Below are 63,474 nucleotides of genomic sequence, written 5' to 3'. Positions count from 1 at the left end.
CAATGAAAATGAACACACAACAACACAAAATCTATGGGATGCAGCGAAAGCAGTTCTGAGAGGGAAGTTCATAGCATTACAGGCCTACCTCAAAAAACAAGAAAAATTTCTAATTGACTGTCTAACCTCGCAACTTAAAGAATTAGGAAGCAAACAAAAAGAAAACCCCAGAGCAAGTAGAAGGAAGGAAATAGTAAAGATCAGAGCAGAAATAAATGACATAGAGACCAAAAAAACAATTCAAAGGATCAATGAAACAAAGAGCTGGTTTTTCGAAAAGATAAACAAGATAGATGGACCCTTAGCTAGACTCACCAAGAAACAAAGAGAGAGAACCCAAATACACAAAATCAGAAATGAAAGAGGAGAAGTAACAACCAACACCACGGAAATACAAAAGATCGTTAACAACTACTATGAACAACTATATGGCAACAAATTCGACAATCTCAGCGAAATGGACAAATTTCTAGAAACACACAGTCTCCCAAAACTATTCCCGGAAGAGATAGAAAACTTGAACAGACCAATAACAACTAAGGAAATTGAAGAGGTAATCAAGACTCTCCCAGCAAACAAAAGCCCAGGCCCAGATGGTTTCACGGGGGAGTTTTACCAAACATTCAAAAAAGAACTAACACCCATTCTCCTCAAACTATTTCAAAAAATTCAAGAAGAAGGAAGACTTCCAAACACGTTCTATGAGGCCAGCATAATTCTAATTCCAAAACCAGAAAAAGACACTACGAAGAAAGAAAACTACAGGCCAATATCCCTGATGAACATAGACGCCAAAATCCTGAACAAAATACTAGCAAATCGGATCCAGAAATACATCAAAAAAATTATTCACCATGACCAAGTGGGATTCATTCCAGGGATGCAAGGCTGGTACAATATTCGCAAATCAATAAACGTGATACACCACATAAACAAAATGAAGAATAAAAACCACATGATCATATCAATAGATGCTGAAAAAGCATTCGACAAAATCCAGCATCCATTTCTGATAAAAACGCTCAGCAATGTAGGAATAGAGGGATCATATCTCAACATAATAAAGGCCATATATGAAAGACCTACAGCCAACATCATACTCAATGGACAGAAACTAAAAACATTTCCATTAAGAACAGGAACAAGACAGGGATGTCCACTTTCGCCACTCTTATTTAACATTGTACTGGAAGTCTTAGCCACAGCAATCAGACATGAAGAAAAAATAAAAGGGATCCAAATTGGAAAGGAGGAAGTGAAACTGTCATTATTTGCAGATGACATGATATTGTACATAGAAAACCCTAAAGACTCCATCAAAAATCTATTAGACTTAATAATTGAATTTGGCAAAGTAGCAGGATACAAAATTAACGTCAAGAAATCGACGGCATTCTTGTATACCAATGATGAACTCACAGAAAGAGAAACTGAAAAAACAATCCCATTTACCATCGCTCCAAAAAAATTACGATACCTAGGAATAAACTTAACCAAAGAAGTAAAAGACCTATTTGCAGAAAACTACAGGTCATTGAAAAAAGAAATAGAGGAAGATATAAAAAAGTGGAAGAACATACCCTGTTCATGGATTGGAAGAATTAACATAATTAAAATGTCCATACTACCCAAAGCAATCTATAGATTCAATGCAATCCCCATCAAAATACCAACGACATATTTCATAGAACTAGAACAAATACTTCAAAAGTTCATATGGAACCAAAAAAGACCCCGAATAGCCACAGCAATCTTGAAAAAGAAGAACAAAGTTGGAGGGATCACAATACCAGATATCAGGTTATACTACAAAGCGACTGTAACCAAAACAGCCTGGTACTGGCACAAGAACAGGCATATAGACCAGTGGAACAGAACTGAAAACCCAGAAATGGACCCAAGGCAATACGCTCAATTAATATTTGACAAAGGTGGCAAGAGCATACAGTGGAGTAAAGACAGCCTCTTTAATAAATGGTGTTGGGAAAACTGGACAGCTACATGCAAAAAAATGAAACTAGACCATCAACTTACACCATACACAAAAATAAACTCGAAATGGATAAAAGACTTAAATGTGACCCGTGAATCCATAAAAATTCTAGAAGAAAATGTAGGCAACAAAATTTCGGACATCATACGGAGCAGAATTTTCACTGATACATCACCTAAGGCAACAGAAATAAAGGAGAAAATGAACACATGGGACTACATCAAACTAAAAAGCTTCTGCACAGCAAAAGAAACAATCATCAAAATGGAAAGGCAACCCACTGTATGGGAGAACATCATTGCCAATGATGTATCAGATAAGGGGTTAATTTCCAGTATATACAGAGTGCTCATACAACTCCACAAAAGGAAGACAAAGAACCCAATTAAAAAATGGGCAGAGGAGCTGAATAGACACCTCTCCAAACAGGACATACAAATGGCCAAGAGACATATGAAGAAATGCTCAACATCACTAATCATCAGAGAGATGCAAATTAAAACAACTATGAGGTATCACCTCACACCTGTCAGAATGGCCGCCATCAACAAATCATCAAACAACAAGTGTTGGCGAGGATGTGGAGAAAAGGGGACTCTAATACACTGCTGGTGGGAATGCAGACTGGTGCAGCCGCTATGGAAAACAATATGGTGCTACCTCAAAAAATTAAAAATTGAACTTCCATTCGACCCAGTGATCCCACTGCTGGGAATATACCCTAAGAAGCCTGAAACACCAATCAGGAAGAATATATGTACCCCCATGTTCATAGCAGCACTATTTACAATAGCTAAGATCTGGAAACAGCCCAAGTGTCCACCAGTAGACGAATGGATCAAAAAGCTGTGGTACATATACACAATGGAATACTATGCAGCGGTAAGAAAGAAAGATCTCTTATCCTTTGAGACGACATGGAGGGACCTGGAAAGTATTATCCTAAGTGAAAGAAGCCAAGCAGAAAAAGACAAATACCACATGATCTCACTTATATACGGAATATAATGAACATAACAGTCTGAGGAATACAGTAGACCCAGACACATGGAAGTAGGGCACAGACTGACATCCCTCAGAAGAGGGGATGGGGGGTGGGGGGTGGGAAGAGATAAACCACAGAACTTATATGCATGTATGCATGACCAATGGACATGGACAACTAAGCCGGGGACAGGGTGGAGGGGGGGTGGGGTGGGGGGTGCCAGTGGGGTAAAAAGGTAAAATATCTGTAACAAAAAAAATAAATAAATAAATAAAATTAATAAAAAATAAATAAATAAATAAATAAAACATAAAAAATATTTTTTAAAAAAGTTTTAAAATTGCAGAAAAATAACTCAGAAAAATGATATTTAGGGTCTTATTGATTCTCCGAAGATTTTGCCTTGTCAACATCTCTGGCACCATACAAATAATCTGGCGATCACCTCTGCACATCCCACAGAGCTTCAGGTAGGTCTGCAAGCCCCACAGAGCATCTCAGCTGGCTCTGTCTCGGCGGTGCCCAGCACGATGCCTAGCCCTGGGCAACCTCTCAGTCACAAACATGGGCAGACAATGCATACTTTCACAAATAATACAGAGGAGGAGGAAGAAGGGGAGGGAGGGAAATGCAGCTAGTTCACACCTTGGATACCTCTGATGATTTTAAGTCTGAAAATTTTCTATAGTGTATCTTAAAAAGCATTCTGCATCCATCAACACATTTATGTGATAAGCAATTACTTTATGCCAGATGTGCTCCAGGCACTGATCTAGGCTGGGGACATGCAGCCGTGAACAAGTTCCCGACTGTCATGGAATTGCTCGCGTGGAACCCACAGCCCTACCCTGAAAGGCAAAGGTGGATAACACTGTTTTATGAGTAGGGAAATAAAGATTTTTTCTCATAGTATGCTTGACATCCCTGACCTGTCCAGTGTTTAAGTGGCACAAGTTTTACATGTTTATCATCCTACTCTATTTGAAGCCAGCTTTATAGACCAACAGTTATTTAACATAGTATGGCCAGCAGCTGATACTCTAATTCAAACAAGTTTTTACCACCAGGAAGTTTATGTATGTATGTATGTATGTAATATTTATATTTATATATAAATTTATATATATACACATACACATTATTCACACATATATACACATACACACATATATACACATAAAATAATTTCCTAATTTTTGCATTTTTGAGGCTTAGCACTAAAAAGAAAATATTAGTGTAATCTGATTTTGCATAGTGTTTTAAGTATTTTACATATTTTAATTAGACTTTAAACTTGATTAATAATCAAGGTCGTTTTTCTATGAACGCCTTTCTTTCCCTTAAAAAACATATTTCTGTAGGCTTATTTGAAATTTGACAAAGTAAAAGTTTACTGGAAATATGTAAGGGTTACATGCTAGAGCACAATACTTCAAAAATTTAAAATTAATCATAAATCATCTAAATAAGAGTATTCATCTCAATTTTCATAGAATGCAACAATACATGAGGCAAGTTTGCTTTAAAAAAGAAATCAATTTCAGTTCCCTTGAAAGATATTACAGACCTAATTATTAGAAACTAATTAGATGTTAAGAAAAACCACTTTAATGGATTTCACAAATTGGACCTATTAAATATTTTAGTACAACTCATTGAAGTTTTCATTTTATCCAACAGAATTAATCACACTAGACTCAGTCCTCTTTAGGTTTCATCTAGCACCAGGTACGATGGGAAGAAAACTAGATCTAGGAGACTTGGAGGCCTGGGTTCGGGTCTCATCACTGCTGCGACCTTAGACAGAGGTGTCATTTGTGAGTATTGGTTTATCTTCCCATAACAAAGGATCTTTTTAAAGACTGAGTAAAAGTAGGTGAAACTGCTTTGAAAACTGTAAGGCAGCGATCTCGCTGCGTGTTATTTATTACTATTACTCTATTGCACTCCTAGTAATTAAGAGAGGACATTAATCACAGGTCTCTCCACCCCAAGTTGAGGGGATCACATCCCAATAGCTGCAAGCATCCTGTCATCAGGCCGGACCCCAGGGATCCTCTGCTCAGTAAGTGGGCTGTGCAGAGATGTCCAGGTGTTCTTCATTCTCCAGTCCGGTGCTCTTTAAAAAACAACAAAAACTGGACTCATTGGTTTGAGAACCACAATCCTGTAGCTCATACTCTATATACATTTAGTGTAGCTGCCATACAAAAAACTCATAAAATCATTTCCTGATTTCATGTATTTTTGACAACTCTAGTCAGCCATGTGGTTTAGGGTTTCTTTATAAATTCAAATAGTGGCTGTGATGACTTTATCCTGAATTACTTATCTATTGATCCCTTTGTAACCACAAGTTTGGGGTATTTCAATATAAGGTTGTCCTTAACCTTTCCCCACTTTTTTTTTCCCAAGAGGAAAAAAAAAAAACCCAAAACCTGTCATCACTTGCGTAACTATCTCTATTAAAATCGAGTCCCTAACTCGGGCCTTCTTTTTTTTTTTTTTTATTAATTAATTTTTGTTACAGATGTTTCTCTTTTCCCCCCACTGATTCCCCCCTCCCCCTCCCTCCCTGCCCTGTCCCCAGCTTTGTTGTCCATGTCCACTGTTCATGCATACATGCATATAAGTTCTGTGGTTTATCTCTTCCCCATCACCCCATTTAGGGGATTGTCAGTCCGTATCCTGCTTCCACATCTCTGGGACTACCCCATTCCTCAGACTATGTTCATTATATTCCACAAATAAGTGAGATCATATAAACTTGTCTTTCTCTGTTTGGCTTATTTCACTTAGGATGATACTTTCCAGGGCCCTCCATGTCGTCTCAAAGGATAAGAGATCTTTCTTTCTTACAGCTGCGTAGTAGTCCATTGTGTATATGTACCACTGTTTTTTATCCATTCGTCTACTGGTGGACACTTGGGCTGTTTCCAGATCTTAGCTATTGTAAATAGTGCTGCTACAAACATGGGGGTACATATATTCTTTCTGATTGGTGTTTTAGGCTTCTTAGGGTATATTCCTAGAAGTGGGATCACTGGGTCAAATGGAAGTTCGATTTTTAATTTTTTGAGGTAGCACCATATTGTTTTCCATAGTGGCTGCACCAGTCTGCATTCCCACCACCAGTGTACTAGAGTCCCCTTTTCTCCACACCCTCGCCAACAATTGTTTGATGATTTGTTGATGGCGGCCATTCTGACAGGTGTGAAGTGATACCTCATTGTTGTTTTAATTTGCATCTCTCTGATGATTGATTAGTGATGATGAACATTTCTTCATATGTTTCTTAGCCATTTGTATGTCCTGTTTGGAGAGGTGTCTATTTAGTTCTTCTGCCCATTTTTTAATTGGATTCTTTGTCTTCCTTTTGTGGAGTTGTATGAGCACTCTATATGCATTGAAAATTAACCCCTTATCTGATATATCATTGGCAATTATGCTCTCCCATACAGTGGGTAGCCTTTCCGTTTTGATGATTGTATCTTTCGCTGTGCAGAAGCTTTTGAGTTTGATGTAGTCCCATGTGTTCATTTTCTTTGTTTCTGTTGCCTTAGGTGATGTGTCAGTAAAAATTCTGCTGCGTATGTTGTCTGAAATTTTGTTGCCTAGTCTCTTCTAGGATTTTTATGGATTCATGAGTTACATTTAAGTCTTTTATCCATTTTGAGTTTATTCTCGTGTAGGTTGTAAGTTGATGGTCTAGTTTCATTTTTCTCCAAGTAGCTGTCCAATTTTCCCAGCACCATTTATTAAAGAGGCTGTCCTTACTCCACTGTATGCTCTTGCCACCTTTGTCAAATATTAATTGAGCATATTGCCTTGGGTCCATTTCTGGGTTTTCAGTTCTGTTCCACTGGTCTATATGTCGGGCCTTCTTTTGATTCAATCCTTCCATCTGAGTAGGAGACATATCACCCTAGAGCAGTACCAAATAGCGGGAGCTAGGAAAGTAGCAACAACATGAAAAAGAGTCACCTAGAAGAAAGAGTTTTGCTGAAGGCCAGTCCAGTGCACTATGTACGGTACAATCATCAATCAAGTCACTCAGGGCATTCTTTGCAATGTTTTCTTATAATATCCTTGCAAAGAGAGGCTGCTGTAATCACTCCACCGTAAAAATATGAAGACCAAGCCCTGGCCAGTTTGGCTCAGCAGTTAGTGTTGGCTCAGGGACCGAAGGGTCATGGGTTCAATTCCCAGTCAAGGGCATGTACCCGCGTTGCAGGTTCAACCCTGACCCGGTTGGTGTCGTTCAGGAGGTAGCCAATAAATGTGTCTCTTTCACATCGATGCTTCTCTCTTGCTCTCGGTCTCCCTCCCTCCCTTCCACTCTAAAAATCAATGGAAAAATATCCCTGGGTGAGGATTCACAAAAAAATAAATATTTCTAAAAAAAAAAAACAAATAGATGATGGATGGATGGATGGATGGAGATAGATAGATAGATAGATAGATAGATAGATAGATAGATAGATAGATAGATAGATAACCAGGCACAGGAGACTAAGCAATTTGCCTGAGGTCATAACTAAAACAGTGCAGAAAACAGTGCAGAAAAGGTAAATGTCCCAATTATGTACAGGCCCTCCAGCCATCTTGCTGTCCTAAGGACAATTTATGAAAAGAAATGCAAAATTACTTTGTCTTTTCAGGCTGAGAATGCTATGGGGTCTACAGCCATTGGCTCAGCATTTAAATCTTGAATATTTAGACTGACAATTATGTCAAAGGCTACTGGTATCTCCTTGAAAGCATTGTTCTTTTTCCAAATAATTTTAAGGTTTGGGAATTTTTGTCTAAAAATGTGTTTGGGAGAGAACATCCATAATGTTTCAGGTTCTTATAAAGTAGTCCATGGATCAACAACCTTAGGGGGAAAAATTGTGTCCCTATATTAACCACCTATTTTTTCTCTCCTGCTCACCCAGTATTTTTTCTGCTGTGCTTCACAGATTCTATTTCAAAAATCCAACCCTCTCTCTTAAAGTCATTTCTGTCTGTTGGCAATTTTACCATATTCATCAACTCCATTTTTTTCCCAGTGTCTTATTATGCTTATAGGAAAACACTAGGTACTTGAGATACAAGACACAACCCTCCTTTCAACCTTACCTCTACTTTTCCACTTTTCTTTCCTGTAATCATTTGTCTGCACCTCCAAACTTACCTAAAGTGTCTACTGTTCTTGTAATAGAAATCTTGTATCCTCTTTGAGAGTAACCTCTTAGTTATTATATTTACTCTCCACTTCTTATGCATCTCAATACTGCTATTAAAAACAATTTCCAAAAAACTGGAGCATTAATACTGGATACATAATAATTAGAGTATTGTATGACAGTACTGTGGTTTTGCTATTAAAAATTAGGCCTTTTGAGATAAGTACCAAAATATTTATAAATAAAATATAATCTCTGGCATTTATAAGAAGGATGGGTGGGGAATGGATGGGACCAGATCAGCCATGGGTCTTGGGCCTGGTTAAGTACATGGAGAGATCATTATATACTTCTACCTATTTTAATATTCTCCACAATAAAAAGGCAAAGTTCTTTCACTTCACTTACTAGTTTGGGCTACTCTCCTAAGATCTAATGTAGTATTTAGATGATTTACCATTTAAATGGTGTTTCTATAAAACCTAATGCCCAAATATGAAATTATATACTACTGTTATATATATCAGTAATACTTATCATTTATTATTTACTCTGTACTAAGCTACTAGGCACTGTTAGGTGATTTACATAAATTATGTCATTAATTTTTCAAAAAGCCTACCCAGTAGTTATCATTAAGAGCTCAGAGAGGTTAAAAAACTTACCCAGTATCATCAGGATGAAAATAAACCCTTTGAATGTTCATTATCCACTCAAAATGTGAAGAAAATAATTATTCCCACAATAACTCAAACACAATGCTCACATCCATAACGATATACTTCATTTCCAAATTATAAACTATCAGGCCAACTTGGCCAAAGACAAGGTTGAAATCAGTTTACATTTACCTAGTTAAGTCAATGCTTGGTGGACTTACAATTTTTATTTGCATTCACAATAAAATCAAGTATAATGCTAGCTGACTGTGCAGTCACTATTTACAGCCACAATTGGAGGGAGGGTGGGAGGTAGCAAAGTTTAAAGGCAGCAGGCTTAGTTTTAAGACAGCAGGTTCAGCCTCCTTAAAATGATGAATAACCAGGTATAATCATGAGAATCTGGCCCTAAAAATGATAGTGATCAATCCCCTATATATTAGGGCATTGAATGCTGAATAGCTGATAAACATACATAAAATTTAATAATTACTTTATATCTTATATCAGCTTCCAAAAGTTTTATGCAATTGTGGATTGTATCACAGAACAGTTGCTTAAAATTGTCAATATTGTTTCCTTAATGGAACCACTGCATTCCTAAAAATACATGCATTTACAAATTATTACTAATGGCATTAACAAAAACAATTGAAGATTATTTTCCTCTGGAAAATTATTAAAGTCCCAGAAAATAAAACATAAAAATGGCTATTTAAGAAGCAAACTTTTTTTTTTTTTAAGTTAGTGCAACCTGCTGGCTTTTAAAAAGGGTTTCTTTGGCATGAAAGTAAAACATAGGAGACATACAAATCTTTGCAGTTGCAAATGAACAAATGAGGGTACACACTTTCTGGAACACAAATCTTACTAAATAAGAATGTTTAGTTAGAAAGAAACCTCAGTCAAGGGGACCAAAAAAAGCTGTAAGACATTTTTAAGAAATTTCAAATCGATTCACTGTGTAACAAATCCAGTAATAAATGTCTTTATACAACTTCTTTAAAAGTCAGGTCCTTCCCCTAGCATATGGTAAATTATTTTATTTATAAAAATGTACATACAGGTTCTCAGGAAATTGAGGTATTAGAAAATTGAGATATAGTTATACAGCAAAGAGGTAGTCATGAAAATCCATAACTAAAAATGAGCTTATTTCTTAGCACTTTAAAAACCTTACATTTAACCCCTGCATTGTTTACATTTTTTAAAGTAGAAGATAGATTTTGGCACTTCGGTAGTCTGTCATTCCTCGGTCTTTTTCATATGATTAAACACTGATTGCTCTCAAGAGAACATGTGCTTTGAGCTCTCTCCAGCAGTCTTAACAGGCTGTACCAAGCTTGGCATTTCCATCCCCACTCCTGTCCTTTTGATGAATCACTTACATGACCAGCTAGAATCAAGGGTGACACACGGTGGCCAGAGAATACAGCAAAAATTAATCTGGTTCTCTCAGAAACAAAAACACTTGCCTTTGCATCTGCATGATCGATCTTCCAGGATTTAAAAAATAGTAAGTATAAATATGATATTCTTCCATGTTCCAATATAACCACTGGTAATGAGATCAACCTCATTTAGAGGTAAAAAGATTTCAAATTCATCTAAAATGAGTTATTAGGCTTAACTATGTAAAATGTTTTAATGCTAAAGGTATAACGGTCTCATTAGAAACCAACTTTTGGCACTTGAATCTGTGCCTCTCTGCAACTGCAAGGGCTTGCAAATAAAAACTGGAACTGGCTCTTTTCCTCAGTACTACACAACAGGGGCAGGGAGTTAGTCAGATACTGTATTAATGAAATAAATTGTCAACATAAACAATGAAGCTATACACTTTTGCTCAGAGACAATTTTCAGTCATGATTCTTGTGTTTCATATTTCAAGATAGTATGGTCTTTAAAATTCTATTTGAAACATGCTTCCCACAGCGTTTACTGCTTATGTATTATCTAAAGCTATGCTGTCCAATACAGTAGCCACTAGCCACATGTAGCTATTTATATTTCAATTAATTAAACAAAAAATCATTTCTTTATGCTTGCTACTCTTCAGGTGCTCTGCAGCTATGTTAGAAAACTCCTGTCATCATAAAAAGTGCTATTAGCACTGATCTGAAAAAAGTGCAGTGTGCCATATGCTCCTGAGACTTTTCAAAATCATCTTTTTTTAAAGTTGTTTAAAAGTGTCACTATTATTTCTGGGCTACAGGTTAATACTGATCTCTGTTCATAGGTGTGAAAAAAAAAGTATCAACTTTCTGGTCCTTATTTAGACAATGTATGAAGTATTTAAAGTTCCATATAAGGTGAACTCGGGTATTTTCAAAACATGACTATAAAAGAACAAAAGTGAAGATCTGGTATGCATGATAAAATTTAGCAGTCACGATTAAAACAGATCTCTTCCACTAATATCCATAAATCTTGATAATGCAAGTATACATAAACACCATTTAAAGCTTCTTACAATAGGGCAAAGAGTCCTTTATATAATGCTCTGTTACTTTGGTGCCTTAGTAAGGGTTAAAAACAATTAAGAACAACAAATTTAAGAAACTGAAATAAAAACTGTCTTAGGAATAAAATGCTATGAAATAAGGACAAAAAAATTTTGGTTTAGTATGATCATTTGTATTGATACCTGACAAGTGAGTTGACTAACATTGAATACTTTCAGGAAATTCAAGTTCATGTTGTTATTTTCTAATTTACTTTGTCAGAACACAAAGTAGATATAACAATTGTATACCACTTCTACCATGTAACTCTGAAATTAGAGGCAGGAAGTGGGGAACAGAGTCGATTGCTTGGGTTTTTTCCTTAGTAAATAAAACAACTCAATCAAAAATGCACACAGCTGTATCTAAAAGAAAAATGCAAACACAACGTAACCATACTTTATTTGACTGCATCTTATTTAGACAGCTTGCACATTTCAAATCCCATTAAATCTCTCTCTCCAAAAGGATTTGGGACAATAGAAGAAAAATTATGCAGCAATATCCAGTCATCAAACAGCAGTCCAATATTTTGAGATACACGTGATATTTTATAGATACTCAACTCATATCTGACGTCAATATAATTTATGGTTATGTTTTTACAAACCTGAAAGCCCTGTAACATTATAGCACTCATTTTAGTGATGTCATGGTGCACTGAAAAGTAACTCTGATGCACTACCAATTTGCTTTTATCTATGCTCCTGAAAAGTGATGAATTTCATGATTTTTAGACACCATAATATACACATCCAGTCTTATACATGTCAGCCAATACCATAACACAGGGCAAGGTAAAGTTAAAACATGTGACAAACAAAATCCTTTACATAGATTTGTCAAGCAAGTGGAGAGGGTAATTTAGGGAAGAGGCAGAAAATATTAAAACCAATTTTTTAATAGTAATCTTTTCCTTTTTTTTTTTAATTTTGCTGGCTTCAACTTTAAAAACTAATGTCTGGTTTCTGATCTGTGGGCTTCTCTCGAGTAGTTTTATTCTAATGTAAGGAAAATTATAATCAGTCCACACATCAAAAATGGTAGTTTACCCGTTAGCTTCTTCAATACTAACATATATAGCTTCATGGTAGCATATATAAAAAATGTTCAGCAGTATTAACTGCCAAACTAGTGTCAGTGGATAGCACAGTCAGTCTTAAAGAGGCAGCACCCCTTTAAAAGAAAGTTGCACCAATTTTGCTCAGTTTTAGCCAAGTGAACTCACTTTATCAATTTTAAATGGAATTGTTTTAAGATTATGTAAGAAAAATAAAAGCCCAATATCAAAAAGTGAATTAATATTTGATGCTCTTTCAAACTGGAATAGAGATTTAGTACTGGTGCTAGATTATCATGCTAGAGGTTAAAATTTTAGTCTACTTAAGTAAACAATTTTTGCATACCCAATTAAAGACATAAAGTGAACACTGTTATTCAACATAAACCAGTCAAACAATATGTCAACCATATGACTTTTTAGTCACGTGGTTAAGATCATAGTTACAAATACCCAGTCAATTCGGCAAAACTTGATCAGTTCTGAGGGAAAAGGTCAGTAGTGGTTTCATTGACAACCTGCCCAAAACATAGTGGTTGAATTGAAAATCCAGCATGTATCTACTTTAGAACTGCCCCATTAGTGAGTCAAGTAAAATGTATGTTCATCAACAATCATTACCTATGAACCAGCAAGTCAAATATAAAGTGGTGAGATAAAATCTGATAATGTAAGTACTGCACTGTTTTAGTTCAGTTCCCTCCACATTAAAAAACAGAAGCATCACAATGATTGGCATTCCTCTAAATGCTAGAGCCCAAATGAAGTTTGACCAAAAACATACAATGGTCAGCTGGAAAGCTGAGTATTGGGTGGTCATATATTTAATGTAACCAGTATTCAACCCATTACACTTTCAAGAGCAATATAAAATGGAAAGAAAAAGTTTTCTTTAAAAATAAGGAACTGTAAATGATCCCACCAGCAGAAAGATTTTCACCAAATCTGTGTATCTTTATTTTAAAAGTTCTTGTTACCATGTTCACTTTCAAGACATTACACTGAGCAAAGAGCAGCTTTCCTTTAAAAAAAATTAAAAAAAAACAACAACAAACTTTCCTGAAAGGGGGCTTTTACCAACTGTTAATGGAGGTAGGGTTTTTAAAAATACAGTAATCATAGTCATAAATTCAAACCAAATCCTAGAGCAGAAGTAAAGCATATCCAAATGAAAGAAAAAAACATAGATTCCTATAAAACATTTTTCACAGAGAATGAATTTTTTTTTCATGGGTACCTAGGTTTTCCAGTTTAATAAATTATCCATCACAGGTTCCCTGACTCAATTGAAAGCAATTAACTTTAAAATTTGTTACAGTGCACAGACTGGCCAAAATACGATGTAACTAATGAACACGGTGATGGCTACTGAAAAGCCGTAAGAACTCATTCTAAAAAAAAATTCCATTTTTCCCTTTTGTTTTTCTAGGAACTAAGCAAAGCTCCCCAAAGTATTTGCTCAAATAAGTGGAAGTAAAATCAGTTTTAAATGGATACAATGCACCTTAAAATTTATTTCCAAGACCAAGAACCAAAAGTGAAACATTTTAAGAAATGAAAGCAATGGGAATCCTAATCAAGTGGGAAAAAATTCCAACTACATTGTAAAAGCTGTTCTTCACAGCTTAGCAATAATTTTGATTAAATAAAATCACACCAGTTTACATTAATTTTCTATTCTTTTCCAAAAATTCCCTCACTCTTAAAAAAAAAAAAGTGCATCCAAAACCCAGCAATTCCCAGCTCCATTAACGTTTCTCATCCCCTTTGGAGCCATTTCTCAAATATTTTCAGAGTAGATTCAACTTCCTACTGTAAAGTAAACCACTCTGTCACTCACCTGGAAAAGTATCCAAATTATAAAAATCTGAAATAATTTATTATCAAATTTAGAATTTAAATAAAAACAAGTTTGCTTGCAAAGGCCTTAAAAAAAGAAAAAGAAAAGGTAGCATGCATTAAAAAACGAGAGATGAAGACAAATATACTTATCTACACAGGCACTGGCAGACACAATTTAATTGTTATCTTTACTCATTGTAAGACACAACCAACCCTAAATTTTTTTCATTCACTAATCACTGAGGTACCAATATTCAAGAATGGAAAATTTAATATTGAAAAAAATAAAACCTAAAATTGAAGCTTTTCCCCCACCCCCTTCAGAAAACTATGGCAGGTTTCATGTGAAATGTTAGAATACTTAGAGATTTTTACAATCTACATTGGCTTTTTTAAGGAACAAAAATCATGTTCCACTTACTGGTTCTGTGGTAAAATGATCACTGTGTATATAACATTGTCAGCAGACTTTGCAAATGAACAAACAAATCTTGGCTATCAACTGGCACATCTTGTTGGTACCAAAAAAACTCTTTAAGTTTAAAACAATCTCTTTAATTCAGAACAAATGCGCCATGCCAAAGTGCAACAAATATTGTGCGACACTCAATGAGACACTGACAGATAAGAACTGCATGGAAATTACTAAATCCACCTGCAAAGCAATTCTGTACAAATTGCATTGCATGCAAAGGTCGATTCTGCGTGGTTGGAAAGTTGTTCCTTGATGTCAGTTTCTCAACGCAGCCACAATTTAAGTCGCAGTGCATCAACTCCATTTAAATAGTATCTGAACAGCCTCTTATCTCGAACAAAACCAAGATTTTCATAAAGTTTCAAAGCAGACTTATTCGTTATTTCTGTTTCCAAAACAACCTTCAAAAAATAAGAAAAACTAAGTTATAATGTTATATATTTGAAACTAATTTATAATTTCATAATTTGACAAATCATTTATAAACAATTAGATCAAATATTTTAAAAAATACACCATACTTAACTGTTTCAAAACTAATGGCAAAAATGATAATTATTAATGATATACAAAAAATAAAAGTTGTCATTAAAATTTTAATAATTCTCTTTTGGGGCAAAGGGGGTAGAAACACTGAGATGTTCTGCTCTATTGATTTTTGTGATATTTATAATTTTTAGTGATGAGAATACATTTCACACTAAGACAAAGATAAATTATTTCCCTGTGGATAATAGTAGTGTTACAGAAAGATGATGAAAACAAAAAAATCAACAATCAATGGTTTAAGAAAATAAACCAGTATCTGAAAGTATTCATATGGATCTCCAACTCCTATATTTTCACTAATCTGTCATCATTTACCCCTGATGACAACTACCACACTTGTCTAGAGTCTAGACCAGAGTCTGAAACTATAGCCCTTGGGTCAAATGTGCCCACTGTCTTTTTTTGTAAATATACTTTATTGGAACACAGCCAAGCCCATTTGTTTACATGAGGTCTATGGCTGTTTTCTCAATTTACAAGTACAGAATTGAGTAGTTACACCAAAGACCTATGGTCCACATAGCCTGAAGTATTTGCTATCTGGCCTTTTGCAGAGAAAATCTGCTTAATCTAGATCAAAAGTACCCAAACTTTAGTGTACCTGCAGGGCTTCTTAAAAGAGATTGCTGCCCTGGCCAGTTTGGCTCAGCTGTTAGAGAGTCAGCCCACAGACCAGAGTCCCAGGTTCAGTTCCTGCTAAGAGCATGTGACTAGGTTGAGGTTTGTCCCCAGGCCTGGTTGGGGTCGTGCGGGTAGCAACCAGTTGATGTAGCTCTCTCACATCGATGTTTCTCTCTCTCTCTCTCTTCCTCTCTTTCTCCCTCCAGCTCTATCTGAAGATAAATGCAAAAAAAGTGTCCTCAGCTGAGGAAGAAAAAAAGAGATTGCTGAGCTCCACCCCCAGAGTTTCTGAGTAAGTTTGGGGTGGGACCCAAGAATTTGCATTTTTAAAAATTGCCAGATGAACCAAGCAAAATAGAGACAGACTCAGAGAGCAGGCAGACAGTTCCGATGTATGTGTCAGGGGTGGGGGTGATTGGAGGGGATTGGAGGATTGAGCAAAAAATGAGAGAGAGAAAGGAACTCATGGACATGGACAATAGTGTGGTGATTACGGTGGGGAGGGTTTTGAATGGAGGTAGAAGAGGGCATAGAGGGGATAAATGGTGATGGAAAAAAATAAAAGAAAAAATTTAAAAGAAAAGAAAAATTGCCAGATGATGCTGATACTGATGCTGCTGGTCAGGAGACTAAATTCTGGGAACTACTCTCTAGACATTATAATGATCAATAATTTAAACAGAGAAACACATAAAGTATTACCATTTTTCTGGGTCTTTTTAAGTATTACCGAACCAATGGTCCTGAGAATGAAGAACTGATACTTTTGAATATTATGTGATTTTCTTCCCTTAATTTATTTTACCTTCCTCTACCAAAACATCCTTTATCCTACCCTCCCAACTTTATATTCACAGCTCTATTTGATTTTCTATTGATTCTAATTGAGAATTATCAACACAGCAAGTCATGGTTATTGTCAGGAAGTGATAACCCTCAGGTGTTTGGAGTGGGATAAAAAGGGCAAAACATAATTAAACAGAAGCCCAAGTGAAGCCTTTGAGTCTCTTCCTTTTCCAACTCAACCTATCAAAAAACCTGACAAGAATCCAAGCAAAAGATGAAAATAAAAGAGAAAAGACCATACCTCAACTCATTACATCTAAAATCAAACTCATGATTAACTCTTCCTCCATGTTACATATGTAACAATATCTCCATCCTATCAATGCCTCAACCCTGAAACCTAGGAATCATCTTGGAACCTCTTTCCTCTCCCCCCACTACATATGTCCAAGCACTGAGGATTTCAATTTTCTCTCTTAAATCTTTCTCAAACTGATCTTCTTCTTTCTATTCCCATTGATAGCACTCTAGTCCAAGCTTTCACTGTAAGTATGAGAGCATCCTAACTCAAAAGGTCTCCCATTCTCTGTAAGTAGTGCGATGCTCTTGTTAATTCCTTGCTTGTCGTCAAGATAAAATCCATTAAGTTAAAGATAATCTAAAGAAATCTAAAAGGCCCATCAAAATTTGGTCTCTACCTACCTTGACAACTTTGTCTACCCTTGCTCTCCATGATAAACACTAAACTTTCAGTTGCTGGAATCCACTGGGATCTTTCCTTAAATCTTTCACATCAGCTGTTTTCTCTATGTAGAAGAATGCTCTTTCTACCCTCCTTGCTTTTAGTCTTATCTTGTCACTTCCAGACTGAATAAAGTATATCCCATTCTTTTAATACAACCCCACAGCACTCTGTATTGCTCCTTATTCAACTGTGCTCTCATTTAACATTAGGCAAGTATGTCATCTCTCCTGTTTGGTAAGCCCAACAATGGCTGTGATCATGGGCACTTTTTTCACAGCTGTTTCCTCTGCACCTAACACACTGCCTGATACATAAGTCTCTTAAATATTTGTTCTCATCACCTCTTATTATATTACATAAATATTAAACACACAAAAGTATTGCCAAGCTTATAAATGACCAGAGTACTTAAAAAGAAAGCACTATCTTAAGGTAATCACCTATACAATTAACTCATAAAAGCAAATCACATGCTAAATATAAACTTTTTAAAGATCTAAAAAAAACAATTAATAGTTCAGGATGAAGAGAAATTTTCCTATGAAGGCCTGAAATAATAGTTGTACAGCAAACATATTGGTTTATGATAAGAATAAAAAGTCACATCTTGGCCCAGCTGGTGTGGCTCAATGGATGACCATCAACCTATGCACCAAGAGGTTCGATTCCAGGTCAAGACATATGCCTGGGTTTTGAACTCAATCCCCAGTAGGAGGTGTGCAGGAGGCAGCCAATTGATGTTGATGCTTCTCTCTCATCAATGTTTCTCTCTCTCTCCCTCTCCATTCTTCGCTGAAAAAAAAAAAAATCTATTTAAAAAGAAAGTCACATCTCGCCCTAGCCAGTTTGGCTCAGCAGTTAGTGTCGGCCTATGGACAAAGGGTTGGAGGTTCAAAACCTGGATTGCAGGTTTGATCCCTAGTAGAGGTTGTGCAGGAGAGGAGGCAATCAATCAATGTGTCTCTCACATCAATGTTTCTCTCTCTTTCTCTCTCCCTCCCTCCCTTCCACTATCTAAATATCAATGGAAAAATATCCTTGGGTGAGAATTAACAACAACAAAAAATAGGCACATCTCTTAGATCTTAAAAAAACAGAATTTAATCTACAGTAATGTATGCCACCCAACACCCCAGTCTGGTCAATACAAATACTCAGTTTTGAACAATTCTCTTGGGTAATTCCTAGAGTTCTGTTTTAGGACAGCACCTAATTACAGCTGAAATGTCAAATCAAAACAATTAGTATGAGAAACAATAAAGTTGCAACAACACTCAACTTGGAACTGATTTCACAGAAATAAAAAGGTGTGACAACTTTTTTTTTAATTGCTAATATTGCCTGGCCAGTGTGGCTCAGAGGATGAGTGTTGACCCACGCACTAAGAGGTCACCGGTTCAATTCCCAGTCAGAGCACAAGCCCAGGTTGTGGGCCCAATCCCCAGTGAGGAGCATGCAGGAAGCGGCCAATTGATGCTCTTTCTCATTGATGTTTCTATCTCTCTCTCCCTCTCCCTTCTTCTCTCTCTAAAATTAATAAAGGAAAAATATTTTTTAAAATTGCTAATATTTATCAAAGGCTTACTAAATGTGATGTAAAGCATTATGTCATTTTGCATGCATTAGCCATTATGTTATTTTCACAATAACCCTATATATAAATATTATCTCTGATTTACAAATGAATGAAACTCAAGGCCAGTCTCTAAATCTGAACTACAGTTTAATAGTATTCATTCACTTTTCTATACCTCCCCGATTGTTTTCCAAAGTAAAAACAATGCAGCAAATGGGAGCTCTAACCTACTTAAGATGCAATAAAGGATATCTAAGTCCATGTTCATTATATTTCACAATCTAAAATATTCAAAACATCTACGGCTAACTACAACTACATAAATACACACTTGAGGTTTGGAATTACATAGAAAAAAGATTACACAAAGGGCTAACCTTTAAAATAAAAAGATTCTCTCAGCATACTCACAATTTCTAAACAAAGAGATCATGTATTATTTGACTCAATAGAAAATGCTAGAAAAAAGTAATTACTTTTTAATACTTAACTTATATTCTTGTAGTAAAAGACAATCTGAGTTTATACTGAAATTTCATTATAAAACTATTCTTTTAGTACATATCATGGGAGTATTACATAGGAAGCCAATGGATAATGAGGTTATTTGGGTTCTAAAGAAACTTGGCAAGGTTGAATTCTACTTAACAGGAAAAAAGGATTACAGTGAAGTTCCCCAGATTCTCTTAGCAACAAACCTTTGTTAGAAGAAGCCAAACCATTACAGTTTAGAAAGCCTTTTTTAATATTATAGGCTGGAAGCTCCAAGAGGGAGGATGGGCTTGTTCACTGCTAGAACCTAAGCACTAGCTCAATGTCTGGCACCTCACAGGATACTTACATTGATATTGATAAATGAGTACCTCTATTGCTCTTCATAACATCCCTTTAAGATCAGAATTACCATCACATTGCATAGACAGAGAGAGAGACTGTAAGAAGTTAATGAGCCCTGGCCGGTTTGGCTCAGCGGTTAGAGCGTTGGCCTGCGGTCCTGAGAGACCCGGGTTCGGTTGCCGCTAAGGGCATGTACCTCGGTTGCAGTTTGTCCCCGGCCCTGGTCGGTCATGCGGGTGGCAGCCGCTCGATGTGTTCCTTTCACATAGATGTTTCTCTCTCTCTCTCTGTTCCTCTCTCTCCCTCCCACTCTACCTGAACAAAAAAATGGGAAAATGTCCTCGGGTGAGGATAAAAAAAAAAAAGAAGTTAATGACTTGCCTACAATCACACAACTACACACTAAGTAACAGAAGAGGGATCTGGAAGCCAGGCTTCTCATACTCAGTTCTTTAATTAGGCTAAACTACTCAACCAAAAATTCTTACAGCTTAAATAACTCCATTTTACTCTGTTTTTTACCTAGCAGCCTTGGTCTCATAGCCAAAGTATGTTTCCAGTTAAACTAAAAATGTTCAATGTATAGTTATTAAACTCAGAAACCTTAAGTCATTTTACATATTATCATAAGATATATGTTATTTTGTTAACATGTATCAGGTTTATTATAGGTTATTTAAATAAATTAGGCCACTGTTGGTGGGAATGCAAATTGGCACAGCCTTTATGGAAAACAGTATGGAGGTTCCTTAAAAAATTAAAAATACAACTACCGTATGATCCAGGAATCCCACTTCTGGGTACATATATTCAAAGAAACTGAAATCTGGATCTCAAAGAGATATCTGCACTCCCATGTCCATTACAGCATTATTCACAACAGCCAAGACATGAAAACTTAAATGTCTGTCAAGAAATGAATGGATAAAGAAAAAGTGGCATATATACGATGGAATATTTTTTAACCTTAAAAAAAAAAATTCTGCCATTGTGTCAACATGAATGAACCTAGAGGACATTATGGTAAGTGAAATACATCAGACATAAAAAGACAAATAGTGCATAATCTCACTTGTATGTGAAAACTAAAATAGTCAAACTCATAGAAGCAAAGAGTACAATGGTAGTTCCAGGAGCTGAGAGGAGGGAAAAATGGGAAGATGTTGGTCAACTAAAAATGTTTTAAGGTCACATACTGCACATTTATATTCTATTAAGAAATTTTGATTTTAGTGTATTTTCATCATATGAGTTAGTACTGAATATTAATATCATGGTAATCATATCTTAAGTCAAAAAATAACTTTGAAATTTAAATTACCAGAGATGTGATTTCAAAGACATCTACAGCTTAAAAAGTAAAGCATTGTTCATCATGCTGAGCAATCACCTATCCCATTCTAAATTATTTCATAAAAAGTATATAAAAGTAAATGGCCACCATGTGGGTTCATTATTTTAGATAAAAATTACATTTTAGAAAACTCATTCATGCTATTTGTTTTTCTTACTATTTTTCCTACTGTAAAACACAAACCCAAGATGCTTGTTCTAGTAGCTGCTACAAGTCAGCCAGAACATGAAATGTAACCAAATTTAACCAAGATCAGCTATATGGACAATGTTATTTCTTATTGATGAAGCAATCCACTTGTTTCTTTTTTTTTTCTTTTTGAGAACATTTTTTTTTTTTAATTTTATTTTTGTTACATATGTTTCTTCTTTTTTACCCCATTGACACCTTCCTCCCCACCCCCTAACCCATCCCCACCTTTGTCGTTCATGTCCATTGGTTATGCATACATACATATAAGTTCTGTGGTTTATCTCTTCCCACCCCCCCACCCCCTCTTCTGAGGGTTGTCAGTCTGTACCCTACTTCCATGTTTCTGGGACTACCCTATTCCTCAGACTGTTATGTTCATTATATTCTATAAATAAGTGAGATCATGTAGTATTTGTCTTTTTCTGCTTGGCTTGTTTCACTTTGGATAATACTCTCAAGGTCCCTCCATGTCCTCTCAAAGGATAAGAGATCTTTCTTTTTTACAGGTACATAGTACTCCATTGTGTATATGTACCACAGCCTTTTTAGCCATTCATCTACTGATGGACACTTGTGTTGTTTCCAGATCTTAGCTATTGTAAATAGTGCTGCTACGAACATGGGGGTACATATAGTCTTCCTGATTGGTGTATCAGGCTTCTTAGGGTATATTCCTAGAAGTGGGATCACTGGGCCAAAAGGAAACTCAATTTTTAATTTTTTAAGGTAACACCATAGTGTTTTCCATAGTGGCTGCACCAGTCTACATTCCCACCAGCAGTGTACTAGAGTCCCCTTTTCTCCACACCCTCGCCAACACTTGTTGTTTGATGATTTGTTGATGGCGGCCATTCTGACAGGTGTAAGGTAATACCTCATTGTTGTTTTAATTTGCATTTCTCTGATGATTAGTGATGTTGAGCATTTCTTCATATGTCTCCTGGCCATTTATTTGTATGTCCTGTTTGGAACACTTGTTTCTTTTTTTGATGGTGTAATGTTTTAGTCAGCTCCAAATATATAAAAACAAAAAATATCTTTAGCTAAGCTGTTTTAACATATCTAATTCTGATATAAATAATTAAGAAAGTCATAGTAAGGCAAAATAAAAATGTCTATTAGGCCAGGGGAATATATCATTATTATTTGGGCAAAAACACAATCTACATTTCAACTCTGTGATTACTAACTTTGGTTCAATTTATTCTGAATTTATCTTAAAGTGGCAAGTGGCAACCATGGGCAATATAAACATGACTCAAGGTTACAAATTATGCAAACAGAATAGAAAGTAAAAACTGACCAGATGTACATGGTAAGGCTTCATAAAAATTTCCAAGTGTATTTGTGTTAATAAGTTCATATATTTGAAAATATCCATTTTTTGTAAGAGTTTTAAAAATATAAACCTAAGTAGTAGAAAATGAAATTAAAAACCTTTCTCAAATATCTTTCTGATAATTTGTCAAAATTCCTTAACATTTTAAAAGAATGGAAGGTTGGTCTAAGTTAATGAAAGTAAAATCATGTTGGTTGTTTTATAATTGGTTACTGTATTCTTAGAGAATTATAATTTCAAAGTTTTCCTCAAAACAATGAATTATATACAAGACTATTTTTACATATAATTTTGCTTTTACCAAAAGGTATTTTAACAACTTAGTTAACCCTACAGGTTTGACTATATACAAAAATAAGTAAGATAATTGCTGTTCCTAGAAAGGAGGTACAGATAACATGGAAACAAAGAACTAATCATTCAACAAAGATTGGTTCAACAAAGTATATTTAAGAACCATATACTCTATCACTACTAAGAACACAGCGGTAAACAAGAAAAGAGATTTCTGCTCTCCTTAGTGGCAAAGACATGGACTCTGTACAAATAAATTTAAGCCAAGTACAGTAGCCTCTGCCTTATCCACAGGGGATATGTTCCAAAACCTCTAGTGGATGCCAGAAACGAATAGTACCAAACCCTACATATACTATGTTTTTTCCTGTATATACAAACCTATGATAAAGTTTAATTTATAAACTAGGTAATTTCACAAGTAGAAGATTCATTCTGACTATACATCTTAGCAACCTCAAAATACAAATTTTTTCCTTTCCTTGGGTCAAGAGTTTTCACGTTTTTACTTAAAGGAGGCACTTTATGGCTTCTCTTTGGCATATCTGAATTGCCAGCATTGCCACCCTTGTGCTTTAGGGTCATTATTAAGTAAAATTATGGTTACTTGAATACAAACACTGCAATACTGCAACAGTCGATCTGATCACCAAGATGCTAAGTGACTAACGGGCAGGTAATATACACAGTGTGAATGAACACACTGGATAAAGGGATGAATCAGATGCAGCAGGACAATGACAGCACGGGACTTCATCATGCTATTCAGAACTGCAGGCAATTTAAAACTTGTGAATTATTTCTGGAATTTTCCATTTAATATTTTCAGACCACAGCTGACCCACAGTTGCGGGTAACTGTGACACTGCAGGTAAGTGGGACTACTATATTACAGAAAGAAAAGTCAAGAAAACCAGAGAAGGCCCTGGACCATGTGGCTTGGTTGGGCATTGTGCCTTGCACCAAAAGACTGCTGGTTTGACTCCCAGTCAGGGCACGTGCCTGGGTTGCAGGCTGGATCCCTGATAGGGGGTGTGCAGGAGGTAGTTGATTGATCTTTCACTCTCACATTGATGTTTCTCTGTCTCTCCCTTCCTCTCTCTCTAGAAATCAATAAAAACACTAAAAAAGAAACAAAGAAAACCAGAGAAAGTGCAATTGATTCTGTCCAGAAAGCTTAAAAAAACTTAAGGAAATTGTTGATATTTTAACTGGGTATTAAAGACTGAGAAGTATTAAAAAGCAGAGGAGGACCAAGAAGCTACTGGGTCAAGCAATACATCAGTGAGACAGTAGTTACAATGAAATGGAGGGGGAAGAAACCAAACCAAATGGGATGAAATGGTAATAAAAAGAAGTGGAACCAACAATACACTACTCTAAAAAAATAGAAGGCGGTGTGAAACAAGTGTCTTTTTTTTGTTGTTGCTAGGTAGTATTCCATAGGGATGTATCACATTAAAGAATTTTTTTCAATTACAAAAAAATAGAAGGAAAAGTAGAATAGAAGAGTTTGGTGCTTATATGGTTTAAAACTCAATGAAAGGGAGAGTAAAACCATTATAAAGAGTAAACAAGCCCTGGCTGGTTTGGCTCGGTGGTTAGAGCATGGGCCCAAGGACCAAAGAGTCTCGCGTTCAATTCTGGTCAAGGGCACGTACCTCAGTTGCAGTTCGGTCCCTGGCCCTGGTTGAGTCCTGCAAGGGTCTTTCTTTTTTTTCTATCTCTCTCTTTCCCTCCCTCTCTCCTTCCCTCCCTGCCACTCTATCTGAAGATAAATGGAAAAATATCCTGGGGTGAGGATTTAAAAAAAAGAGTAAACAAATACAGCAAATCCTTCATCCGAACAATGTGAGACACAGATAATCCATTTTTAACCATGGAAAAGTTCTCTAATTCAGAGGTAGAGCTCTTCAAGCTGCAAAAAACATTCATTTAAAACCATACAACTGGGGGGGCCAAGCCCCTGCCCCACCCCTTCCCTCCCCAGATATTTATGTGAAATTAATTGTGGCTTTATTTTTTGAAATAAAAACTTTTAAAAAGCAAAAAGTAAATAAATAAAACCATACAACTGGAGTAAGTTCATGGACCTATTCCCATTTCAGTCTAAGATTAAGCACTACTCACTATTCGAAATAATACAATTATATCAGAATTAAGTTTTTAGGCCCACAATAAAAAGACTATTTCTACAATAAAATATTTCACGAATTTAGGATCTTATCTTGAGACTAAAATGATATAACCAAAAATCTCCATAGCATTACTACAAACTTTCAAAGAAAAATCAGTACTATTTGAACATTTGATCAGTTAAGTGAAGTATGTCTCACAGGTAGTGACTAGGATAGCTCAGAAAAGGTTTAACCATAAGAAACATAATACTCCCTGCTCATAGCATCCCGGTTCACTGGAAACTACTCTACTCAGTAGCAGCAGAGGATCAAAACATGTTCTTAGCATGTCAAAGATTTCTCCAAACTGTTACACTATGTTTGTGAAGCCTGACTTTCTTCTAGCTGGCTAAGCCAGCGTGGCTACTGTCCAAACACATAGACTTATACTCATAAACGTATGCAAACTTTAGTTACCAGCCATGTAAATTATGAAGGTCACTGTACCTTTTACTTTTTAATATTAAAAGCTGTGAACAATATGAGATCCTCCATCATGTGTAATTATCTTATCTGGAGTAAAATTAAATATCGTTAAATCCCAGGACTTCTCTGTGCTGCCCAGTATGTCTGTAGGCCTTCGCATACAACCACCATTTAGTTTAGTGGGATCTGTCAGAATACAAACTAATGTAAACAAGAAGTATGAGAATACTCTGAGGTAAATCCCTATATTCTGACATGGAAATGTATTCATGAGATATCATTAAATAAAAAAAGTATTATAGAATAATATGATTTCATTTGTAAAAAAAAAAGTATTACATATTTGCATACAGGAGTTTAGAAAATGGGAGGATTCATATCAAAAGATTAATAGTAGTTATAAGTGGAAAGACGAAGGATTGAAGGGCATGAAGACAGTGGAAGCGCCTTTATACCAAACACACACATACACACACACACAAAATGGTTAATTACTGTGTCTAGATTTTGTAGAAAAAAAGAAAAACTTCAAAAAAAAATAACCAAGGCAAATTACCTATTAGAGTCAATCTGTTGGGGAAAAAATTTACCTAATTTCAAGTATTTTGTAAACTCTCTAAGACACATTTGCCCAATAATAAAGACAACTCTATTTATATTAATCATAAAGTTACTAGACATAAAAATGCAACTTTGCTCCTTCTTAGTCATCACTGCTATTCAGACATCTATACTTCCCCTTATTTATACTTATTCCCTCCCAAATTATTTAATGGTAAATCTTGACATTACTAACCATCACCATTAGCACCTACCATATTTAATGCTATTGCATACAAAGAAATTATACCTGCCATAAAGCCTCATGAAAAAGCTGAAAAAAGATGCGCTGAGGTTAATATATAGATAGCTTTACATTGAAAACGTAGTTGTCGCCCTGGCCAGTTTGGCTCAGTGGTTACAGCATCAGCCTTCGGACCAAAGGGTCGCAGGTTTGATTCCCAGTCAAGGGCATGTACCTGGGTTGCAGGTTCGATCCCCAGCCCCAGTAGTAGGGGGTCATGAGGTAGGCTACAGTCGATGTGTTTCTAGCACATCAATGTTCCTCTCCTTCTCTATCTCCCCACTCCCTCCCTTCCACTCTGTCTAAAAATCAATGGAAAAATATCCTCAGGTGAGGATTAAAAAAAAAAGTCCCACCCCGAGCTTTATCATTATTTAATGCTGAGAGATGTTTTTCAAGTGTGACATGTCCTTCATATGACTTAACAGTTGGCCTACAGTTAAAAAAAAAGTTTTATTTAGAGAGAAAGTAAAGCTAACATGTACGTTACCATAAGGTTTGCAATTAAAGCTATTTTAAATAATTTAACTGATAACAAATTCTCTGAATACCAATTCCTCTAAATATCATTTATTTAATGAAAATGTCTAATATTTCACCTTTACATTTAAAAATAGTTTTTTTTTTTCTTTATTGAGTTTAGAGAGAGAGGGATAAGGAGAGAGAGAGAAATATCGATGAGAGAGAACATCAACTGGACGCGTGCTGCATGCCCCGCACTGGCGATTTGGCCCACAACCTGGCATGTGCCCTGACTGGGAATCGAACCAGCAACCTCTTGGTGCAAGGGTTGATGCTCAACCACTGAGCCACACTGGCTGGATTTACCTTTACATTTTGACACAAAGTTTAGCTCCCATTATCACCTTAAAATTTGTTCTAGGTCAAAATCCATGTGTGTTTAAATTATATATAATTTCACTACAAGTTGCACATTAATAGTTTGCTATAAAATCCGCAGTATAATTATGGAATATTTGTAAAAATACTCAGTAGAATACTGTTTAAAAGGTCTTCAACATTTAGAAAGACTTACCTCATCACAGTCTCCTTCAACCATGGCATATATAGCTTTCTTAACCAAGTTAGTACCTAGAACATAGATCTGAGTATTAATAAAGGAAAATGTAAGTAGTTTCTTAAAGACACCTAAATTATATCATCATAATGGGCATAGAAATATCAAATGTTGAGTTCTACCTTGAATGCAAATACAAAGATTATCTAAATTAAGTGAGAACATCTTTAGATTTAAAATGAGGCCAAGAGAACCTACACATAGTAATATAAGTTTCCTCTTGAAAGACCTAAGTCCTGATATATTCCTTTTTCTCAGATGTATTTATTTACTCCAAGCAGGAGTTTCTGCTATTCTGTTTGAAGGGAAAAAGGAAAATAGAAAAAGGCAAGATATAATGTGGCAAGCAATCCAGAAACTTCTCAATCTGGCCAGAACTCACTGCGTATGACCCTTGAACCAATCTTGCCAAAGACTACACCAGAATTGCTGTGACCCAAATTGGGCCCAAGACACTGGGTTGGTTCTTACAAACCTTATAGTGCCGGGCACACTGAAGTCTGGCACTCCCAAATGATGTCAGTGGTATGTCTGCAAATGTCTAGCAAAATGTATCCTAGTTTAAGGTCAGCTATATTTGGTACATTAAAGGGAAAACCACTGCCAAATGTGATTTTAAGAGAAGAAATCCAAATTTTATAAGAAATCTCTTAATTCTCAAAACATAAGCAAACACAATATATGGGCCAAACAAAATGTCTGAGGGCTAGGATGCACAATTGCCTATCATTTGCCATGAGACCTTATCAGCTCTTTTTAATACATTAAAGTCTCAAATTTGGTTTATATAACAAGTTTAACTCATTAAAAATGTTATTGGTAAACTATAACACTATAAGTTGGTTAAATCTAATGTATTAAGTAAACCTGTGCTTAATGATTTCTCATGATACCTAAGATTGTGCCTTAAATTGGACAATAACATTAATAGTTGAGAAAAAACTGTGACAAATCTGCTAGCAATTAAAAACTGGTACAGGCACCAAATATTCTTTCACGAATACTAACTTAGCTTCAGTACATCCAAGAATTTGATGTGCTCAGACAAGTACTTGTCAACTTAAACATCTTTTCTATCTTAAACAAAGCTAGTAGGTCCTAAACACTAGGACAGGCTTCCATCACAGTCACCTGGGGAAGCTTCAGCCCTGCTTCTAACAGGACAAACAAGATTCTCAAGGGGAGAGGCCTAAGTATTTGGTTTTTAATCACCCAGATGACTCCAATGACCATTATAAGATTGACTAAAAAAATGCCAAAGAAGGTAGACCCAAGAAAGAGATGATCAGGAACAGTAAGAATTCTCTTTCCTGGTCTTCCCTGAACTGTAATATAATGTTTGATGACTAGAACTGTAATATAATGTTTGATAACAATTTATTCATAATTTTGACTTGATTGAGGTCTACTTCAGCTGGTTGAAGGCTATGTATGATCTAGTGTCCTAATAATGCTATCAAAAACCGCAGTACTTAGTACAATGCAAAGCACTATGAACATAATCAAAAAAATGTTTGGAGGTAAAAAATTGTCACCTGTTACTTATTAAAAAGATAATCTCTCAAACGATTTTTTAAAATCATTAGAAACATTTTGGTGCCCTGGCTGGTGTGGTTCAGTTAGTTGAACATCAACCCTTGCACCAAAAGATAGATGATTCTATTCCTGGTTAGGGCACAGCCTGAGTTTTGGGTTCTATCCTGGGGGTGGGGGTAGGAGGCAGCCAATTGATGTTACACTCTCACATGGATATTTCTCTCTCTCCCTTCCTCTCTTTGAAAAAAAAAAACAATTTAAAAAATCCTTAAATAAAAATATTTTGGAAATATTTTTAAGTAAATCCCATCTTAATTTTCTTCCCTTAGCATCATGATCATTTTTACATATTTACATTTAAGTGTTGATTCAAAATACAAAAATAACTTATGTGTTCTTTTAATGACATAATATTTTTCTTACCAATGCCATTTCTCCTGTATTTGGAATCCACGGCTAACATGGCTATATAACCTCTGCGGAACATCTTTTTGTGCATATCCAACTTGCAAACGATGGCACCTACACACTCCTCCCCTACCATGGCCTTAAAAATAAACAAAATAGTTATGAAGAACATAATGCCACCAGGTACTGCATCCAGGGAAACAGCAACCAACCACTGGTCAGCATTTCTGAGGGAGGAAGAGATAATGAGAATTCTAATAAGAGAGCAAAAGTTTCAGAAATCTAAATCTCAAAGCTCCTTCAAATGTTCTAGTTTTTAAATCTTTCAACATTTTTTAGAACATAAATATCTTATGCTTATTATCAAAGCATAGGGGAAAAAAGCAAGATTCCACAGGTAAACAACATTCAAGTGCTTATAAAAAGTCTCTAATTATAATTAGCTTTATAAGAGGTTTAAAATTATAATTATTTGCAATAAAGACTTACATATTTAAGATTTGGGAAGGGGGAATATGTGACAATGCTTTTTAAAGAAAGTCTGTTCATTAGGATATGATAAAATATTGTGAATCTTGATTATCAACAGAGTACAATAACTTTAAATTTAATTATAATAAAGCTTTAGTGAAAGAAGTGACATAAAATTTATACTTGAACAGTAGAGTCAGATTTTGATTAGGAAAAAATGTAAAAGATATTCAGAAAAAGGGATTGTTTTAAGCTATTCTTTCAATGCTAACCAAGGGGTTTTTGGTATTGAGGTACTACAAAGATTAGATATACGATGGTTTCATTTTTAGGACGCTCTTGACAGTGTGAGTTATTATTATAAAGCTCACTGTATATCTAGAACTCAAAATCAGAGGTTTCTATTTAAACAAAAATGTACAAGTCATTTCCAGAGTCTTTAAGATTTCCAGTGTCACCAGTAAAAATGTTTTTCAAAAATTCCATCACTGATAAAACGTTCTAGTAATACTGTAGTCCAGTAAACATAAATAGGGCAATAGCTTCAGTTGTTTAATAACAAACATATCAGCCATAAATACTTATTTGCTGTAAAGAGCCCTCATTAAAAAATAACTTCAAATTATCTCTTAATAAAATTAACTTTTCAGCCCTGGCAGATTTGGCTCAACAGTTAGAACGTCGGCCTGCGGTCCAGAGAGACCCGGGTTCGGTTCTCACTAAGGGCATGTACCATGGTTACAGTTTGTCCTCAGCCCTGGTTGGGTTGTGCAGAAGGCAGCCACTCGATGTGTCCCTTTCACATTGACGTTTCTTTCTCTCTCTCTCTCTTTTCCTTTCTCTCCCTCCCACTCTATCTGAACAAAAAATGGAAAAATGTCCTCGGGTGAGAATTAAAAAATAATAATAATAATTAACTTTTCAGAAAAAAGTATTTCAACAATTAAAACCAGAAATGGGTTAAAAAATTTATAAGTAAAGCTCAATTTATACTTAATACCTATTTTAATTTAAATTTGTTGTAAGACTGTTTTAGTCCATCTTTCCATAAATTGATAAAAAGTCCTTTTTTAAAAAAAATTGTGGAGAAATCTTTTAGGCACGATAATTCTAATCCATATCATGCAAACCTAAATTAGGTCAGAAGAATCTTTTTGAAGGAATATTAAATTCAACAATCCACACTAATTTTTGTTTTATCACACAATCCAAAACTATTTGGAGCCATTTTCATTCATGATAAATCAATCTGGTGCTTTCAAAATCTTTTGAAAACTAAAATTTCTTTCTATATTAAGACCTGAAATATACACAAAAGTTGCTTAGCTGAACAATTCTGACAGCATTTTCTGATATGAAAACTCACTTCAAACATGTGTATGTGGTTGTGTGAGCATGTGTACATGTCACAGACCAAATGGCACATTAAATAAAAAATCTGGACCTAACCTTGTCAGGGAAAATGGAAAGCTATATAAATCTATGATACGAAACCGTAGAATAGCTACTCTTCACACTGAATAAACCATTCAAAAAAGGAAAAATTTAAAACCACTGGATACAATACAGTTGGACGATACTTTCAAATTAGATAGGAATTTCAAACAAGTCTTCTTTGTCTTTTGACCAACGAAGTAACAAGCGAACAAAGTGTTTTAGTTCCCTCTTGGACTAGATTGGTTTCTTCCTAATTAAGAATCTATAAGAGCAAGAATCATTTAAAAATAAAAGCCCAATATATAATATATTATTATTAACAAGATGTTGGTAGTTAGAAAGGTCAATGCTTTTTTCCTAATAATCTGCTGATGAATATACACTTACCAGAATCACTAAACTGCTTGTCCATTTTTCTAAATAAAAGCTTCTGCACAAACATTTTGGAAATCATGCTATTAAATTTTTTTAGATGGGAACGGAAAAATTTCTGGCAAGATTAAGACTTAACTCTAAAGGCCAATTTATCAATCTATAGTACTTGAAAAATATAAATTGTGTGAAATACAGATTCCCAAATTCCAGAACACTACAAATAGGAAATAAGTGTTTCCAAAGGAAGCTGCAAAGATAAATTTAGAACAAATAAATGGAAATACTATACATCACTGGTAATAAATTTAAGAAGTTCGAAAACACACCAACAATAAATACCATGAACTAAAAAGAGGTAGTGAGAAATTAGTTAAGTACATTGTCCAGTGCCTCCCATTTGTATAGTGCCTCCCATTTGTATAGTACTCTATTTTCACATGTCACAATGATTAGAAAGAATACTAAGAAACTGTCATTTCGCCCTGGACAGCTGGCTCAGTTAGTTGGAGCATTGTCCCATACACTGAAAGGTTTCAGGTTCGATTCCCAGTCAGCGAACATACCTAGGCTACAGGTTCAATCCCTGGTCAGGGCACTGCAGGAGGTAACAATGTTTCTCTCTCTCTCTAAAAATCAATAAAACATATCTTCCAGTGAAGATTTAAAACAACAAACAATTATCATTTCTGTTAGTCAAATATGGTCAAGTACTGGCAATTTTTGAAGGTTCAACTTTCTATACTCCATTTGCTCCATCATAGGTTCCTCATGGAAACCAGAAATATTTTGGAGGTTTCTAATAACTTGACATTGATGTTTATAAGAACATCTGTCCCTTGATGATGTATAACTTCATGACATAATGATCTTCACTGAATGGGTTAAGGGTATATCATTTTTCAGTTTCTTGTTTCCATGAGGCCAGGAGACCTGGGTTCTAGCTTTACCTTCCTATCACTAAATATCTAGACATTTAAACATTTTAAAGTCACTCTGGTCCTTAATGTTTTTCATTAAAAAAATAAAGTTGAGCTTGATTAGCTCTAGGATTCTTTACAGTTCTAAAATAGTATTATTTAAAATAAATCTGTACATTTATATTTGTTTTAAATTAGTTTGAATTTATGGGAAATTCATATTTTTTAAATGTCAATAAAAAGGCCCCAGTGCTACATGGCCTCTAAAAGTTTAGCTGTTGTTTTATGTTCCATACTACTAGATTCATGATCACACTAGTAAATCTTTATAGGTCAACCACTTGTTTGTATCTCAATTTCTAGATATTCAGAATTTAATGTTAAACAAACTGTCTCTTAAGGGCTAAAGTACAAATTAACCGGTGAACTGGGAGGAGTCTACATAAAATCAAAACTAAAGTTTACTAATAAGTTTAGCAGAGTCTAAAATGGCAGACAAGTTGAGAGAGGCCTAGGTAATATCAGAACTCAAAAGTTGATTAAATATCATATACAAGGGTGGGCAAAAGTAGGTTTCCAGTTGTTCATATGAAAAAGTAATACAATAACTAATAAATAATATAAGAATATATTGTGTTTCATGTACTCACAACTGTAAACTGACTTTTACCCTCCCCTGCATATTCAACATTTTCTGAAATTAACAGAAATAAATTTACTATTTCGATTTAAAGTGTGACTCAACTGTACACTTCTTGGGTTAATTTACAGTTAAATCAAGCTACAATTTTTAGCAATTACAATGGCATTTGATAGGACATTTATAATAGTGCCAAAAAAAAATCATTTCTCCATTTTTTAATACAATGGTTAGAATCCTAAGAGGAATTTTGTAGACTATAAAATAGTTTCCACAGTTTGAAAAATAAACATACCAAACTTAAGTTTAGCAAAGTGAACACAGAAAATAGCAAATTATTTACAATACTGACGATATATTTTCAAAGTCAAAAAGATGGATTTCTGAAGTACTGTTAAAACATCTTGCGGGAATTACCATGTGCAACTAAATCAACGCTGAAACAATACATAATGGTAGTAGTGGCTTTTCCCTTTACATATCATAAAATACTTCTTAAAAGCATGTTGCCTTTCAGTAAAAATTCAATGAAAACAACATGCTTGTGAGTATAGATACAAAGCATGTACCTGCAGTTAATATAAGTAAAAGGTTCAAATAGAGTGAAATTGGTCAATATAATTGGGAAAAAACCATTGGTAATGCAAGTACTAGGTAGAGTTTTAAAACACTGTTCAGCTTATTTGTAGCCCGGTCTTTTTTGCTTACATATAAATAAATATTTTCTGCCAATTATAGTTCATACAAGCCAGTGGTACTACTAGTATTTAGGCATATCTATGACCAGTTTCTTAAAAAAAAAAAAAAATTAAGTTAGTAACAATTTTATACTTAGTCTCCTACATTTCACAAAAGGGTATTTTGTTCAAGTTTCAATTTTTCAGCCACCAGAAATGTTAGTAGCGCCTTCTGCAATCAAGCACCAGAAAGCAGGCTGGCTACAAATGTTAACTGTCCTGTTGAAGTAAAAGGAAACAATCTCCATAATTACAGAATATGCTTGTAAGATTTAATTCTCCAATGTGGCCACAGCAAGTTCACTGACAATCATGTTCACCAAAACATGTTTATGCACACACTCTTCCATGATTATAGCTGTAACTGAGAGATTAATAAGGTCTGCATCCGAACAGAATCATGATCAAATTAAATGACTGCAAAGTACTTTGAGGATGAGGGAGGATAATTAAAGAGGTTAAACATTGTAAGCTAATGCAAACAGGACATACGACCCCCAACATGCAACATCCAGGCTTGTTGCGTTTACATCACTATCACGTTAACCCGGGCCGTGAATTCTTACCTTCAAAAGTTTCATCAAATACCTAGGCGCGTGTACACGCACTTTACATCACGCAGCGCACTAGGAAAAGCAGGACAGATCCACTGCTATTCTCTGCCCTCACACTCCCTGCCCTGCACGGCCTGGATCTCTGCTGGGTTCACCCTCTTTTCATTCCATCCACTTACCAAGAAACACAGCTGTGGCCAGTTGTGGATAAAATATCTATAGGTATAAATGGAGTAGGGTTCAGACAGATCTTTGGTGATCAGTCTCATGATATCGGGCATTTGTAGCTCGGATTCATATCGGACATAACGTATCGTCCGATCCTCCCCAGGCTCAACCTCCCTGCCTGAGGGGCTTCTTAAACTGCAGCCGGCGGTCAGGGATGAAGACAGCAGCCGCACCTGCTCGTTCTCCTCCTCCTCCTGCTCGGTGCCCTCCGCCAGTCCATTGCGGGCCGCCGTGGGGTCGCTCGCCGCCGCTGCCTCTGCGGGGCTGGGGCGCGCAGTTCTCGCATTGCTGGGGAGGCAGTGAGGGGGGCTCTCGCCCGAGTGTACCCCGGCTCCTTTTGTTGCAGTCGCTCTGGGGCCCCCGTCGGGGGTCGCCGTGGTCGTGGCCGCCTCGGCCGCGCTTAAAACCTTGCTCTTGAGAGAGGCGGCCGCCCGGAGGTGCCGCAGTTCGGGGCTGATCAATCCGTTGAGCTGCTGCTGCTGCTCCTGCGGCGGCTGAGGGCACCGGAGGCACGGATGCCCCTTGGCCGCCGCCGTCGCCTCGCCGCCCGCCGGACTCCTGCCGCCGCCGCCTTCGTGCTCCTCGTCGTCCTCCTCGTCCTCGCTGCAGCAGGCCAGGGCGGCCCCCGCCGGGAAGGGGCAGCGGGGCTCAGCCACTGCCGAGGCCGGAGGTGCCGGGGGTGGGAGGAGGCTGCTAGGCCCAGGCGGTACCTCCGCCATCCTAGAGGCGACACAGACCGAGGAAGGAGGCCATGAGACCCGGCCGACGGGCGCGGAGCAACGGGAGCGGCGGGCGGGGGGCGACGGAGTTGGGGGGAACAAAGGCAGAAACCGTCCCTCACCGAGGTGCCCCCCAATTCCGCGGCGCCCCCCCCCCCACGCTCTTCAGCGCCGCCCAGCTGCTCAGCCGGCCACCGTCCCCGTCCGCCCGGGCCCATCCGCCGGTCCTGTCACCGCTGCCCCTCCCCGTCCCCTCCGCGAGGCTCACCCGGCACAGGTCCCCGCCGCCACTGCCGCCACTCCTCTTTCTCCTCAGCCGCTGCCGCCGCCTCCTTCGCCGCCGCGGCCGCCTCCGCCGCCAAGGCTCACACTCAGCCGCCGTCGCCGTAAAGCGCCTCGGCTGTTACCCCGGGTAAAGTTTCCTGGGCCTGGCTTTACGACACTTCCCTGCCTGCCGGCTGCCGGGGCCAAGGGAAAGGGGCGTGGAGGGAGGTGACCTGTGAAGGGGCGGCGACGAAGGTGTCTACTGCGGGTTTCGGGGGAGGCGCGTGCTAATGGGTAGGGCTGTGGGCGGGGAAGTCGCTGACGGCTTTGGAGTAACTTGCTCTCCACCTACCGTCCCCGGCTCGGCTCGGGGCCCCTCAGCCCGCGGAGCTGGCAGTGCGGAGCCGGGGAGGCAGGAGCGGGCCGGGCGCTGCCTGGTCCGAGCCCGCCGCCCCCTCGGCGCTGCCGCAGAGCCCGCCCGCCCGGGCCTGCCGACCCGGCCGTGTACAAACCTCCTAAAAATGCTTTTCCTCTGCTGGGTCTCGTTTAACGTTTGCCCTACAGGGGGCGAGGGGGACGGTTACCCGAGTCTCTTAAACGTGGAACACATCAGGGGAGGAAATCGGAAAGCAGAGGAAGTTACAATGAGAATTAAGTTTAATTAGTCTTTGCCCCTTTAAGGCAGGAGAAGGCGGACAGGTAGTCCTCTTCCTCGGTAAGGCTGTCCCCCACCCCGCCCAGGAAAATTGGAGGTAAAGGTGAGGAACAGGTGTTGGACTGCCGCAAGTCGGGGTGGAGCGAGTGACGGCGACCAAAGCACGTTCCCATGCAACATACAGATCGTGTGCCATGGAACTCACTCCACCTTTGGTTAATAACACTCTTATTTACCAGTGCACCCCAATAAATTTAATTTTAAAAAATCATAAAAGAACTAAAAAAGTCAATAAACTCATGTGCTGGGGTAAGGATTTAAAAAAGAAAGAAAGAAGAAAAACGCATTTCAAAACTTGTTACACGAGTTGTAGGAGGGCCGGAACCAGCAGCGGGGCGCCCCACCCTCTCCGCCCAGCGCCGGCCGAAGTGCACGCGCAAGGCTGGAGCTGCCCGCGCTCGAGTGTGCGTGGCCCGCTCGCTCCGCTCGACCACAGCCGATGATTTTCAGCAGATCTGTTCTAAGGGGAACGCAGGTCTTGTAACTCAAATTAACCTTTTAAACAAGTGCATGCAGCACATGGACGTTTTTAGGGATGTAATTCTGACTAATGATGTTTGCAAGTTTTTGCCGTAATCTAAACTGTATAAAGTGATATTCACTGAGCAGAGCTGCTGTTAGATACAATTGTGAGGGTCCTTGTCACTAAAGATGCTAAGGAAAACTTAATCACTTTACATAAAAAGTTCAACTTATACTGATTCAAAATAATAAAAGTTGTTACTATGTGCCAGACATCTTACATGTATTTATTAACTCATTTATAGGTCTCCGTAAATACTCATTTATAGGTTTTTATAGAAATACTAACATTTGTGCATATATAGACAGAAGCTTTCTTATTTCAGCCTTGTTTATAATAGAAAAAACAATTCAAACCACCTAAGTATCTATCTATGCACGAATGACTAAATAAACTTATGATACATAAATACTGTTCATTGTTATTGTTTAAAACATTGAAATATATATATATATCTATATCTACATATATAGATATAGATATATATGTACTATTCTAGTTACTCTGGCTAGAGACCTCAGTTCCATTCCATGTAGACCTCTTCCTGTTGTCTCATAGCATGTTGGCTGGGTTCCAGGAAAGAGAGAGGGAAAAAGGGAGGGAGGGAGAGAAAGAGAAAGAGAGAGAAAGGAGGAGGAGGCGAGGGGAGGGGAAGGGGATTACTTTTTATGACCTAGCTTTAGAAGTCTTACAGTGTCAATTCAATTTTGCTGCATTCTATTTATCCATGCCATTACAAAGTCTCATCCAGGTTTAAGAGGCGAGGAAAAAGACCCTAACTCTTGAGGGGCAGAGACAAGGTTCTTAAAGAGCATGTGAGACCAGAAATATTGCTGTGGCCATTTTTGTAAAATACAAGTTTGCCGTACGTGCTTATATTAAAAGAACTCCTAAACACTTTAAGAGGGTAAAATGAATGAGATGCATAATAAGTACAATGTGATACCATTTATGGTTTTTAAAAACTACAAAACAACCCCATATTTCCAAATGTTCATACATTATTTAAAGATACATATTTTTCAAACTGAGGCAGGGTAGTAAAAAGCTAGGGAAATTCCTTGACAAGTGGAATAAGGGAAACTGAGACAAATAATTAAGCAAGGCCAAACAATTTGAGCAATTTACAACTAGCTACTGAATCACAAGGTTTTATCTTCCCTAAGAACACTTAAGAGCAAATGGTTTACACATTCCAGACCTTCCTGGAGCAGACTGGCTTTGGTCCCTCCTTCAGTGACATTCTTTAAAAATACAACTAAGGCCCTAGCTGGTTTGGCTCAGCGGTTAGAGTGACTGCCCATAAACCAAAGAGTCCTAGGTTTGATTCCAGCTAATGGTACGTACCTCAGTTGCAGTTCATTCCCGGCCCTGGTTGGGGTCATGTGGGAGGCAATCAATAGATGTGTCTCTCTCACCTCTCTCTCTCTCTCTCTCTCTTTCTCTCTCTCTCTCTCTCTCTTCCTCCCTCCCTCCCTCCCGCTATATCTAAAGATAAAGGGAAAAATATACTGGGGTGAGTATTAAAAAAAGAAAAGAAAACAAAACAGAAAATAATCCTGACCCTTCTATACACACATTTTGATGAATCAACATATTGAAGGGCACACCTGGAAATATATTGAATAGTCTGTTAAGACTCTCCCCTGAGACCTCCCCTAGGACTCCTGCAGGCTAAAGAAAGTTGAAAAGCCTCAAGACAAAGGACCCACTGCGTGCTCTCACCAGAGCATGCCCACACCTTGTAGCTCTGCTCTCTTTCTCTTAAGTTCCAAGGGTCCCCATGAGACTCACAATCAGGGGAGCAGCATGCAAGTGGCAGCCCTTCCAGGTTTACCCGCTGAACCTGTATCCAAGGCCCCTTTTTTCTCTGACTTTCCAGTAAGTTAACAGCAGCCGTGCCTTGGCTCACTTCTTTTACTGTAACTTTACTTCTTAGCGAGCCTCACTTCTTTCCTAGTTTCTAGAAAGCCAAAGCAGCCCTGCCTAGGCTCTCTCCTGTTGCTTCTTCTACCTTAAGCCTTTTCTTTGTTTCCTTTATTTTACTGTCCCCAGCTTTAATAAACATACTCTCAAAATCAGTTGGACTTGTATTGTGAAATCTTACCTGCATGAAGTCAAAAACCCACACACTATCGGCTGACCTGAGGCAGACTGGTTTCAGGCCTGGTACACGTCTGGTAAAAAACGATATGGTTTCTAAATGTAACCTGGGTGTTCAGCCAAGAAATAATCTCTTCAAGTCATGCAGGAAAAACTGTCCAAGATGCTCCCACACAATTCCCTTATTTATTTTTAATCCTCACCCAAGAATATTTTTCCATTGATTTTTTTCAGATAGATAGAGTGGGAGTTAGGGAAGGAGAGAAAGAGAAACATTAATGTAAAAGAGACACATCGACTGGTTGCCTCCCGCATACAACTGGGTATCGAACCTGAAACTGAGGTACGTCTACTTGACTTGGAATTGAACCTTTGATTCTTCCATCTGCAGGCTGACGCTCTAACTACTGAGCTAAACCAGCCAGGGCACCCACACAGTTCCTTAAGATATGGATAAGGGTAATTCTTACTTAGAGAAATGTCTTTCACTCCCTAAATATGGAATATAATCCTCTAGTAAGAAAGATGTCACTCTTTTGTAATAAATGACCGCTGGCAAGTCTTCATGTTCTTTCCATATTGTAACTTGGCATTGAGGTTTCTCACACTGAGGGGCAGACTTGATGTTGCAAAGTTACTTTAAGAAAGATGAGAGTTATGTGTAACCAATGGACATAGACAACAATGCTGGGGTGGGGGGGTGGATGAGGAGGAGGGTGTCTAGGGGGGAAAAAGGAGAAATATCTGTAACAAAAATAAATTAATAAAAATTGGGGGGGGGAAGTAAAAATAAAGAAAGATGAGAGTTATAAAAACCTTCTTGAAGTCAGGAACTGAGTCTTCTTCACTTTGTATTCACATATCTAACACATAAAGGGGACAGGTTAAGTTTTTTGACTGAGTTATGCTATTCTCTCATTCAGCAGTCCAGGAGGTTTATAATTAAGCAAAGTAAATTATAGTCTCCTTACTAATGAATGAGCTAATAAGAGTTCTGATATCTAAGCTCCAGTGACTCCACTTTATATCCCAATATTAAAATCTCAATAATAATTTTCTAAATCAGATGACATCACTAAGAAATTTGTACTTATACTTATGAAATCTTTTATTTTTTAAGTTTATTTTTTATTGTTGACATTATTACAGATGTCTCCTATTTTTCCTCCACTCCCCCTGAAATCTTTTTTACTCATGTTTATGAGTAATATGATGATAGCATTATTTTAGAAATAGAAATTAGATTATTTCACTCATGATTTGCCTATTATGAGACTCTGAAAAGACAACTATCTCTATGAGCAATGACTTTGTAAGAAATGGATTGTCTCAGCGCCAGTGAAATGTAAGCAGTGATATTCTTCTATGGATAATTAGAATACTCATTGCTTTGTAATATTCTATGATGCCATAGCCACTTTTTTTATTGTCTTTGTTCTCTTTTGAACAACGAAAGGATACACTTTAATCTTTTTAGAAGAAATTAAATCAATTAAAATAACCAATAACAATTTCAAAACAAAATCCTAAGGCAACTTCCTGAAGTTAGCTTGGAAGGAGAAAATTTTCTTCCAAATTCTTTCTAACAGCTAGACGTTTTTCTTTTATTGGCTAGGTGTATCTACCTGAAAGGTAACTGTGGGAATGAAGACATTACTATTAGAGAGATGCTTTAAGTTCCCTTGACTCAGCAGGATGATATGTTATGTGCCACAGGCACACACATTGAATAATTTAAATATTTATATAATTTTATATGCCATGTAGTTCTTAATCTGACTAATCCTATCTATTAGACATAAAGCCTTGAATATGAGTACCCTTAATTTTGTTTTATCCTAGATGAAGGAAAGAGTATATATCAAATTTGAGGGCCATAGAATTTAATCAAAGGCTGAATATTAGTATATTGTTTTACTACCTGTAACCCTGGAATGCTGTGAGATTCCCAGGCAAAGTGCTTTAACTAACGATAATTCTTCCTCCCTTTGAATGTTGGGGTATGACAGTTTGTTAAGTCCCAATTGTATGCACAGATTTTGTTTGTAGAACTGTGGTCTCTCAGGAGTTTGAGGAACCATTGCCATTACTTTAAACCTCATACTTACTTTCATAACCTACCCAAAGACATAGACAGGCTGATTCTCAGATCTCCACCTGAGCTTGTGAACAGTGCTAGAGAGAATCACATTCCTACATGGTTAAAGCCATTGGAAATTCTTGGTCTCCAACTTAGCTATGCTGCAGCTGTCAGGACTCTAGAATTACTTTATCTGTCTTCCAGGCTACCTCCATCCCACAGTGACTGTTCTTGACCACTAGCTTCACACAATTTCTGCCACTGTTGCCCTCATGAAAGGCCACCTGATAATATCAGTCTCCTGCTTAAATGTCTTCAGTGACTCTCCATTGCCTAATAATCAAATCTAAACTTAGGTTAGGGTGTTTTGGACATAAATAGCAGAAAAACCAATGCAATATAGTTTTGTTTTGTTTTTTAATAAGAGTGAATTAGATCATGCAAAATACCACTAGAGGCAGTGTGACATTCAGGGTTAGGTGGCTCAAATATGGTATTGAGAACCCAGGTGTTTTTTTTTTCTCTTCCACTATTTATAGAGTCAGCTTCATCCTAAAGCTGTATTCCCTCATGGTTATAATATGGTTATCATAAGTGTTTTGGGGCTATGTGTTTCTTGATGCATGATCAGTGAGAGAAAGGGAGAGGCATTCAGTGACTTATGTGAGTTACTTTCCCAGAAACCTGTAGCAAACCTCTCTCCCTATCTCATTGGTCAGAACTGGTCATATGTCATTCCTGACTCAGTCACTAGAAAGAAGCTAGTGGTTTTACCTCCATGAAGGTTTACCTCCATTTAGGCTACGTAGGGCTAAGCATGGGTGAGCTTCTTTGGAGGCATATGGGTGTGTGAGAAAGAGGTGCACAATATATAAAATTAAGTTTCTGGTAGAAAGAAGAACGGGAGTGGATGCTGGGAAGACCCCATTCTATGTTCACTGCATAAACAATATCCTCTGGATGATCTCACCTTGACACACAAATTATTTTTGCCATTCACAACTTCAACTCAAAGTATTCAATTAATGAGTATTGTGTATGTGAATGAATGAACTTTGAACGGAACTACTGCTTGTAGTTCTCAAAATGTGCAAGATGATTTCTGGTCTCTGTGTGCTCATGCTGCTGCTTGTCTTTGAAATCATCACCCCCACCACACCTAATCAATCAATCTCTCCCTCTCTCTCTGTCTCTGACTCTCTCTCTCTCTGTCTCTCTCTCTGTCTCTCTCTCTCTCTCTCTCTCTCTGTCTCTCTCTCTCTCTCTCATGCACACACTAACTCTCATCACTGGCAAAGGTGACTTTTCCCTACTGTGAGTGCTTCAAGGGCGGGAATTATGTATTTTCCTTTTTTTTTTACTGGTTGATGCATAATACATTATTCTGAATGTGTGAATCAAAGATTGACCTTGCTCCACACCTTTTCAGATAGCAGATCTTGGTGTAAATGCCTTAAAACAAGTTTATTTATACAGGTCTTCTCATCACTAGAAATGATAGAAGTGTCTTCTAGAGTCTTTTGCTAAAGATTATTTTGCTTAAAATAGTCACTGATAGATGAACTTTTTTATTATTAAAATGAACACTTTGAGGCAATGTGTTCAATGACTACACCACAGTCTACATACGCATGACTGACTGAATAGTTTAGGCTATAAGTCAGCACAGCCCGAATGAAATGCTTTAGTGAAGAGACAATTTCATTATTGTGGGGACTGACTCTGTGAAACCAGTCTAGGAAAGGTTAAGTGGTTTTGTAGACTTTGTTTGATATCGCATTAAAACACAAACTATGTGAAACAGAATGCTTGCTTTATTACTTTTTCCTGAAAACATAGAAACAATCAAGACATTTAAAAGCAAGCTTTAGAGAGCACAAAAAGAAAATGCTAAGAATAGTGCTATAGTGCTCACTGGAAGTATATAGGTCTCTAGTCCTAATATATTTTTATTTGTTTCTCAATATGTATACAAAACCTTAAATGCAACCATAGTAAGGAAACAAAAAGAATATGGTAGCTAAAATATTTGTCATGTTATATTTATACACTGTAATGGAAGTCTCTGTGTAATCTATAAACTCACAGCTGCTTCTCAGAGTTCCCATAGGATAAACCTTTGAAGTTCAGGGAGTGGCTAATGGTTCCTTTGATCCTCTTAGTCTTTTTGCACTTCAGGGAGATTTGGAGGAGGGCAATTTTGCTTATCACTTTACCTATTGTTAAGCAAAAGAAAAAACAACTTCCTAGATCTATTGAGATAGGCGGTGCAGGTGAGGAACTTTCCCAGACTAGCTGTCTGAACTGCTGCTTTTGGTCCATTTCAAGAGGTAATTGTGCCCAAGTTAGCCTTTCACCGACCCATTTCAAGTGACTATAGTTAGTTAATTGCCTCTCTCCTAGCCTTTAGGTCTTTTGTAAATGTCATTTGGCATAATAAAATGTGCATTAATTTACTTCCAAAACCATTTCATAAAATACTCTTTAATAAAATTGTCTTCCCTTGCAAAATATAAAAAACTCTAAACATAAGGATATTTGGGAAGTCAAATTCAAGATGGTTATAGTTTCTACTAGTATCATTTCCAGCTTATAGTCTTCTAGTAGCATCTGCATCAAAGATCATTGCATTATTAAATCTATTTTGTATAAAATATTTGCTCTATGAAAAAATATTAATGCCTATTCTTTAGTCTCAAAACAATTTTTGAAACAACTGCTTACACATAAAGGAATTAATCTTATTATAAAGAGGTTTGGATAACTTAGATGTTTTAACAAAAGTAATACATGCTCATTCTAAAGAGGAATATTGAAAAGTTTAAGAAATGATGACCCTCAGAAGTAATCACAATATATTTTTGATGCATTTCCTTCCGATCTTGCTAAATGTGAATATAATACCTATATTTCTTTTTATCTGAGAGGCATTAGCTTATTCTGTATATTTTGGTTGTGTGCTTCAAAAAACTATTATTTTATTATTAATAATAGCATTATATTATTTTACCATGTATTAAAGATTAGTTATAACTCTTTTATGAATTATAGTTTACTTACTCCCCTATTGCTGAATGAAGATGTCTTTATTTTTTAAGGATTAGAAACAATTGATCAATAATTCAGAGTTTTTTCCATGAGGGGCTTGAAAAATTCATTTGAAATATCTCTTGAAATATATGTACACATACATATATATCTGTTAACTGAGAAGAAGATTTAGGACTTCAGTGCTGAGTGAAGAACCACCATCAAAATATGTATATCATTTTTATTTTGATATACGCTTGTATCAATTAGAGTACCTTTTTAAAGAAAGTTTGGGGGAAATTCAATATAATCAGACTATCTCATTCATTCATTCATTCATTCATTCATTCATTCAGTGAACATCTGTTGCTCCCCTGTTAGGCATTGTAAATACCCAGGTGAGCAGGGCCTACTTAGCCCTGCTCTCAGAGCTACAGGCCAGATGAGGACAATTAAACCTGAGATTTTAATAGCATACAGAAAGGGCTAGGATAGGGAAAGCAGTGATTACAATGGGCATACATGGCAGTGGCAGCTGAGTTTTTCCAATGAAGGCAATGTTTTGTTTTTTTTAAATTTATTTTTGTTACAAATGTTTCTCCTTTTCCCCCCACCGATTTCCCCCTCCTCCTCCCTCCCCGCCCTGTCCCCGGCTTTGTTGTCCATGTCCGTTGTTCATGCATACGTGCATATAAGTTCTGTGGTTTATCTTCTCCCCACCCCCAATGAAGGCAATGTTTAACCAGAGACTTAAAAAGTAAGCAGTTAGAGACAGGGTGGGTCCAGCTTCAGAGTACACCAGAGGCAAAGCCTGGTGAAGATCAGAAGCCTGGAAGAGCCCTGGTCAATTTGGCTCAGCGGTTGAGCGTTGACCTGCAGACCAGAGAGTCCGGGGTTCGGTTCCTGCTAGGGGCACGTACCACAAAAAAAAAAAAAAAGCCTGGAAGGGAGAGTGAGGAAGGAGAAGAGAGACTAGAGAGGATGAAACCAGATCATAAAGGGCCCAGTCAGCCACCATAAGGAGTTAGAATTCGTACACAGGGCCACTGGGAATCTGTTGAAGGTTTGCTCTTTGAGAAGACCACTCTCACTGCAGTATGGAAAACAGATGGAGTTGGGAGGTAAGGGAGATGAGGGATATTGCAGAAATGCAGATAGAAGACCAGCTTGTTACATTCAGTTTAGCTGAGGAAGTCCTACAAGGTGGAGGTGAAATTCTGTAACTATCCTTTTCATTCAGTCATTCATCACATTTAGCTTCTGACCCTTTCAACCAATCTAACACATATTTAGCATTTAATAAGTAGTTGTTGCTTTGTTTGCTCTTTTATATTATCTGTCTGGTTTTCTCTTCTTCCAAGGAATGAAGTGTTAGGAGAAAAAGTAACCACCCTAAGGACCTTCTCCACTCTGTTTGTGGTCTAGTGGCCCCTTCACTTTCCTACAGTCACTCAACTAGATGCTATATCCTGAGCTAGCCACTGAAATCCTGGTTTTCTTTACAAAGCTTCCAGAGCTTGCATAGAAAGCCCACAGAGAATTCCTGATTTCTATAAAGAAGGCAGTACCTGGATTCTGCTGCTATTCGGAGCACAGGGACTTACCCCATTATAACAGTAATTTATCTTGAACATAAAAACGTGAAAAAATACAGACAAGTGAAAAATAAGAGGCTTCCTCTTTCACCAGGGACCCGCCAAGATGGGGTGCTTTCGCACCAAGACCGTGAAGCAGGCAGCCCGGGTGATCATGGAGAAGTACCACAGGCGCCTGGGCATCTACTTCCACACCCACAAGCGCGTGTGCGATGAGATCGCCATTATCCCCAGCAAGAAGCTCCGGAACAAGATAGCGGGGTATGTCACACATCTGATGAAGCAGATTCATAGAGGACCCGAGAGAGGTCTCCATCAAGCTGCAGGAAAAGGAGAGAGAGAGGAGAGATAATTATGTTCCCGAGGTCTCAGCCCTTGATCAGGAGATCATTGAAGTTGATCCTGACACAAAGGAAATATTGAAGCTCTTGGACTTTGGCAGCCTGTCCAACCTGCGGGTCACTTAGCCTACAGTTGGGATGAATTTCAAAACACCACGTGGAGCTGTTTGAATCCTTCTGCTGTGCTATATAATATTATCAATAAACAGTCGACAACAACAAAGAAAAATAAGAGAAAGCCCTGGCCGGTTTGGCTCAGCGGTTGGAGCATCAGCCTGCGGTCTGGAGAGACCCGGGTTCAGTTCCCGCTAAGGGCATGTACCTTGGTTGCAGTTTGTCCCCGGCCCTGGTTGGTTGTGCGGGTGGCAGCCACTCGATGTGTCCCTTTCACATCGGTGTTTCTCTCTCTCTCTCTCCCTCCTACTCTATCTGAACAAAAAATGTCCTCGGGTGAGGATAAAAAATTTAAAAAAAGTATAAAAAAAAAATAAGAGAAAAAATTCATCATAGAGCCACCCCCAAATGACAACCACTATAATATTCTGAGACATTTCAATTTAGTCCTGATTTTTTAAAACTTAACATCATAGCCCTGGCCTGTGTGGCTCAGTTGGTGAGGATCATACTGTGGACTGAAAGGTCACCGGTTTGATTCCTGGTCAGGGAACATACCCGGGTTTCAGGTTTTATCCCTGGTTTGGGTATATATGGGAGATAACTGGTCGATGTTTCTCTCTCACATTGATGTTTCTCTCTCCATCTCTCTAAAAAAATTTTTTTTTAAATGTATTTTTAAAAATAAACAATATAACAGAAAAAATTTTACTTTATTTTTTTTCTTTATTGATTTTTATTTTTAGAGAAATAGCAAGGGAGAGGAAGAGAGAGATAGAAACATCCACGAGAGAGAACATCAATTGGATGCCTCCTTCATGAGCCCACAACTGGGGCATGTGCCCTGACTGGGATTCGAACCAGAGACCTCTTGGTGCATAGGTCAATGCTTAACCACTGAGCCACACCAGCCAGGCAAATTTTGTTATTTTAAATATTTCATTAAAATTTTAATAGTTGCAAATGATTCACTGTATGATTGTGTTCCAATCTAATTTAACATATGGCCATGTTTAGGTTGTAATTGATGTTTGTGTTGTAAATTATGCTACGATGAGCAGTTTTGGAATACAATTCTTTGAGTATTTAGGATTGTGCTCTTGAGATAAATTCCTAACAGTAAACCTAATAACTCTTTTTTAAGGCTTTTAATATATACTGCCAATTTGATTTACAAAAAGGTGTAGTAAATTTACATTCTTATCAGCAACATTTGAGAGCACCTGTTTTAAATTAAGCAACATTAAAAAGAAAACTTTGCTGATCAAATAAACAAGAAATTTTTTCAAAATAATTAAAAATGTTAATAGTGTATTTATATACTCACAATAACTAAGTAAACTAAAAGGAGAAACTGATTGCAAAGATATTAAGCCAGACCTATACTAATAGACTAATTGGTAATATGGGTACCTGTACTGGGGTTTTAGTATTCCTTGACATTATTCTAAGTTTTTCTTTATGTATTTACTTCTGTTTGAGTCTGCTTTTTCTTAATTTTAAGTCATAGTATCTTAAAAGTTGATTCCAAAATTTAAAAGAATAGAATGTACCAGAAACTCAAATACTAACATTAACTTGTGATCCGTATGGTTTTGATTATACAGAGGTGACGTTTATTTAGTAGTGAATTAATTTTAAATGGAAAAGTTAAAGCTGACTATTAAATTGATAAAAATAATAATGACCTAACTAGAGAAAACACAAGAGGGCAATCTTGCACAACAATAAAATATGGTTGCATAAAATAAAAATAATTCAGTATTTTTAATCAACTATGATTTTGTTCAATAAACATTTAAAGTCTTATTATATTATATATATATATATTTTTTTTTTTCAAACCCTTGTGTTGAGGGCTTACTTTCAATAGATCACAGCGAGGGAGCTGCTCTGCTACGTACATATTATCTTTTTATTAACAACAATGGAAAGGTGACTTTGCAAAGAAATGTAGTATCAACATCCACACAATAGATTTTACATGTATTTGAGTTACATATTTTAATTCTGAAAAGAAATGAATCTATTTTCCATTGACCACTACATATTGCCTGATTCAGTTTATAGAAAAGCAAAGAACTAGATCTGCTGTGGAAGAGACACCAAAACTATATATATATATATATATATATTTTTTTTTTTTTTTCTCCTGGATTCACTATATATATTTTTCAAAATGGAAATAGGTTTTTTGTTTTTCTAAATAGGAATGTGTGATCCACTAAATCTCAACAAAGATACTATTTTTTAAAATAAAAAAAATAAATTGCTAAAGGAAGAGCATGGTCTCATGATTAGATCAGGAAACATGTATGATCTTTTTTATACTTTAATTTTATTTTTTAATATGTTTTTATTGATTTTAGAGAGAGAGGAAGGTAGAGAAAGAAAGAAACATCGATGAGAAAGAGAAACATTCATCATCCATCATCTGCCTCCTGCACGCACCCTCCTGGGGATCAAGCCGAAACCCAGCCATGTGCCCTGACAGAGAATTGAACCTGTGACCTCTTGGTGCATGGGAAGACACTCAACCAACTGAGCCACACGAGCCAGGGTCATACTTTAATTTTCTGACACTTAAATAGAACTGTAATTTATGTTAAATCAATAAATATGACAAAATGAGAGATTTAAGACCATTGCATGCACTTTTGCATGTGCAAATTCTTACAGATCTTGAAACCAAACACAGAGATAACATCTCTGTGGTCTTACTTCCATTTCTCCCAAACCCCAACTCAGACTAATGTGGAGTTTAGAGTGACAACCAGGATTTTTTTTAAAAAAAGAAAGGAAAAATAGGTGTTTTTTCTTAATATATTGCTAAGAGCAAGCTTTAAGAATTCTGTGATTGCCCTGGCTGGTTTGGCTCAGCGATTAGAGCTTCAGCCTGCAGTCCAGAGAGACCCGGGTTCAGTTCCCGCTAAGGGCATATACGTCGATTGCAGTTTGTCCCTGACCCCGGTTGGAGTTGTGCAGGAGGCAATCACTCAATGTGTCCCTTTCACGTCAATGTTTTTCTCTGTCTCCTTCCCACTCTATTGAACAAAAATGGAAAAGCATCCTTGGGTGAGGATTAAAAAAAGTCCTGCCGGTGAGGCTCAGTAGTTGAGCGTCGACCCATGCACCAAGAGGTCGTCGGTTCAATTCCTGGTCAGGGCACATGCCCAGGTTGTGGGCCCGATCCCTAGTAGGGGGCATGTAGGAGGCAGCCAATCAATGTTCTGTCTCATCGATGTTTCTTTCTCTCTTCCCCTCTCCCTTCCTCTCTCTAAAATCAATAAAGAAAAATATTTAAAAAAAAAAAAATTCTGTGATCCAAGTACCTGGTACTTAGAAAAGCAATATAGCATAGTAGTTAATTACATAGAGTTTGACTCTTCAGTTTCTTCCACATACTAACTGTGTGGATTCAGGCAAGTTCTTAACCTCTCTGTGTCTTATTCTTTTTTAATCATTTGTATACTACAGTTATATGGTACACATCTCATGAGACTTGAATGAATATATAATAATATGAATATATATTAGAGCAGTGTCTGGTACAAGGTAAGTTTTATATAAGTATTTGCTGTTATGCTAGGGAGACTAGAAAAATCTGGAATGGAAATAAGAACCCAGATATCAGAATCTGTAATACAAGCGAGAACCCTATTGGATTAATAGAAGAGTCAGCAGAAAAAAGAAAAATTCAGATTTTAACCATTTTCAAGCTATACTTGGCTCATGGTTTCTCCCCCAGTTCCTAGGAAGAGGAATTAGCAGTCACAGTTTATTGAATATTGCAAGAGTTTTGCTTATGTTACTCATGCAGGAAACCAAACTTGCTTTTACCTTTACTGTGAAAAGTGGTTAGTCATTCTAAAGCACTCTTCTTCAGGGTTCATGAAACTCTTTTATTACAGAGCCGTTGAGGCCCAGTGTTATTATTAACAGGATCTGAACCTTATAGGAGGTAATTTAACAAAGCTATGTCTATCATATGCCACATGACTTGCAGTGGAAGATTGTTCAGCTAGGTCACTTTATACTATGAAAATAGTCTCTCTTTAAAAAAGACAAAAAACAAAAAATGGACATTGGAAACCCAAGATATATGAGTTCTATTCCTACCATTGCCATTGCTGCATTTTGAGATCAGGCAAAAGATTCTGTTTTTTGGGTGAATTTCTCAGCCCCATTATTATGTTTTCTTTTATTGTTGTTGTTGTTTTTTGGTATGTGCCCCTAGTGGGAACTGAACCCGGGACTCTCTGGTCTGCAGGCTGACGCTCCAACCACTGAGCCAAACCGACCAGGGCCCATTATTATGCTTTCTAAGTAGTTTGAAAAGTTTGAGTAGAAAGGTAAATGAGTCATAAAGAAAATTATTAACAATAATTGTACTTTTCCTTTGTATTATTCCATCTACTGTATTTTAGTTTCCATTTTAGATAGGGCTAAAATTTTTCAGTATCTTACTATGAATAACTAATTGTAATAATTGAAGGGCTTGTGCACATTTCTACAGAGATCATTTTAGATTATCAATGAAAGTTTTTATCATAGCCTTGTGATAAAATTACTTGAGCAATTCTGAATGCCATTGAGATTCGAGAGATGTGTGCTGGAAGAATTTTGTCCGGAAAAACTGCCTGATAGACTTTATTATAAGGTAATTTTATTTTGGTGAATTACATAAAGCTTACAACTTTAATTGTCCAAATTCTATCATTTAATTTTCAGGTTCCAGTCTAAGTGGATGAGACCAACCAGATTTATGAGACTGATGTATAAATGTAACAAGCGCTATGCAAAAGATAAACATAATCTCCATCCTCATGGAGCAGAAGGGAGAGAAACAGCAAACAAACAACTGTATAACTAATTAATAAAATAAAATCTCTGAGTAAAAAAGTCCTGGGAGCTATAGAGCATGTGATGGGGCATGACCATCAAGTAAGTCAAGAGAAAAGACATTTTTTATAGGCATACTACTGAAATAAATACAATATGATTTATTCATGAATGAGAACAAATTAACACTGAACACTTTCAGAAGTTGAAAAAGGTGACACTAAATACATACAGCCAAGTCTGGCTGGGGTGGCTTAGTGGTTGTGTGTGGACCCATGCACCGAGAGATCACCAGTTTGATTCCTGGTCAGGGCATATGCCCAGGTTGCAGGCCAATCCCCAGTGGGAGCAGTGCAGGAGGCAGCCAATCAATATTCTCTCTCATTGATGTTTCTATCTCTCTCCCTCTCCCTTCCTCTCTCTCTAAAAGCAATAAAGAAAAATATTTAAAAAATACATATAGCCATTTAATTTTCTTTAAATTTGGAGTTTTAATTATATAAAGATGAGAAGTCAATTAAAAACTATATTAATACTTTCATAAACTATACAAAAAGATAATAAAATAAACATGTGCATTTATAGAATTGCATGCCAGGTGCCTGGGAGGGAATTCCCAACATGACCTCATTCATCTGTGAGGACACAGAGTAATTCTTGTTTAGACGTACACACATTCATCTACTTGTCTAGCATGGTCAGCCCTCCACTGTTGATGGTCTCCTTCTGCTATGAATGTGCATGTCCAGTGTCTTCTTCTTACACAGACATTGGAGGAGGACTGGGACCATGCAGATGATTAATTTGACTCATTCTTCTGGGGAGGGATGTCCTGGGTGCCCTCTTCCATCATCATATCTGGAATCAGAGTTTCTGTAGCCTCTTTCCTTTTTCACATCTTGCTGAAGCAGAGTTTTGAAAAACAAAACAACGAACTCAGCTATTCCCCAGAAGAAATCCGCTATCAAAAATAATCTCCATGGGGACTGATTCCAGCTGTCCAGGACTTGTCCATTCGTGATGTAAACCGAAGAGGAAAGACATTTTTTTAAGGTTTACAATTTAGCCTTTTTGTTTATTTGTTAAATATGTGTTATCGTACCATAATAATTTTCTGTTTCTGTCTCCACAGTAGAGGTATCTGTTCTATAGACTTATAATTTACAGTTTGCTTATCAGAGTTCTTCAACTTCAAATTGCATTTTTAATTTTTGCTTTTTTTATAGTTTTATACAAGTCATTTTTAATTGTTGACATTGTTTAAATATGCTAATAGTACATATCAATTTATATAAAGGTAAGGAGGTTTTTCAGCCTCAGAGACTTGTCTGTTACTATGTGTTATTAGTCAGTCTCTAAATTTGTGCGTTAGTTATACCTCCTACAAATACTCATGACAAAAACAAAATAGACTATTCAGAAGTTGATGTATGCACTGACCAAAATTCTGTGCCTTTAAAATGAAGTTCCAGGAAACAGCCACCCAGCAGTGGTATAAAAATTCATAGCAGCATTATTCACAATAGCCAAAAAGTAGAAACACCCAAATGTCCATCAACAGATGGATAAACAAATGTGGTATATCCATTCAGTCTTTAAACGGAATAAAGTTCTGATACATGCTGCAACATAAATGAATCTTGAAGACATTATGCTAAATGAAATAAGCTAGACACAAAAGGACAAATATTATAAATTTCACTTAAATGAGGTATTACAATAGTTAAATTCATACAGACAGAAAGTAGATCAGAGGTTACGAGGGGCTGAGGGAAGGAGAGAACGGTGAGTTATTGTTTAATGAGTACAGAGTTTCCATTTGGGATGATGAAAAGTTCTGGAAATGGATGCTGGTGGGGAAAGTACTTAATGCCACTGAACTGTACACTTAAAATGGTTAAAATGGTAAATTGCTATGTATATCTCACCACAATAAAAAAATACAAAAACAAAACCATGTGAAAAATGTCCAGATGCTATCACTACAGGATGCCTAATGCCTTGTGTATCAGTATTGTTTCTTCTGTTATAAAGCTAAAACAAACAAACAAAGTCCTTAATTTTTCTCTTCCACAATCTGTTCACCTCTTTCATTTGGCTTACTGTTGTTTTATTCTGTCATCCACAGTATTTTCTGCATGTAAGTGATACAATATTATTACCATTTCATCATTATTATTTATTCTTGGATTGCTTCCATTGTCCTGCTGTCCCATTTATATTGAGGGTCTGATATACCTAGTATCAGTCTGTAAAAAGGTAGAGTAAAAGGAGAATATGCTAGGATAGTGCTGTTGACCATACAACAGTTTTGTGTGACTGTTGAGCTTTCCTTCTTTCCGTCTTGACCTTCACAAGATGCCTGAAATATGACAAGGTCCACAAAGAAACTGCAGGACGGAGGATGAAGATGGTACTTTCAATACAAGAAAATACTTTTTATTGGAAATACATGCCAAACCTTTTTCTTCTAACACCTACTTGGTCTTGTAGAAATACTTTAATCACCACAAAACATGCTTACTATGCTACATATTGGGAACAAGGGAGATTTGTTTTGATGGATAAGAAAAACAAAACAAAACCCAATTCATGAGTTTCAGAATTAGCTAAACCTCTTAAAGAGCATGCTTTATGATTTAAAAAGATGGTAAGAAAATACACCGTTATTCTTGAAATAATCAAAATTATTTGCAGATATCTTTTATTATTTAAAATTCTTAGATAATATATTTTTATTTACAAATCAAACAATAAAATAAAATAGTGAACAAACATGAGTTTCTCATTCTGCCCAATTGCAGACAATATCTCTCCTCTGAAATGACCTGTATGAACAGGTCCACCTTTTATCTATCTAATGCATGTAAATAAAAATAAATAATATAATAAAATAATACCTGTTACAAATAATGTAAGAACAGAAAGACATTGTTTTACAACTTGATGTCTCACTCATTTATTTGTTAAAGTATTAAAGAAAAATAGATTATTACTTAGACTTGATTTGTAAATATTCTTATTTTTTTATCCATGGGATAAAGTCCAAAAAGAAAAAAAAAATCTTGTTCATGTCTGTCTTGCCAATTTTGTTGCAAACTCATTTAGGCCAGGAGCTGTGTCTGCCTGATCTTTGTAGCCTCAGAACCTATTAGAGTGCTTGGCACAAAACAAGTGCTCAGTAGATGTTTATTAAGTACTGTTGACTCAACGGGGCAGTATTTTTTATCTTGAGTTGGTAGGACACAGTCCCAGGATGTGCATTCCAGGCAACAACATGTTGGTAATATTATATGTGAACCTGGCCAAAGACATCGCTACGTACCACACGTGAAGGCCACAGGCTACTTACCTGCCTTAAGAATTCTGGAGTCTAAAGATATGAATCATGCACTGATAGTTTTCTTTTCACAGAGTTCCCAAATTCAGGGGTAGAAATCTGTCGGATTTCTAAAATGCACACCATGGGCTTCAGAATCCTGGATGGTTTTCATAAACAGGAGTTTAGAAGGGCCTTTGGGTCTCCCTGTGGCTGCCGAGTAGAGGAGCGGTTGTGTTTCTAACGCAGGTGGAATGGCCACACTGTATAAATGTGGCTTAAACACAAAGAATAAATAGAAATCAAGCTGTACTTAATTATTTCATATTTTTGCCTAAAATTTCACTTATCTCTCCAATTTCAGTGTTTAAGAATAAATATTTTGAAACATATTTCATAAAATACTATTTGCAATCTTACAGCAATATAATATTTTTAGCCTTTAAAAAGTGATTTCAAGATTCTGTTATCTCATTACAGAAGGGGCTCTGAAAAGTCACCACCAGCCCAACTGGACAAATGGGCCAGACCTCAGAAATGTATTCCCAAGATATGTGAGTAGCATCACGAGAGGAAAGAAAGCTTCTCACCTTGGATCTATTGCTAATTGTGTGGTTTGGATCAAGAAATCAATTGTCTCCTCATTTTGGTTTAGATTAGTTAAAAATAATCAATTTCATCTTGCATGATTTTAATCTCTTGGTTGTGGTTTTCTATAACATTTTGTTGAGAATTTGAAGGCTCTGTCTCAACACTGTAAGACAGAGCTGTCATAGCCCAGAATATCTGTCACGGGCTTGCAGAGAGGATGGTGACATAGGTGTGGTGGTATATGAAGGTCCCACTTTTTTTTTTTTTTTTTTATCCTCACCTGAGGACATTTTTCCATTTTTTGTTCAGATAGAATGGGAGGAAGAGAAAGAGAGAAAGAGAGAGAAACATCGACATGAAAGGGACACATCGAGTGGTTGCCACTCGTACAACCCAACCAGGGCCGGGGACAAACTGCAACCGAGGTACATGCCCTTAACGGGAACCGAACCCAGGTCTCTCTGGATCACAGGCTCTAACCGCTGAGCCAAACCGGCCAGGGCTAAAGGTCCCACTATTTGGTTATACTGTTCTAAATTAATGTTAAAGTTTCTTCTAGCTCTAAAAGTCTAATTCTGTGTATAATCATGGAAATATGTTAATTATATATTAACATATGAAAAATTAAAAATATATGTAAGTCCTTTTTGTGTATATCTATTCTAGTATAGAATAAATTATGGAAAGATATTCATCAAGTTACCTGCTAATCTCTGGGTGATAGAAATAAGGATATTTATTTATTGTTGTCTTCTTTTTCTAATTTTTCTTCAGTGATCACATATTGCTTATATAATAAAATTGTGAAACTTTAAAAAATGTCTAATTCTAAAACAGGTACTTAATTTTGTTTGCAAATTATAATTTTTAACAGCTATAAAGTTAAAGTTAATAAATCATGTTAGATGAATCATTTATTTACCATAATAAACAAGTTGGATCTAGTAGATTTTACCAAATAACACTTTAATACTAGCTTCTCGCTAAGAAATTTTTTCATTAATTTTTTAAGTTAAAATAATTATATTTGCTTTTAGTAAAAGTCCAATAGTACAAAAGAGTATAGAATAAAAAATAATCTTTCTCTCACTTGAGACGTTCAGTCTTCCTCCCAAAGACAATTATAATCACTGGTTTCTTGCATATCATTACAAAATTATCATATGAGATATATATTTGTTTGTATATTCTTCTCTCTTAGTAGAAGCATACTATACAGCATGTGTATATTATTTACCTTCTTTTGATAATATGTATTAGAGATCATTTCCTATTAGCCATGTAGCTCTACTCCATTCTTTCTATGGACTGCATAATATTCTGTTATGGATGAACCACAATTTGTTCAGTAAATCCTGTTTATTAACACTTATGTTTCCAAAATATTTTTATCTATTTCAAACAATGTAGCCTTTTTGTTTGTTCATATATCTTTGAGCACTTGTGTAAAAACTCTTAGGGGATAAATTTCTAGAAAAAGAATTATTAGGTCAAAGGTATGTGCATTTAAAATTTTGGTAGACATTTTTCAAATTACTCTTCAAAAAAGTTATACTACTTTAATCCTCAGTGATCAAGTATAAGAATGCTGCTTTTATCAAATCTGTGTCAATATGGTATAATATCAAATTTGAATCTTCTATGTATCTAATAGGTGAAGAATGGTAGCTTGTTTTTATTGGTGTTGCTTTAATTATGAGTAATGTGATATCTTTCCAATTTTTTTATACCTTGTTCTGAGAATTGCCTGTTACTGTCCATTTCTCATTTTTCTATTGTATTTTTAAGAACTCTTCCTGATGAGGGAAAGAAGAAATAAACCACAGAACTTATATGCATGTATGCATAACCGATGGACACAGACAACAAAGCTGGGGATGGGGTGGAGGGGGAAGGGGAGGAGGGTGTCAATGGGAAAAAAAAGGAGAAATATCTGTAACAAAAATAAATTAAAAAAAAAAAAAAAGAACTCTTCCTGAAGTGGTTAATGAGTTAATAGATCATAATAAAACATTATCTAAAACTAGTTTCTTGTAAATTGCTTATCACTGGTATCTTTGAAAACATAGATTACATTTTACTTAGGTCAATAAACATCTAAGGGAAGCTTTCCAAATGCAGAATTGTATACTCTGGGGGAACAAAAAGATTAAATGGACAAAGGATTGTCTCAGAGAGCTCACAATTTAATACAGAAAATGTAACAAAAAAGACATGCTCTTAAAATAATATTATGAGGCTGTTGGAGAGCGTAAGAGATTACTCAGACAGACTGAAGTCAAGGGAGTTTCAGTGGAGTAGGTGCCATGTGAACTGGGCCTTAAAGGACAAATGCGTTAGATTCCCAGGGCTGCTGTAATCAAGTTCCACCAACTGGGTGGCTTAAAACAGCGGAAATGTATTGTCTCACAGTTCATGAAGTTAAACATCCAAAATGAAGGTGTTGGCAGGACCGTTCCCTCTGAGATTCAGGGTAGAGTCTTTCTTGCCTCTTCCTAACTTCCGGTGGTAGCCAGCAGTCCTTGGCTCGTGGCTGCATGGGTCCAGTCTCTGCTTCTGTCCTCAGATGGCTGTCTTCACATCATCTTCCCTCTGTGTTTGTCTGTGTCTGTGTCTAAGTCTCCCTTTTTTATAAGGACACTAGTCATAATGGATGAGGACCCATCTTAATGACTTCATGTTAATTTGATCATCTGCAAAGGCCTTATTTCCAAGTAAAGTCACATTCACAGGTACAGGGGTTAAGACTGCAACATATTTTGCGGAGTCGGGGAGGAATTCCATTTTGATTAATAACAATGGATAAGATTTCAACAGAAGAGAAAGGTGGGGTGGGGTGTGGGCAGTAGGTGCAGGGTATTATCCTAAGAGAGAATAAAACGAGTAAAGACTTGTGAGTAGGAAGCACAGGGCATGTCCTGAAAACATCAATTACTTTGTCCAGCTTTCTGAGAGCATATTGCAAGTGAGGAAACTGTGGGAGAGGGTCTTATGCCCATTCACCTCTCCCAGGAATGGGCAATCACTGAAGCTTTCCTTCAGAGAGTGCCTGGTTCAATCACTGGTGCCCTCGGGAGATTATGCTGTGCCTGGGTGGAGGATGAATTGGATGAAGACATTACTGGAGGCAAGACGACTAGAGAAGAAACCATTGGAGCTGCCTCAGAGAGGTCAGGCAGCAAACCGCGCACTTGTACAGACGGTGGGTGAGACGCGCTCCATCTGGGGTACAAACTGCTAATTGCTTTGATTTGGAAATTTCCATAATCCAGAGGGATCATCCTGCCTGATCCGAAATTTGCTTGACATATACTCACAGATTTCTTCATCTGACTGTGTTGCTTTGTGAGTGGCAATATTACACTTTGACAAAAGTTATCTATGTTGCTCACTCTAAAAGAGGCCTCAGGGTTCTTTATAAGTCTTTGGAAGGCCTTTCTTTGTGCTTTTTCCCTTAGCATTTTCAGAGTGACTCACCAAAATGCCCAGAAAATGAAATTTGGAAAGCATCTTCTCCTTTCTTTTTGTTTTTTTTTGTTTTTGATCTTCACCCAAGGGTATTTTTCCATTTATCTTCAGATAGAGTGGGAGGGAGAGAGAGGGAGAGAAAGGGAAACATTAATGTGAGAAGGACACATCAACTGGTTGCCTCCCACATGACCAACAAGGGCCGGGGATGAACCACAACCGAGGTACGTGCCCTTGGCCAGATTTGAACCCGCGACTCATTGGTCTGCAGGCCGATGCTCTACCGCTGAGCCAAACCAGTGTCCTTTCATTTCTTAGGAGCTTTTTCACACCTTTTCTCATAAGAGTGGATTAATGGACAAATTAAGCAGTACCAGCCAGATAGATGTTGTCTGCATCTGCAGAGGACGTGTCCACCCACTGCTTACCATTGTGCTTGCCTGTGACATGCTTACAGTTATGTAGGGGATCCAGCAACAAAAGAAAATAAAAGTCACCACATATAGGTGAAAGGTACCATTGTATTCAGGAGCAAGGGCATTGCACATTTCACCATGTCCTGCTTTCTACTCCAAGAAGAAGAGAAACTGGGTACAAACAAAGTATCCGCCATCCTCTAAGACTAGGTAGTGTTCCTATCTGGGAAAGTTCCTATTAAGATCCTTAAATACATTTGGAATTCCTTGGCTCTTCTTTACAGAGAAAGCTGTACTTTGCTTCGTCTTTCTCAGCAATTGATTTTCAGTGTCATGTAGCCAATTGGCTTGATCCTGAGTTACTTCTGCTGCTGGAACATAACACTGTGCCAGCACACCGGTAGGGAACAAAATGAGCAAAACTATAAGCCTGACATAGGTTCCCTGAGCAGGCAGTGTTGCAAGTACTTGGCTGATATTCAAAGGCCACCATTTTACAAGGTAGAAACCTTTTTCTTTTAAAAAAATATGTTTTTGCCCTGGCCGGTTTGGCTCAGCGGTTGGAGCATCAGCCTTCGGATCAGAGAGACCCGGGTTCGGTTCCTGCAAGGGGCACATACCAAAAAATATGTGTGTGTGTGTGTGTGTGTGTGTGTGTGTGTGTTTTCATTGATTTTTTTTTTTAGAGAGAGAGGTAGGGAGAGAGAAACAGAAACATCTATGTGAGAGAGAAACATCAATTGGCTGCCTCCTGCACACCCTCTGCTGGGGATGAAGCCTGTAACTCAGGCATGTGCCCTGACCAGGAATTGAACTGAGACCTCCCAGTCCATGGGACAACACTCAATCCACTGAGCCACACCAACAGGGCACAAGGTAGAGATCTTGAAAAAAACAACTTAAATTGAGATCCAAATCTCAGAGCTAATTACTTGTTTTAAAGCTATTTTGTGTACGGGGCCAGACACCATGCATCTTTCTGTACACATTGTAGCCGATGTATATGCTCAAGGTATAAGATAGACCAAAAAGCTATTGTCCAAATAGGAGGAAGTGAATGCAATAGGCTGAGTTCTAACTGCTAACATAACATTTATAATTGCAAGGTGGTCCTTCACAAAAACTAGACTAAAAATGTTAGTGTCACGATTATTACTCTTGATTATCATATGTTTTCTTTTCTTTTTTTAAAAAAAAATATTTTCCTTATTAATTTTAGAGAGAGAGGAAGGGAGAGGGAGAGAGAGATAGAGAATATCGATGGGAGAGAAACATCAATCAGCTGCCTCCTGCACAGTCCCCAGTAGGGATTGGCCCACAGCCTGGGTATGTGCCCTGACCAGGAATCGAACCAGTGACCTCTTGGTGCATGGGTCAACGCTCAACTACTGAGCCACGCCAGCCGCCAGCCTGGCTCAAATGTTTTCTTAATGCAATGTTACAAATGCTAGCCCTACATGTATTTATTGCCCTCTGGAAGAGTTAGGTATCTGTTTTTCAAAGAGTAATTTGACTTAAGACAGAAATGGCTTTTGTAGACTGGAATCGACAGTTTATTCATTCATTCAGCATTTTTAGCATATTTCATTGGTGGGGGCTAAAGTATACCTTAAGTTATTTAATTATCTTTTAGAATAAACAAATAGATGAACAACTTACCAGCAAATATCAGCATAGGAAAATCTATACAAGCAATGTTTTTTTTTTTTTTTACCATAAATAATAACCATATTACATTATCCTTGTATTCAATAACACTGAGAAATAAAGAATCTCTTTCCCTTAAAACATAACTGAAAAGAAAAGCACTCAGGACCACTTTTTCTTAGTACTGTGTATACTCAGTATATAAAGACATTTATTTAAATAAGTATATATGTATATTTTTAAGTAATAGTAGCAATACTAGTAAGATTTGTAGAGAATAATCACTTCGTGTACCCTTTTTCCTTTTTACCTCCCTCCACCTCTTTTATCTACTTTTCTCTTTCTTTCATGTTCTTCCTTGATTTTGGTTCTTTTTCCTTTTACTTCTATTTTGCCTTGTTAAATTTTTTCTCCTTCCCTTTTTCTTTTTTCTTGACTTTCCTTCTCTTTCTCTACCACTTTATAAATATAACTTCATATGCAATATAATTACTATTATATTAAATGTTAAACAAATATTAAATAGTTATGAAATAGTTTAATAAAATTTTCTCAGAACCCAAGCCTGTAACAAAAGAATAAAACTCATCAAGAAATTAAAATTTTTTTCCTGCCTTTTTCTCATTTTACGTATGTTTACAGACAAATGACTCCACCTTTTTGGGGGGTAATCCTCACCCAAGGATATTTTTCCATTGATTTTTAGAGTGGAAGGAAGGGAGGGGAAGAGAGAGAGAAAGAAACATCAATGTGAGAGAGACACATCAATTGGTTGCCTCTCGCATGCACCCCAACAGAGGCCATAGGATCAAACCTGCAACCCAGGTTCATGCCCTTGACTGGGAAGTGAACCCAAGACTCTTCAGTCCTATCTGTGGGCTGACACTCTAACCACTGAGCCACGCCAGCCAGGGTGACTCTACCTTTCTTAATCAAATAAAAAGAAGTGTAAAATTGCTACTTAATCCAAGTTTGTTATAATGAGAATTTAAAAGAAATCACATAACTTCAGTGATATTATTTCTCTTACCTTTATATTACCAAAGATAACATATCTGGCAACATATTTGCCCATATTTGTCACCCTTGGTTCATAAAAAATAGTGCCATTATAGAATAAAAATATTCAGTGACAGAAAATCCAACAATCACAAGAAAGGTCCCTAGAGAAAATGGTGCCTACAGATCAAAGCAAAGCATGGTAACTTCAAAGGTTGTTCTCTGCAAGCTGTGACTCTGCTCTGGGAATAAAGCTTGCAGGAGCTTGAGCATCCTGAAAATATTCCAGATTAATTTCCCAGTGTGACAGGAAGCAATTAAAGGCCCTGAAAAGGAGGATAGTTGGAAACCTTAAGCCCAGAAATTCATCTCTAAAATACTCCTTTCTTGAGGAATCTTTTTCTCAGATAAAAGCTTGACTGGACACTCAACATTTTTTTCAGGAACTGAGTTTAATAAACTATGAATGTTTAAATGGAGAAAGAATGGCAGACGTAGATGGATTCTAATTTGTAAATGCATTAATTACCAAAGATGACACCAATGATACCTGCTGGTCTTTCCTTTAGGTTTTGCTGCACAGGTGACTCACTGTCTCTTCATCTCTTTCATTACTTTTGATCAAATTGCACCAAGCTGCTTCATTATCACCTTTTCTTTAACTGTTCACTTTCTGAGCTGTTTCAGTATGCTCCAAGAAAGACACTTTTGTATGAGATTGGTGCACATTAAGTAGTGCTCAGAATTGATATTTCAATACAAGCACAATATACTTTTGTGTTGAAATGGAACAAATATTCACCCCCCTTTGTGCATTTACATCAATTCCTCTCTTCTTTTCCTTTGTCGCAGTGATGCCATTTTTCCTTCTACAAACCTCAGGAGTTATTGTTCATTCTGTGCCCAGCATGAAACTACCAAGGTTTACAAGGTTCTTTTTCTATGTGGTTCCCGTCCCTGCAAAATGTAATTTTGCTTTTACTGTACATTGGAGCTTTCTTCTCCCTTGCTCTTATATTATAATGCAACTTATCAATTGTCTAACAATAATTCATCAAAGAGGTAAACTGTCCTCATTACATATTTTACTAACAGTTGAAATTTCAAATTAAGAATAAATTGCTTTTGTTAGCAGGAACACACACACACACACACACACACACACACACACACACTACATATAAAAACTCAAAGGAAAGTGCCAGGCGAACCGGAGTGGCCAGTTGAAATAAAGAAGAAATAGTATTTGGTCTCCTGACTTCAAGTCTAGTGTGCTTTTCCTTTCCCAACCCCCAGTTCCACTGAGTTATAATTGACACGGGCACTGTATAAGTTTAAGGTGTACAGCATAATTATTTGACTTCCATATATTGTGCAATGACTGTCACAATAAATTTAATTAACATCCATCATCTCATATAAATAAAAAATGTGTTTTTTTTTCCCTTGTGAGGAGAATTCTTAGGATTTACTCTCTTAAACAACTTTCAAATATACCATACGGCAGTGCTAACTATAGTCATCATGTTGTACATTACATCCCACTATTTATTTGTCTTTGAACTAGAAATTTGTATCTTTTGACCACCTTCATTCAATTTCCCTACCTGCCACCCCACCTTTGATAACCAAAAAGCCGATCTCTTTTTCCATGAGTTTGTTTTAGATTTCACATGTAAGTGATATACAGTCTTTTTCTTTCTTTACTGACTTAACTTCACGGAGCATGATGCTCTCTAGGACCATCCATGTTGTAAGAAGGCATTTCCTTCTTTTTATGAATGAAGAGTATTCCATCGTATAGATAATGTGCTTTTTCTTCTAACACTATTTATATTCTTGGGAAAATCACGCATGGCATCGTTTGTGTACCTATGAAATGGGGAGGGCCATTAGATTTG

General features: G+C 36.9%; 1 protein-coding gene and 1 pseudogene across 2 annotated transcripts; one reads left to right on the top strand and one right to left on the bottom strand.

The window, feature by feature from the left end:
* Positions 1–11,604: 11,604 nt before the first annotated feature.
* NAA30 (N-alpha-acetyltransferase 30, NatC catalytic subunit) lies at positions 11,605–35,947 on the bottom strand. 2 transcript variants are annotated; one of them, XM_036280989.1, is made up of 5 exons: positions 35,795–35,947; positions 34,759–35,527; positions 29,464–29,587; positions 27,463–27,518; positions 11,605–15,087 (listed from the first exon to the last, which is right to left on the bottom strand). In XM_036280989.1, the coding sequence occupies exons 2-5, from the start codon at positions 35,524–35,526 to the stop codon at positions 14,950–14,952; spliced, it is 1,086 nt and encodes a 361-aa protein (XP_036136882.1). In that variant the 5' UTR covers position 35,527; positions 35,795–35,947; the 3' UTR covers positions 11,605–14,949. The 2 variants fall into 2 exon arrangements, with proteins under 2 accessions (XP_036136882.1, XP_036136885.1); XM_036280992.1 differs by having other exon boundaries at positions 34,981–35,527; positions 35,795–35,866.
* A 9,995-nt stretch (positions 35,948–45,942) lies between these two features.
* Positions 45,943–46,348, top strand: LOC118616484 (annotated as a pseudogene).
* The last annotated feature ends 17,126 nt before the right edge of the window (positions 46,349–63,474 follow it).

This window comes from Molossus molossus, unplaced genomic scaffold, assembly GCF_014108415.1.
Source record: "Molossus molossus isolate mMolMol1 unplaced genomic scaffold, mMolMol1.p scaffold_m16_p_1, whole genome shotgun sequence".
NCBI classification, from domain to species: Eukaryota; Metazoa; Chordata; class Mammalia; order Chiroptera; family Molossidae; genus Molossus; species Molossus molossus.
Note: the sequence above shows the minus strand (reverse complement) of the source record. Positions and strands in the feature narration are given on the sequence as shown.

Excerpts from the sequence above, each read along its gene's own strand:
- NAA30 (XM_036280989.1), bottom strand. The coding sequence starts at position 35,526 with ATGGCGGAGGTACCGCCTGGGCCTAGCAGCCTCCTCCCACCCCCGGCA. Across the intron at positions 27,519-29,463 it reads ATACAGGAGAAATGGCATTG|GTACTAACTTGGTTAAGAAA; the intron begins GTAAGAAAAATA and ends TCTATGTTCTAG. Across the intron at positions 15,088-27,462 it reads TTGAAGGAGACTGTGATGAG|GTTGTTTTGGAAACAGAAAT; the intron begins GTAAGTCTTTCT and ends TATTTTTTGAAG.